The sequence below is a fragment of the Dermochelys coriacea genome, chromosome 13 (assembly GCF_009764565.3).
Source record: "Dermochelys coriacea isolate rDerCor1 chromosome 13, rDerCor1.pri.v4, whole genome shotgun sequence".
Lineage (NCBI taxonomy): Eukaryota > Metazoa > Chordata > Testudines > Dermochelyidae > Dermochelys > Dermochelys coriacea.
In genome coordinates this window covers 3,174,712-3,246,164 of record NC_050080.1, presented here as the reverse complement: position 1 = coordinate 3,246,164, position 71,453 = coordinate 3,174,712, and the positions used below count along the sequence as shown (strand labels likewise).

General features: G+C 48.7%; 1 protein-coding gene and 1 long non-coding RNA gene across 2 annotated transcripts; one reads left to right on the top strand and one right to left on the bottom strand.

The window, feature by feature from the left end:
- The first annotated feature begins 43,496 nt into the window (after nt 1-43,496).
- On the top strand, nt 43,497-71,183 carry RSPO4 (R-spondin 4). Its single transcript, XM_038370010.2, has 5 exons — nt 43,497-43,801; nt 61,222-61,410; nt 61,889-62,032; nt 62,581-62,766; nt 68,693-71,183. Exons 1-5 carry the CDS (start codon nt 43,723-43,725, stop codon nt 68,770-68,772), a joined length of 678 nt encoding a protein of 225 aa, XP_038225938.1. The 5' UTR covers nt 43,497-43,722; the 3' UTR covers nt 68,773-71,183.
- LOC122456442 lies at nt 45,396-50,899 on the bottom strand. The gene is made up of 5 exons (XR_006275378.1): nt 50,842-50,899; nt 49,509-49,514; nt 48,606-48,712; nt 47,619-47,758; nt 45,396-45,889 (listed from the first exon to the last, which is right to left on the bottom strand). It is a non-coding gene; the product is annotated as an uncharacterized LOC122456442 (long non-coding RNA).
- Nucleotides 71,184-71,453: the final 270 nt, after the last annotated feature.

Genomic DNA, 71,453 nt, shown 5'->3' with positions numbered 1-71,453 from the left:
TTATATCCGGCCAGTGTGACTGTGGTGAGCCCTGTGTTTTGGCTGCAGTCCACTTGGAATGATGAGTGGAATTGCATCAGTCTGAACATAGGACACAAGCCCTTATCAGAGGGTTGCTCCTTAGACCAGAACATTGGGGGCAAAACTTAACACCCAGGACATGACTTGGACTGGTGGAGCTGCTGGAGAAATGACCCTTGGTTTTATCTAACTGGTTCCGCATGGGGATCAGTGACAGGATGTTTTGGGCCTTGAGGTCAGCGGCCAGTGCCACTAAAGAGGATCCCACTGAGGCAGATGAAGATGATGATATTGAGACACAGGTTGGTAAAGCAGTTGCAACTTCTTTAACCTTGCAAAAGTTTCCCACATCACCTTTTAAGCTGCATTAAAAATACCCTTAGGTCCAGCTACAGTGTATTGAAACATCTCAAGCTCTTCTCGAGCATCTACCTGAAAGGGGGTTTCAAAGAGGATGGCTCTAGACTGTTCTCAATGGTAGCAGATGACAGAACGAGGAGTAATGGTCTCAAGTTGCAATGGGGGAGGTTTAGATTGGATATTAGGAAAAACTTTTTCACTAAGAGGGTGGTGAAACACTGGAATGCGTTACCTAGGGAGGTGGTAGAATCTCCTTCCTTAGAGGTTTTTAAGGTCAGGCTTGACAAAGCCCTGGCTAGGATGATTTAACTGGGACTTGGTCCTGCTTTGAGCAGGGGGTTTGGACTAGATGACCTTCTGGGGTCCCTTCCAACCCTGATAGTCTATGATTCTATGATCTCCCTAGTGATTCGAAAGTGCACAGGGGGGTATATTCAGTGCTACTGTTGGCACTGCAGAGGCACGAGGGCATTATTTTTCAGCAGCCCCTGAACGTAGGGATAGGCAAATCCTCTGAAGAATTCCTTAAAGAGCTTTACAGAAACTCAGCTGCCTTTGAAGTTACTGGCTGTGGCAGACTCAGGTTTTGACTCGAAAGACACCAGGACATCGTTAGTGGGAATAAAACTAGGTGAATGCAGTCTGTGGCTGGACGTTTGGCTTTCTGAACATATCAGCTGGACTTTGTTCTCCTTCTGCAGATAGTCTAGCTAATTGGCTTGATTCATGTCTTACTTATACTAATGTGAGACTGGAAGGGTCAGGTAACCATGGGTAGGTTTTCTATAATAGGTCAGTATGTGGTTTCTCGTACTTGTTTCAAAGACAATGGGCTAGATGGACCTCGGAGCCGATCTGGTCTGGCCAATCCTATAACAGGAAAGTATCCTAAGATTAAAAGTACAGAATGACTCACCAAATCCCTCAGCTCCCCCAGTACAGAGTGACTGGGGAATAGATAATGTGTGCAGCCCCAGCTGGTAATTGGAAATCTCTCATGATGTCAACATTGCAGAGTTTTTTAAGTACATTTCTTGACACTTTTTGTTGCTCTATAAATATTTTATAGTATCTGTCTGTCTCTGATTCTTCAGTAAACCCACAATGCTTTATAGGCTACATTGCACCTCTTTGCCAACTGCTGCTCTGCGTGACTCAACACTGCTACTGAGGCAGGCTGCTCTGTTCTGATGGCTCAGGAAGCGCTGAATGCAAGCGGCTCGATCCCGCTTCAGATCACAAAGCAGTGCAGAATTATCTCCGTGGTTATCAAATTAAAATCACCTGCAAGAACCAAATACCTGCAATTCTATGTTTACAGGTGGGATACGTTTTAAAAAGGGCTTTTAGATAATTTCACTCAAAATAAAGGTTTCAGAATAGCAGCCGTGTTAGTTAAGTGATCACTCTCCTTACAGTGTGTATGGTAACACCCATTGTTTCATGTTCTCTGTGTGTGGATATAAATCTCCCCACTGTATTTTCCACTGAATGCATCTGATGAAGTGAGCTGTAGCTCATGAAAGCTTATGCTCAAATAAATTTGTTAGTCTCTAAGGTGCCACAAGTATCAAAATAAAGTATTTCTAGGAAAAGAGAGACCCCTTTTCACTCCCTTTATTAAACCTCCACAGAGGCTTGAAATGAAATGGATTTGCCTGGCAGTTTTGTCTCTTGCTATTTGCCAAATATTGGTTCACTTCTTGTATTTCCAGCAGTGATCCTTTTCTTTTTCTCCAATTAAAAATGTTCTCACTCATCTAGCCCAAAGCACCATCAGCACAATGCCCAGCAGCCATTGCTCAGTATATGTACATTCAGTAGGTCCAAGAAGAGTCGTCTCTGCTTATAAGAACCGTTCTGCAAACGGTACTACAGAGGGGCAGTGGTTCTGAAGTCTCGCCCATGTTCATCTGATATAGATTATAGCCGTGAAGAGGCATAGGCCAGGCTGCCTGCATACATGTGAGAAAAGTATCTGCAACACAAAGGAGATCCAAAGTGTCGCCAAGTGACCATGCCTTTTAGTATCATGAGCCCAGCCCTGCTGAGGTTTTTGTTGAATTGTGTGTAATGCCATTCTGTTAACTTAGGGCCTATGGTAAATAAGTATACTAATAGCGCTTCTCTGGGTGCTAACTGCAGGCTCACCCAAAACTAAATTTTATGCCTCATCTACATTACACGCTCAGATTATATAAAGAGTAGGTGCCATTCACGATGGGCTTGATCCTGCAAAGTGCTGCTGAATGCTGTGATTTGATCCAGCAAAGCCTGTTAAGAACATATTGTCTTTTAGCATATGAGTCATCCCATTGGCTTTAATGGGGGCTGCTGGGGGCTCAGCATGTTTGAAAATCAGGCCAATTATCTAGGTTTCAGCAACAAACGTGAGGTATCGTTTTTTAAATCTTAGCCTTGGTTTCTGGGGAAGCACAATGCTCTGTCAATGCTCTGCTTTCCTTTTAAGTCACTGATATGCATTTACTGCTAACCCCATCTTAACAAAGTATGGATTTTTTAAACTGGGAATGCTCTTCCGGCTTTTTTAGAGACTCAATGAAAGGTGAGAGTAAACACTAACACAATGCAGAACAAAGCCATGTCCTTCTGCAGGGGTGTGCTGCATGTGCACTGCAGGGGGTGCTGAAATCACTGTAGAGGGATGCACTATGAAGGGATGTACTGCACGTGCTCTGAAGGGATGCTCTGCGTGCACTCTGAAAGGACATGGGCTCCCAGGCTGCTCCTTTCTTCTACTCCTTTTTAGATCTTGCCCAAGTGTCCACAGGGGAATTCCACCTCCAGGCCAGATTGACTATCCTCTGTTCAATCCCCTTCCTAGGTCTTTTCTGCTCACTGGACATGCTGGGACAATGAAACCTCCCTTCTGTTGTGAAGATGCCCCAAGACAAGGGGAGACTGTCTGGGCTTGGGGTTCACATTGTGACTTCTTCTGGTTCGGGAACAGGCAGAGAGCAGCAGTTATACTGAAGGCGGCTTTGTTACCTCCGGGTATTTAATCTGATGGTTTCTAAATCACACAACGTGCTCCCCACCATGAGTCTCCACTGGCTCCTGTCATGGATGGATTGGCTTCCATTAATCTGGAATCAGGGAGATACCAAGCATTATTCGCTTAGCCAGGCAACTGGCAAATGTCTTTTGCCTGAATGAGAAATTCAAGTTCTTTTTTTTAAAAACGGTAATTATTTGTTTGTGGTCTCAGTGGTCTCCAGTTGTGTTTCTTTTAGTCTGGAGCTAAATGAGTTGCTGTTCGGATATCTACAGCCCACACATACCCCCAAACCACCAGCACTGTAAATTTGGATGCCTCCAACTATGCAATGTTTTAAGGCCAAATTCTGCTCTGTTTCACAAGTACGACCCCTTGCACGTCAATGGAGTTGCTCCAAATGATCTGAGAGAAGAATTTGCCCTATTGTGTGTGAAGGCAATGGGACAACTCATGTGACATCAAGCGATTGCTTTCCCTTAATTTTGCATTTTCAGGGTCCAGATAACCAGATCACTAACCTAAGGGGCACACCTTCCAAACAGTGAAGAGAGAATTCACAAGTTTAAAAAGAATGGAGTCTAGGGGAAAGAAGGAAGAGCAGTGTCTCAGGAAAAGACAGGAGATCAGCAAAATCCGTTTTCATTTATTCTGCTATTTTGTGGTTGCCAGAATCAAAAACAGCAAGAATAAGGCAAATTCAAAATTCAAATTCAGCGTATAGGTATTAGAATACATTGGATTCACCTTTCTCTCTTTCTTTGAAGACTTCTGCTCCTGCTTTTAGGTGGATCTTTTTTGGACCCTTTGTTGATGGAAACAAAGGATTAACATGGAAGCCCTACTCCTCAGTAAGCACCAGAGAGAGATTTCTCAATGGAAAAAGTACATGAGAGGGTTTCTAACCAAGAAAGTGACCATTCATTGTGTGGTCTTCAGAGAGCGCCTCAAAATAGCAAAACAACATAATTAAAAAGCACAGTATGCCTGTTACCTCTAATGATCCCCCTTTCCCATTAGAGAAGGCATTCTACATTGGGGTGGGGGTTGTGCCACTCTCCACTCCTTCATTACAATACTGTATTAAGATATTTTCTGCAAAAGGCTGGCAGTTGGAAAAAGAGAGGTTGTACATTGCCATGGTGCTGCCCTTTGTCTTTGCTGTAAATAGATCTGCAATGAGTAAAGAACATAGGTCAACATTTTCCAGAGTGACTTGTGATCTCAGGTACCTCAATCTGGGGAGGAAGGAGATGATTTGCCTTAAAGGGGCCACATATTCAGAGTGCCTGCTCCCTAAAAATCAGGCCTTTAAGATGTCTCAAGCTGGGCCCCCAAAAATTGAAGCCACAGATTGTTCTCCTGCAGTAACCACTCTGCTATCTTCTGCAAAGAGAAGGAAAACTGGTTATTACAAGCCAATGTTTCCCACAAAGAAATAGGGCCTCAGTTCCATCCTGGAGGAATTATTTGCCTTTCGGTTGTGAGGGAAATATGCCATTATTCACATTTCACTGATGGAGTTTGAGGGACCAACCCATGCTGGGAAAGAATCTATCCTCTTCGTTCCAGGTTTTCCCACACCGAGCTATTCATGCACATCAGCAGCTGGGGGAAGTTCTCCTTCCGTGGAAGGCAGGAGATGGGCATTTTCTACTGTCCTTATTAGTTTGATTGGTAAACAGAATTAGAGCTGTACTGGCAAAGGAAAGCTCTGTGAGCCAACACAGGACCATGTAGGCAGAGAGGAAGGATTGTCCAGTGTTAGTTAGTTGCACTGTGTCTCTTGGAAATCTCTCCTTGATGGGCCAGAAAATTTTTCATGCAATCACCTCACTACTCTATTCTTACCTTTAATACTGGGCCATTTTCATCTGATTCCCAGTTCCCACCCTACCGACTTGCCGAGGCCTTTCACCAAACGCTCTTGCTTTGTCTTTCTCTCTCCGAGAGTGTTCCCTTTTCCTCTCAGTTTTGTGGTTCAGCATTTTTTTAAAAGATCATAACTGGAACTTCATCTGTGCACTCGAACCAACACGCTTCCCACAAAGACATAACATTCGAAACAACTCAAACATATTAAAGCTAACTTTGTTTTTAGTCCAACTCCTGAAAATTAAATTTGGTGGTGGTATAAACAGGATATAAAGTGCTGCAAAAAAGGGCTTGGAGAGGAATATTTTTCTCCCTCGCTCGCCATGAAAGAGAGGAAGCAACCTGTGGGGATCACATCACATGGCATTCCTATACAATATTAAAACCCAACAGCTAATCAAAACCAGATCCGCTTCCCTTTGCTCCATTCTTTTTAAATATTGTATGAGAAAATTGACATCCATTCAGTTTCATCTAAGTGCCACTAGCAAACTGATCAGAATGTTGTGCGTTGTGGGAAAATAACAGGCCAATGAGAAAGTTTCCACAGGATCAGATGTTTTGTTTAATTTTCACATGGATGGATAAAGATGGGGGGAGAAATGATGGGGGCGAGGGGCGAAGGGACATCACTTGAAAACAGGAGACAGAATGTGGGATGGCAAAGAGACAGGACTGTGAAATGAAACCTCTGAAAACACTGCAGCCAGAACAGCTCTGATGGGAGCTAAAGCCTGTTATCCTAAAAGGGGATGCATGATTTAAAGCTGCTTGATTCAGCAGTACCATTCAATGGCCCTTGACAACGGCTTCCATTAAATGAGGCTTGCAAAGGTTTCTTTTAAAAAAACTCTTATTATCATTTTGCTTTTTCATGAAACCTTTATTGTCTGATTGTTTCATTTCTTAATTGGATGTATTTCTATAATTAGAAAAAATCTTTTTGTGAGGCCCCAAAACAAAAGGCGATAAAATAAAACAGAGTGAGTGAAACCAGACTGACGAGTCTGTTTTTAACACACAATCTGAGAAGATTGTCTGCTCCTTTAATTATGGCCGGAGTCTGAGCGGAACTAGGGTGTTCTTTGTTCCCTGGGCCTGAGAGAGCAAGTTCATAAACTCCCAAACCCTAGAGTGGAAACAGCTGGACAATGCAGCTAACGGAGCATAAACCATTGTGGAGATATTATTGATTAAGGACAATTACTCACATTTCTATTAGCACCTTTCATCAGAGAATCTCAAAGCACATTCACAAACATTCAGTAACTGAATCTATCAACTTGTGGTAGTTCAGGAACAGCAGTGGCACCTGGAGAGTGGGATGCAGCTGCTCTTTAGCACCTTTGGAACAGTGGGAGGCAGGAAGCGAAGAAGATGATCACATCTGGACGAGAAAGTTATGACTTCAGACAGCACTTGGTAAAACTGCCAGGGTGAGCTCCACGCCTCTACTAGAAATGAGTTCTTTAATGACCACAATTGATTAATATTCATGCTCTGTATTATAGTTGTATCTAGAGGCCCCCAGATCAAAACCTCATTATGCAAAGCACTACACAGACCTAATCAAGATCAGGGCCCCATTGTGCTGGGCACAGACCCCCTTGTGTCATCACTTTGTCTAGGCTCCTTGCTCCCATCTCCTGACCCTCACCATGGTGTCTGGGCTCCGCACTCCCCACTCCTTTGTGGTGGCTGGAGCTTCTGATTCGAGAGTCCTCCCAAGGTTAATTTAAATCATAAACCTGAGTGTTCAACTTCAGCTTCTATTTATGCTTCAGTTTCACTAGGACTTAAAGGCACCTAGACGTCCAGTACAACTATTTCTTTCCATTACAGCTGATGGAAAATGTTTGAATGCAGAATTTTTCTGATGACAACAGGAATGCATTCTTTGCAACCAATGTTTCTGTTTTTCAACCACCTCTAACTTGACAGACTTTTATAGCTTTCCTGGCATTTTGGCAGAATGACCGATGCCATGAGAAGAAAATAAAAACAACCTTTAATTACAAATAAAAACACATCACATGTAAACAAAGTAATGCACAGTCGTCAACTAATCACACAGTCATTGCGTCATTTGCGTAAAATCTCCTGATTTCTGGACCACCAGCCTTAGCCCATTTGTGGTAGGACTTCAGTTTTCTGTCTCGGTTTTATGGCACCTCCAGCACACAATGCTGGATCAAACCATGTTGATGAATTGGTTCAATCCTGACTTGAGAGCCCCTAACATCTAAGAGGGTCAGTGATATAATTAAAGGTTTGAACCAAAAGTCACCTTTCTCCAAAGGGACTGGATGGCGATCTGCTTAGCTTCACCACACAGTGAAAAGGGAGCCGATGGGAATGATTCCCATTTGCACAAAGGACATTTTACACCTCTGCCAGAGCGGTGAGAATCAATCTGGAGTGTAAATGAGAATGGGGCCCTGTATGTTTACAACCAGGAGATTCTATTACACATTCTCGCAGGGAAGTTTGCCCACTTGGCTCTGTCTTGGCTGGTTTGTAGAGGAGTCCCCAGGGGCTGATGCTCGTTTAGACCATGATCCCACAAAGACTTGCCCATGTGCTTAACTTTAGGCACCTGTAAGTCAGCAGGGGCCACTCACATAAGCGGAGTTACACATGTGTGAATCTTTGCATGACTGGAGCCTTGCCTGATAGAACACTAATCCACCATCTGGTGATAGTAGTTGGTGTTTGTTATAATCCAGGGTTTTATATCTCTAGATATTGGTAAGTAAGATCTGTGTGGCTGCTGAATCATTGAATATTTCACGCTGTTAACAGCAAATTCCTCAGAGTTCCTCTGAGGAATTTGCTGTTAACAGCGTGAAATATTCAATGATTCAGCAGCCGCACAATGCTAGCCTACTAATAAAAACCACCAAGTCCTCCTGAGGTCCATTGCTTGTTGGGGGCAGGGAAGAGGTGGGGCAGAATGCGCCAGAGCTGAGAGTGAGGCTGAGTTTGGGTCACACTTTTCACGCTAGTGGCACTCACAGCCTCTCTTTGGGGTGGGGCTTACGTGAACTGTGGTGCCACACTGGCTGTTGCAGAGAAGATTGAAATCTCCATGTGCAACGCAGCAGCGCTGCCCTAGCAAATGGGCTGCTGGCGACTTCATGTAAGCAGCCACCTGGCTGGTGCGGGTTAATATGCCCATTTTAAAGGTAGAGAAAGTGAGATGAGATGCAGCCAGGAATCAGCGGCAGAGCTGGGGCTTGGAGATGAGCCCACCCCAGGATCATAGAATATCGGAGTTGGAAGGGACCTCAGAAGGTCATCGAGTCCAATCCCCTGCTCAAAGCAGGGCCAATCCCCAGTTTTTGCCCCAGATCCCTAAATGGCCCCCTCAAGGAATGAACTCACAACCCTGGGTTTAGCAGGCCAATGCTCAAACCACTGAGCTATCCTTTCCCCCGCCTTACTCTCTCCTGGACATGAATCTAGATGTGAACTCTCTGATGGATCCCTATCTATATAAAGGGCTGAGGTGATTGCCTTTGACAGCAGGGGTTGGAATCGATGACCCACGAGATCCCTACCAATCCTGTATTCTTAAAACCCCACATGGAAACAACACTGAGCTAGAGGGAAGTTCAGGCTGAGATCCAAGCTTTGTGGCCGGGGCCCAGCCCTGCGGGTGATAACACCCAGGAGCCCTAACTCCCAGTCCCTGGCTCTGACCTCTGGATCCCTGTTATCACTCTAAGGCAGAGGTGGGCAAACTATGGCCCATGGGCCACATCCAGCCTGCGGGACTGTCCTGCCCGGCCCCTGAGCGCCTGGCCCCTGAGCACCCAGCCCCTCTCCTGCTGCTCCCCCTCCCTCGCAGCCACGCCGCTGTGCCGCCAGCGCTCTGGCCCGCTGCTCCTGCCGGGCAGTGCAGTGGTGTGGCTGGCTCCGGCGTGGTAAGGGAACAGGTGTCCCAGGGGGCAGTCAGGGAACAGGGAGCAGTTCGATGGGGCAGAGGTTCTGGGCGGGGCGGTCAGGGAATGGGGAGCAGGAGAGCTTGGATGGGGGTGAGGTTCTGGGGGGGGCAGTTAGGACATGGGGTGTGGATAAGGGGTGGGGAAGTCAGGGGACAGGGAGCAGGGGTAGTTGGATAGGGCCTGGGAGTCCTGAGGGGCCTGTCAGAAGTCAGGGGGTGGATAGGGATCAGGGCAGTCAGGGAACAGGGAGAAGGGGAGGATGGATAGGGGATGAGGTCCCAGGGGGTGGTTAGGGGGCAGGATGTGGATAGGGGTCGGGGCAGTCAGGGGACAGGGAGCGGGGGGGGGTTAGATGGGGTGGGTTCCCGGGGGACGGTTAGGGCCGGGGGGTCCTGGGAGGGAACGGTCAGGGGACAAGGAGCAGGGTGGGGGTTAGATGGGTCAGGGATTCTGAGGGGGGCAGTCAGGGGGCAGGAAGTGGGAGGAGATGGATAGTGGGTGGGGACCAGGCTGTTTGGGGAGACACAGCTTTCCCTACCTGGCCCTCCATACAGTTTTGCAACCCCGATGTGGCCCTTGGGCCAAAAAGTTTGCCCGTCCCTGCTCTAAAGGGAAGCTACTGCTACTCTCATGCATCTCTCATTATGGCCCTCCACCCTGCAACCTTCAAAGTGACCAGCAGCGAGTTTTGCTAGCATTGTGTACTCTGCCAGGGAAGATTTCCTGGGAAAGCTTTCTTATTAGGGTTGCAATTGTTAAAATGTGTGAGCCAAGCTCCAAGATGCTGAGTGGGGTGTTCAGAAGCAGCCCGCCCCGGCAGGATAGCTCTACTAAGCCCTGCGGTCCCAGCCGTTCCTGTCATTTAAAATAAAAAAAAAATCAGTCAAATAAACAAAAGTCCTGTGATTTGGCAGGTTCTTTGAACTGGCTCCTTCCAGTTCCTGCCATTAGAATTATTACCAGTTATTTTTTATTAAAGCAAGCATCTTCCCCTCACAATTTCCGCTTTTTATTTCTATTTTTCGCCAGATTTTCTCCACTGCTTTACCAAGAATCTTACTCAGACACTTCAAAGAGCTGATGTCCGACTGGTGAAGATCTGTTCCCCAGCTATGGTCTGCTTAGCACTCACAACCTAGGAAGGGCAGAATCCATTTAGCGCTCAGGCAGGAGATCTCCAAGGTACATAGGGCCCTAGATGGAGAGGAGAGGCTGAGAAACCAAAGATCTCTTGTGGTCCTACTAGAACAGATAGGATAGCTGGCAAGGTAGAAGCACCAGCAGTGACTTATTTGTTTGTGAAGGGCAGAATTTATTGGGGAAGGGAACTGATTGGAAGGCAGAATCCATTGATTTGATTGGGGGCCAAGTTGATTATTCAGGGAGAGGTGGAATGGAATTTTGGGAGGTGGGGCAGACTTCCCCATAGGAAACCTACATGATGTACTAGTCCCCAGCAGACCGAGCTGAAAAACCAAAGTTCCTTCTGAGAACTACAGCCCATGAGCTATCTTGTGGTATGTGTGTCATCCTGATCAGGCTATTAGGAAAATACGATTTGCAATGGGTAAGCAGACAGATAAGGATGACCCTCAAAGGCCTATTCCCTAGGGGACATGTCCATTTCCCCCAAATCTAGAACCTGCAAGGTGCCATAGATTGTAGTTCCCGTCATCTGGCAGTTGCTGCAGATTACTGGGCTAGGACAGGCCACAGTTGGGTACCATACAGCTGAGCTGGTGTTGTATGGTCTCAGGATTGGATTGTTTTCTGACTTCCATAAAAATTGGAACTGAAGAAACAATAAATGGAAAAAAACCCAACCAAGCAAACTCAGGGATAGAGGAAGGAGATATGATGGGAGTTATTTTATTGTCAGTCTGTCTTTTTGTTTTACCAGTGCACCAGAGTCGCCGCTGTGCAAATGGAAACAGGAAGACAACATCACAGTACTCAACCTTCTCAGTAGAATTGGAGCTTCCAAATAAAAGCAACACATGCAGGAGAGAACTTGGCAGCCCCCTGCAGAGGCTCCAGATGTGGAGACATGAACTTTTAATTAATAATAAAATGCAATGAATGAAAAAAGGCCCTGTCCGCTAGAGCTGGCTGGAAAGGGTTTTGCATGACTGGGCCCTCGTCGAGTTAGAAAGGAACAATATGTTTTCAGGTTATTAAGACATTAAATCAAAGCTCATATTGTGAGCACCAGCATACCCTGTTGTGAAGGGACGTGTGTCAAATTAAAAGTTGAGCAATAAAAAAAAAGTTTTGTCAGTTGCCTCATCTGCGGAGTCTCCCTGTTTTAAAAGGCTGGCCCGGTGTGGTCGTTCTGTGCGGCAATGGATCGTTGCTTTGGGGTGTCAAGACGGTTTATGGACCTGGGACACATTTTCTGAGGTGTGGCCCCCCCCTTCCAGCGATTCCACACCAGTGTTTGCATCACATGTGCATGTAACTGCCCACACAAATCAGGCCAACATAGGTGCACATTTGATGGGAGCAAAGGGGATGGTGGGCCTCACCTCAGTTGAAAATATAGGCCGATAGGTCTGCCTAGGCATTCTTGTAAGTGTGCAGTCTGTTCACAGCTCATGCAGTATGGTCCATCCATTGGCTTTGTGCTTCATAACAGACATCGGGGTGGAGAGTGGCCTAACAGATACTGTTGACATGGGCCTGTTTTTTGCATTTTGGCCTCCACTTGCGCATGCTTTACAGGGGGCAAATACTAGTACATGCAGGGGTGAGGTTCTGCTACCCGAAGACAGATGTTTTGTGGGAGAAAATTCCATCCCCTGCACATGCGGTGTTAGAATCTTCTAAGTGCACATGCAGGCATTGGCAGAATGACATGTGTGCAAATTGCACATATGGAATCTGGGTTTAAACCACAAAAGAAATCGGGCTTTGAGATCCTTGGCGGAAAAGTGCCTGGTGCCAAAAATAAGGTTCTGTCTAGAGGTAAAATAGATGTAAAACTATTAGGGGGAAACAAATGATCCGGATATAAAATAACTGTTGCAATTGGTCCCTTGTTGGGTTGGTCTCAGCTGTGGTATCAAGGACTGCATGGAAATGCAGGCTCACCTGGCCTTCACTCACAGGCGTCATCCTTCTAGCCTGCTTAGGGAGTTAAGGGTGCAGCACCTAGGAGGATTGAGCCCTCAGGCCCTGACCTGCCAGTGATCTGTGTGGGCAAACCCTTTGGACCACGCATAGCCTTCCTGCCTGGGGTGGGACTGTGTGTGGGTGAAAAGGCCTTCGCTGGTGGGTCACATTGCAGAGCTGGCGGCTTAGGGCTTATACCCAGGCTCATTCACTACAACAGCCCGAGAGGCTAGCCTGAGCCCCCAGCTCTGCAAAGCACTTCAGCAGGTGCCTAAGTTAAAGCACAGGTGTCAATGGAATTAGGCACATGCTTCAGCCCTTTGCTGGAAAGGGGCCTCATCAGGAGCTCTCGGTCCAGGGCTAACTTTGAAATAGGCTTGGAAAGATTAGTTTGGTATTGGTCCATGTCAGTAAATGTGGACTCACTGTACACACAAACTGATGTAAAAATATTACTGGTCAATAACACTAGAAATGTACAGATAGGCTGTGTGAGACTAATACTGCTTGAGAACTTCTTCTAAGGATATTGACTTTGTATATTTTGGTGCACCATTTTGACAATTGGTGTTTTAATGGTTACAAAGCTTTAACTTTTTGAATCTCACTGTCTACTGGCATTAAATCTTTTCTGACCTCCCTTTTTGTCTGACCCGCCCCCAAAATTTCCTGTGACTGAAAATTTAAATCAATACAAATAAAATGCTTACAAATAAACACAGGTCTTAGCCATTGAAATGATTAAAAAAAACCCGATGTCTCCCAAGCCTTCTTTGAAACAAGTTAAGAGAGCCACCCCAAGAAATGCACATCCATTTCTTCAACCAACATGCTTAAGCATCTTCTTCTTCTTCATATGGCTGATGTAAATGTAGAGCAACAACTGTAGTTTTTACATTTACATGGTTAAGCTTGATAATTGCATCTGGAGTAGCAGAGCGTATTGCTGTGAAAGAAGAGATAAGGCTGAGAGTCACGTCTGACTGCGAAGTTGGGGTGCAGGACCCTCTGGCTTCCCCAGGACCCCGCCTGGGTGGACTCGCTGTGGGAAGTGCACTGAGGGGCAGAGGATTATGAATGCTCCGAGGTCAGACCCAGGAAGGTGGAAGCCATGTGAGCTGTGTGTCCTGCAGACAATCTGCTCCCAGAAAGGAGACTTCCCCAGAGTCCTGACTGGCTTTGTAGGGAGCAGTTCCAGAGCATCGCCTGGGGACTCCGTGACACTCACTTATCAATAGCTGGGATGTGAAATCCTCATTTCTTTGTTGTTCTATCACTATAGTCCCCATTTCCCTATTGTTTGTCTGTATAATCGCTGTCTGGTTCTGTGATTGTTTCTGTCTGCTGTATAATTAATTTTGCTGGGTGTAAACTAATTAAGGTGGTGGGTATAATTGGTTAAATAATCATGTTACAATATGTTAGGATTGGTTAGTTAAATTTCAGTAAAATGATTGGTTAAGGTATAGCTAAGCAGAACTCAAGTTTTACTATAAGGTGGATAGAAAGTTGGCTAGATTGTCGGGTAGCGATCAATGGCTCCATGTCTAGTTGGCAGCCGGTATGAAGTGGAGTGCCCCAAGGGTCGGTCCTCGGGCCAGTTTTGTTCAATATCTTCATAAATGGTCTGGAGGATGGTGTGGATTGTACCCTCAGCAAGTTTGCAGATGACACTAACCTGGGAGGAGAGGTAGATACGCTGGAAGGTAGGGATAGAATACAGAGGGCCCTAGACAAATTAGAGGATTGGGCCAAAAGAAATCTGATGAGGTTCAACAAGGACAAATGCAGAGTCCTGCACTTAGGATGGAAGAATCCCATGCACCGCTACAGGCTGGGGACCGACTGGCTAGGCAGCAGTTCCGCAGAAAAGGACCTAGTTACAGTGGACGAGAAGCTGGATATGGGTCAACAGTGTGCCATTGTTGCCAAGAAGGCCAATGACATTTTGGGATGTATAAGTAGGGGCATTGCCAGCAGATCGAGGGACGTGATCCCCTCTATTTGACATTGGTGAGGCCTCATCTGGAGTACTGTGTCCAGTTTTGGGCCCCACACTACAAGAAGGATGTGGAAAAATTGGAAAAAGTCCAGCGGAGGGCAACAAAAATGATTAGGGGACTGGAACACATGACTTATGAGGAGAGGCTGAGGGAACTGGGATTGTTTAGTCTGCGGAAGAGAAGAATGAGGGGGGATTTGATAGCTGCTTTCAACTACCTGAAAGGGGGTTCCAAAGAGGATGGAGCTCGGCTGTTCTCAGTAGTAGCAGATGACAGAACAAGGAGTAATGGTCTCAAGTTGCAGTGGGGGAGGTTTAGGTTGGATATTAGGAAAAACTTTTTCACTAAGAGGGTGGTGAAACACTGGAATCCATTACCTAGGGAGGTGGTGGAATCTCCTTCCTTAGAAGTTTTTAAGGTCAGCCTTGACAAAGCCCTGGCTGGGATGATTTAGTTGGGGATTGGTCCTGCTTTGAGCAGGGGCTTGGACTAGATGACCTCCTGAGGTCCCTTCCAACCCTGATATTCTGTGATTCTAAGTCTCCTTCGTATTGGTGAATCGGGCATTGAGTTGCTATATTTTCCATGGTCTGTTCTGGGTGACCAGTCGCTCTCTGGAGAGTCTTTAATTTTCCATTTGTGCAGCAAGTATCGACATCTGCCTTGATTTGTGCGGATACAGTTTAGGGTTGCCCATGAGCTTCATGGGAGATGGTAGAAAGGATCTTCTGCATCGGGTCTTTCACGAGGTGTTTATTTGTGACTTCTTGTGAACTCCATTTGGCTTTCCAAGCTTCATCAGGGTTGAAGTTGTGTTGTTGAAAGTTAAATGCATGGGTCCAAAAGGGCTATGCAACTTCAAGCGGTGGTGAGGGACATTGTTATGGTCCCGTTGGATGGTAAGATGTTCATTTTCCACTATCCGCTGGAATTCCTGAAGGGTTGCAGCATTGCAGCCAATGGATGGGGGAGCAATGTATGACAGCACTGGCAGCCAAGGTGTTGGGGTCAACTTGAGGGTTCCAGTGATGCATAAGAATAAGGTTTAGAATGGTAGGAAAGCTGACAGGTTTCATGATCTTTAAGCTATATCGACTCATACCATGTGTATTCACTATGCTGAAAACTGGCTAGTTATATTGTAAGCCTTTCTAGTAGACCCTAGGTGTTGTAACATATGGTTCACATCTTCATGTTTATAGAATACATTTTGTCAAATATCTTACATATGGCTGGCCTGTGAGTATATATTCTTTTTTCTTATTACTTGCTGTACAAAACCTGGGTAAGCTGTTTAGCTTCTGGTCAGGGAGTTCAACTAGACAGGAGATTACAAAGCACTAGCTGTATTCGTTGTGCAGGCTGGATAATACCATATTTACAGCAGGGATCTGTAAAGGACTGTGTTTACTGTTAATGCAGCCATTCAGCCACCCGATTTCAGATGTATCTACATGGTAGGGGAATGTGTACAAGGAAATAAACATCCTCTGTGAATCCAGAAAGTGCTGGCTGCAGAATGAAACATGATCTTTGTAAGTAGTTTTTTTGCTGGGGACTTGCTCTTTTGTCTGGCCATTATTGTTCTGTTACTTTTTTACATACATGACCCCAAAGAGGACTGTGGAAATGATTTGGTGGAACAGCCTGAATCCATTCTTGCTGGGTGCAAAGATCCACTCCATGACCAACACTAGTGGTAAACATTGGGTGTCAGCAGGTAATGGACTCGCATGCGGTTGGACACAAAATTGTCTTCTCTTGTCTCACAGGGCTAGAGGACTCACTAAGGCTAGGAGAATCAGATGGCTCAAAAGGCTTGGTAATGGGATGAGGGACTTTCCTCTCCACATTACTGGTTCTACTCCAATCCAGGTAGATAGGGACAAAAGGTCATAACAGACTGATGGACGTCCTGGGCCCGTTCCAAGTGGCTATCAGCACAGGCTGAAATGGAGGATTTTTCACTGTCTGGAGGAATGTAAATCAAATCAAATGAACAGTGAAAAGCAACTAGAAATAGAGCAGTGCAGAAATAAGAAATAAATAAGAAATAAGAAATAAAGCAATACAGGTTAAAAAAATACACATATGTCGTAAGACCCTAATCCTGCAAACCTTTCCACATGCGCTTAAGCATGTGTCCTGCTAAAGCCCATGAGACGATCACATGCAGAAGTGTTTGCAGGGTCAGGATGTACACGGTTCTTATGTGGGCTGTGCTCCTGGAGACTTTGGAATGAATAAAAAAGCCTAAATACTATGAAATAGGCACAGAAAGTTCATTGACATCACAGCAGCTCCCCTGAGCCAGGGCCAGGTAATTGCAAGAAGATTTGAGCTACTGCCTGAAGGTGTTTTTTTAATTTTCTTTTGGCAGTGGGGAGCTACCGAAAGATAAACGCATACTTTCCTTTCCACAAAGGTGCATGGCCTGGCCTCGACTCAGCTGTGCCAGCGGCATCAATCTCTCTTCTGCCAGACTTTCTGTCAATGGGAAGAGATAACCACTGACCTCATTCTGCCGCCCTCCCTGGGGAGCTGCCAGCACTGGCCATGGGGGTGAGGTTCTCCTGGTTCTGATTAGGATGACGGAGGTGTGATTCCCTCCCATGATTCCAAGCCACATGGGCCAGAACCCAGGAATGGGGGAGAGATTCCTCATCTCTCGGAGGCTTCATTCAGAGCTCTCTCTCTTATCACCTAATCCCACCGGCAGCTGGGTCTGAAACACTCACAGACAAGTACAGAGCAGAAAGGACCTGGCTTTCCTTTGTCTGCTCCCATCCCCATTTTTGCTGGCTCCTGCTCTGATCCAAAGTGCAGAAGCACCAGTCCTGGGTGCCAATGGGAGCTGCCTCAGAACCCACCCCGACTTGTTCTGTCCCATTTCCCTCCCACCTTCCCGGCCTCATGCTCACGGACACAGCCCTGTTTCAGTCTCCCCAGCAGCCAGGCCTCTGAGGAGTGAGCAAAGGGTGGGGGAGTTTATCTCAAAAAAGGAAGCTCTGTTAATAGGAGAGCAGCTTTTGCGGCACAAAGATGGTGCCCTGGCCAGAGCCTGAGGCCTCCAGCCTGCAGCTACCCTCCTGCAGGGAGGTGATCAGGAAATGGGGATGGGAGGCTGCTCCCCAGTCCTTGCCTCCTTCTCAGTGTGGTTTCTCACAGTCCCTCGTAATGCCGTTGGATGGACAAGGGGCTGGATTGCATTGAGTCCAGTCTAGGAACAGGGTCTGGTCTGGGTGGGATTAACACGGGCTATGAGCACACCCTGCCCTGTTTGGGATGGCAACAGGTTTCAGAGTTAGGATGAACAGGGCAGGTCACAGCCCTTGGAGTGATTATTTCAGGCTGGCTGCAGATTCAGGCAGGCTCCAGTTCCACTCCGGTCACCGTTCCAAGCTCTTCTTGGCCTCCAGAAGGGCTGGTAACTTTTTCCTTTTGAAGTGAAAGGTGAGATTCTGATCTCACCATGGGACTTCAGGAGCTGGGGGCTCTGGACCTCTGCCTTAGTCTGGTGCAGGATATGGCCTAACATGCCTGACTGCAGCTGGCCCCACATACATTGCTGAGATTCTGTCTGCCTAGCTACGGTATTTATCTGACCCCATCATGTCTGAGAGCCTCACAAGTGTTAACTGATTTTCAAACATCCCATGCAGCATGGTTGGGCTGTTTTCTCCATTTGACAGTTGGGAACTGAGGCCCAGAGAGAGTAAGTAACTTACCCAAGTCACACAGAAAGTCTATAGCTGAGGAGGAAACTGAACTCAGGTCTCTCAAGGCCTAGGTTAGCCCCCACCTCCCAACCACTAGGCCATCCTTCCTTCCTCTCCTACGCTCTCTGGAGAGCACCTTGACCCCGGGGCTCAATGCCCGAGCAGCTCCAGCCCCTGAAGTCTCTCTCCCCAATGGCAGTGGAAGTGGGGTCCCTTTGCAGGCATGCAGCTTTGCACAGGTGGCATTGTATGCCAAGCAGATTGAACATGGTCCAGTGCCACCCAGACGTGGAGTCCTGGCCTCCGGGAGCTGCTGCCCTGTGTTCTATTTTGACAGCTATAAGAAACTTGGAAGATGCTGTCTACATGTGTCAACAATAACCAGTGAGCTAGTGCCAAGGGTGGTTTCTGTCCTGGCCACCTATAGGAGTCACGCCTCTGCTGGCTGCAATCATGGCAAGTAGCGGCTGTAAAATAAAAGTATTGTTTCAATTATTTCCATTATATAAAGTCATGCTACTTAATATATTCTACCTCAAAGGAACGAAAGTAAAGAGATAAAATAAACCCTGGGAATTTGTTCAGCTTGCAGGAAGGAGGAATGCCGTTTCAACACCAAGCCTTCCTTCCCATCTCCCTTTTCCCCTTTCCCTCTCTTCTCCCTACCTGTTTCTCTTCTCCTCCCCTACCTCCCTTCCTCTGTCACTGCTCAACACATATTTCATTTTTCATATTTGCTTCTGTTCTGGCATCAAAACTCCCCCGCGATCATACAGATCTTCGACAGCCGGGCTCACAGCACAGCTGGATCTAGCCAGCGCTCTGGGTGAGGGAGAATGAAAATTCCAAACAGATCTCTTGGTGCCACAGGATTTTGTTTTAAGACGTTCAGTTTCTGTCCGTGCTCAATACCCAGCGGCATCTTTGGGCCACATCCAGGAAGTGGGGTCCCACAAGCATCAGAAAATTGGCTCTGCCTTCTTGGTGGGGAGCAAAGTAGAGGCAAGCCCCTCCTGAAAGCTCTGATTTAAGCTTCTTGCCTCGCCTCATCTTCTGTGTGAAGAGAGGAAGCCAAAGCTGGGCTACTGGAAGCAAAGGAGCTGCACTGGTCTGTTTGGCTGGGCGATGGAATGATAGTTAGTGTCAGTTTCACCACATCCTTTCTGACCCAGGAGGGTGTCCGCACCCAGATATAGAAAAGCTGCCTGGCTTCTGCTGTAGCTTGTTTTGCAAAATCATGTGAGATGGGGAGGGGCGGGCATCCCTTCCAGCCGAAAAAATCAGTTGCAATGAGAGGAATTAATCTGTGCCTATGTATGAAACCCAGGTTTGTGGCTGCAAATAGGATCTTCTTCTGATTACCCTCGAATTCCGCTGAGCCACAGCCATGGGGCTGGATCAACTTCTTCTAAGCTGCTCACGTCAATGGCAGACAACTCGGGCTGCTCTTGCTTGAGAAGGGGAGGTGGGGACTTGCTCAGATTTACGGCGCTGTGAGCCACACCCATGGAGTTAACCCAACAGCTCAGCCATTTCCTGGGGTCTCTTTCTCTCAGGCACTTCTGCTGGGTTCCAGACCCTCACTGGAGATCCAGTCATCAAACCCAAGCAGAGCTTGCCCTGTCTTGGGGGAGGACGAGACTAGTTCCATCCAGAGTCACCCCAGCGGTGAAGGAAGGAGGCTGTTTATAACCTGACCCCTTTCCCAGCATGTCCAACTGGGAAGGCTCACAAATCCCAGCCACTCTGGGTCTGCACTTGCCAGGGTTCCCTCTGGCTGGCTGAGGGAGGGGAGAACCTGGCCTCACCCACATTTCAAAGTGCCAGTCCCACACCCCAGACAGGATTAGCAGCCTGGGTTCTGCCACCGGGACCACTTCCTCTCTCTCTCAGCCCTGGGTCTCCGCAGAGAAACGGAGTAGCATGGATTAGCATGGGGTAGCATGGCCCTGGAGACCACCCTCGTTGGTACACCTCCAGTGTACCCCAATAGACACTGGCTCAGAGGTTCAAGCCAGATTAAAAACAGCAAAAATCCCTGAATGGAGAGGGCAATTTCAGTGCCCTGGTGCAAAGCACTCTGGGTAATATTATACAAATCAAATGAATGGGCAGCGGTGTGAGGCTTCAGGTTTGGGCCGAGGGAGCGTGGGTGGGTCAGACGTGAAGCATCAGCAAGGACCGGACTTTTTCTCAGTGTTGCTCTTTTTCAGCAGAAGCCTGACTGTCTCGACAGTGGCTCCTTCTCCCCTCTTGGACTGGGGAGCCCAGTGCCTCCCTAGGAGCAGCTCACAGCTGCCTTATTCCAGGTCTGTCCATGCCAGAGAATGGTGCCAAGGTGGGGGCTTCCTGCTGGGACCACCGCTTTTTCTGAATAGGATGTACAGTCCAGGGCTTGTGGGGTGAAGATTCTAACCCCACAGTGGGTTCTTGTTCCTGTCTCTCTACCCTGTTTAAAGTGTATAAAGGAAGCAGCTGAACTGTTATTGGGCTCAAGTCAGGAGTAACTGGCTGAAATTCGTTAGCTTGTGTTACATAGGAGGTCAGCCTAGATTATTACAGTGAGACCTTCTAGCCTTAAAATCTATGACTCTGTGAATGGCGGCTAAGGACAAATGCAATTCTTTGGAAGCATGGACTCATCAGAGACGATTATATTGAGCTGGGAAAATTGCCAGGGACATATGGACTATTCTGAGGCTATTGTATCTACTTCCGAAATGTTCTGTGTATTCTTATGGGCTGGCCAGTGACTGTGTTCCTGGCTCAATAGGGCAGCTAAACGATGTTTCTGCAGGAACTGACATCTCGGGGGAGGGTAATTAATACAAATCCCTAATGCAGGGAACAAGTCTGGGGAAGTTACAGCCCTTGGGGAAATAACATCGATTGGTCTGAGCTGGTTCAAGAGGCCTGGCAGGTAAGGAACAAAACACTGTATATAGAGACAGCCCTGATCTCTCACTCGCTCCAGGAACTGACATGAAACCATGACCAGGAGAGACAGGTGCTGTGTGAAGGCACTGAAGTGGTTTAGTCCTATCAGGGCTCTGTGTGGAAGAAGGGGAAGTGCCTGGCATGCTGGACATGCATATAAGCCGTGGATTGTTTTCATTATGTTTTCTCTGCTATGCTTTTGTTTCGAATAACTAGAACCTTGCTGCGTGAGAACTGGCTGCTTGCTGTCTTTGCCTGAGAACAGGACTGCAGGTGCTGAACTCAAGTCAGACCTGCTAAAATACTCCCAGCAAACTGCAGGAGTATACAATCCAGGCATGGAGGGAGAGAATCTTGGGTCTCCTCTCAGAGAAAGGGGACGGCTAGAGGCCTGAGACCTGCGTGAGAGGGGAACCTCAGGAACTGGGACTAATGGTAGATGGAGTTCACTTAACCAGACTAAGGACTTGATTCTCCTCTTACTTGCACCAGTGGAATTCATTGGCCCAGCTCCCCAGCAGCAGTGAGGACGCAAGACAAAGTGGCTTACCTTCTACTCAAATAAGCTTTCCTGACACAAAGCTCATCTCAGTGTCAGGAAGGAAGGTGGCACTCTTTGAAGAAGCCAAAGTTGCCGTGCTGTTCGATGGATCACCTGCAGGGCTGAGAAGTGGAGGGAGAGAGCGCCAGTATTTCCTTTGAAATGTGGTGTATCCACACACACTTGGTAGAGAAACTGCTTTTGAAACACTGGTATGCGAGCTGCTGTGAATTTCCATTCTTGTGGGGAATGGGCTGCTACCATCCCACCATCTGGGGTTGTTACGATGAAAGAAGAATGCCGACTATTTTTCATCCTTATCCATGGCCATCCATTCAAATCCTTCACTGATCAAACCCATATTCATTGTTTTGGATGTTCTTGAGTTTCTCCTTTTGGAAATCTCTCTTCCAATGTTTACTCCAACACAGATATGTCCATAAAAATGTTGAGTATATCTAGGGTGAAACTGTCTGTTTCATTCTTGGTGGATCCATCAGAATTTCTCCTTCTTCTTTTCTTCCATCATTACTTTCATCCCTCTGTTTTCAACAAGCTCCAAAAATCTCTTTCTCTCATTTCACTGCACTGTCCTAAGCCAAAGACCGCATTGGATGCATTTCTTCTCTGTTTTCTAACCAAGTTTGGCACTGAACAATTCCATAATAATATCAAATGGTCCTTCCTTCATGCAGCACAAGCTTATGTGTGAAAAGCCTTGAGATCCTACAGCAGGGGTAGTCAATAGGTGGACTATGGTCCAAATCTGGATCACCAGACGCTTTTGAACAGATCCTGAAATCTTTTGATTTATTATTAATTATTAATTATTATTATTATTATTATATCATTATCATTGTTGCTCGTTTTTTAAATTATTTTCTCTGGAGTCTGGATCTTGATTGTACCTTAACCAATACATTTGGACTTTGACAAAAAATAATGGACTCCCCACCCGCCCAGTGACATATGTTAGACAGGACTGTTGCTCGGATGTCTTCGACCATTAATTATTTTGGAGGGCTACAAACCTCTTCCAAAAATTTAAGGGAAAAAATGGCAGTGTTCCATTCCCTTCTGAGCTGGTGTGATGAGGAGAGATGATGGAATTACTCACTGAGAATAATACTCAGGTATATTTAGCCCTTTGTTCTGTTTGCAAATCATTCCTGAACTTCTTCAGTGCAATCCTTACTCATACCTATTTGCCAGATGGTTTATGCAAACAAATTTCAGCCTATGGAATGTTCATGAACAGGTCATGAACACACCTTGGTACATGAGGTGTGGGACTGGTTGCCTATGTCACATGGTGTCATTTGCATTCCCTGACAGGATAGCTAAAACTTTTGAAACAGAAGAACCAAAACTGAGTGACAGCTTAAATAGCAAATCACAAATCCATTCATTCCCAGTACAAGTTTTCAGGGGAGTAGTCACATACACTGTCAGTATTCATCAACATTTTCACCAGTACTTAGAACCCACCTGAATACTCACTAGTAACAAATGCTCTACATCACCCATAGCAGCAAACTTAACTCTCTGCTTTTATTTGCAAAGCTCTCCTTGTACTATTTGACTAGCTTAAGTGAGGAGATGAATGACTTGCTGAGTGTTATTACCTGAGGGCAGAATGCTAATGAAACCCAGCTGATCAGGGGGCTTTCCTGAAGTGGACCATCTTCTGTGAGTAAATGGCTAAGACTTGGGCCACAATCTTTGTGTCCGATGAGTGACATTGGCTTACAGTAAGAACATGAGGAAGATGGTCTTGTGGGTTAAAACACAGGATTGGAGTTCTGGGTTCCGTTCCTGGCTCTACCATAGATAATAATTCTGCCTTTGTTTAGTTTATTTCAGTTGTAAACTTTGGGGCAGAGACTATCTGTTTGTACTGCACCTAGCACAATCGGGCCCTGATCTCAGTCACAGATAACACCGGTTTCAGAGTAGCAGCCGTGTTAGTCTGTATTCTCAAAAAGAAAAGGAGTACTTGTGGCACCTTAGAGACTAACAAATTTATTAGAGCATAAGCTTTCGTGAGCTACAGCTCACTTCATCGGATGCATTTGGTGGAAAAAACAGAGTAGAGATTTATATACACACACACAGAGAACATGAAACAATGGGTTTATCATACACACTGTAAGGAGAGTGATCACTTAAGATAAGCCATCACCAACAGCAGGGGGGGGAAGGAGGAAAACCTTTCATGGTGACAAGCAGGTAGGCTAATTCCAGCAGTTAACAAGAATATCAGAGGAACAGTGGGGGGTGGGGTGGGAGGGAGAAATACCATGGGGAAATAGTTTTACTTTGTGTAATGACTCATCCATTCCCAGTCTCTATTCAAGCCTAAGTTAATTGTATCCAGTTTGCAAATTAATTCCAATTCAGCAGTCTCTCGTTGGAGTCTGTTTTTGAAGCTTTTTTGTTGAAGTATAGCCACTCTTAGGTCTGTGATCGAGTGACCAGAGAGATTGAAGTGTTCTCCAACTGGTTTTTGAATGTTATAATTCTTGACGTCTGATTTGTGTCCATTCATTCTTTTACGTAGAGACTGTCCAGTTTGGCCAATGTACATGGCAGAGGGGCATTGCTGGCACATGATGGCATATATCACATTGGTAGATGCGCAGGTGAAGGAGCCTCTGATAGTGTGGCTGATGTGATTAGGCCCTATGATGGTATCCCCTGAATAGATATGTGGACAGAGTTGGCAACGGGCTTTGTTGCAAGGATAGGTTCCTGGGTTAGTGGTTCTGTTGTGTGGTGTGTGGTTGCTGGTGAGTATTTGCTTCAGATTGGGGGGCTGTCTGTAAGCAAGGACTGGTCTATCTCCCAAGATCTGAGAGAGCGATGGCTCGTCCTTCAGGATAGGTTGTAGATCCTTGATGATGCGTTGGAGGGGTTTTAGTTGGGGGCTGAAGGTGATGGCTAGTGGCATTCTGTTGTTTTCTTTGTTGGGCCTGTCCTGTAGTAGGTGACTTCTGGGTACTCTTCTGGCTCTGTCAATCTGTTTCTTCACTTCAGCAGGTGGGTACTGTAGTTGTAGGAATGCATGATAGAGATCTTGTAGGTGTTTGTCTCTGTCTGAGGGGTTGGAGCAAATGCGGTTATATCGTAGCGCTTGGCTGTAGACAATGGATCGAGTGGTATGATCTGGATGAAAGCTAGAGGCATGTAGGTAGGAATAGCGGTCAGTAGGTTTCCGATATAGAGTGGTGTTTATGTGACCATCGCTTATTAGCACCGTAGTGTCCAGGAAGTGGATCTCTTGTGTGGACTGGTCCAGGCTGAGGTTGATGGTGGGATGGAAATTGTTGAAATCATGGTGGAATTCCTCAAGAGCTTCTTTTCCATGGGTCCAGATGATGAAGATGTCATCAATGTAGCGCAAGTAGAGTAGGGGCATTAGGGAACGAGAGCTGAGGAAGCGTTGTTCTAAGTCAGCCATAAAAATGTCGCTCTCTCAGATCTTGGGAGATAGACCAGTCCTTGCTTACAGACAGCCCCCCAATCTGAAGCAAATACTCACCAGCAACCACACACCACACAACAGAACCACTAACCCAGGAACCTATCCTTGCAACAAAGCCCGTTGCCAACTCTGTCCACATATCTATTCAGGGGATACCATCATAGGGCCTAATCACATCAGCCACACTATCAGAGGCTCCTTCACCTGCGCATCTACCAATGTGATATATGCCATCATGTGCCAGCAATGCCCCTCTGCCATGTACATTGGCCAAACTGGACAGTCTCTACGTAAAAGAATGAATGGACACAAATCAGACGTCAAGAATTATAACATTCAAAAACCAGTTGGAGAACACTTCAATCTCTCTGGTCACTCGATCACAGACCTAAGAGTGGCTATACTTCAACAAAAAAGCTTCAAAAACAGACTCCAACGAGAGACTGCTGAATTGGAATTAATTTGCAAACTGGATACAATTAACTTAGGCTTGAATAGAGACTGGGAATGGATGAGTCATTACACAAAGTAAAACTATTTCCCCATGTTATTTCTCCCTCCCACCCCACCCCCCACTGTTCCTCTGATATTCTTGTTAACTGCTGGAATTAGCCTACCTGCTTGTCACCATGAAAGGTTTTCCTCCTTCCCCCCCCTGCTGTTGGTGATGGCTTATCTTAAGTGATCACTCTCCTTACAGTGTGTATGATAAACCCATTGTTTCATGTTCTCTGTGTGTGTGTATATAAATCTCTACTCTGTTTTTTCCACCAAATGCATCCGATGAAGTGAGCTGTAGCTCACGAAAGCTTATGCTCTAATAAATTTGTTAGTCTCTAAGGTGCCACAAGTACTCCTTTTCTTACAGATAACACCATAGCTCAGGATCATTGCTAAAGAATTCCCTCTATTTCCACTAAATTCCAAATGTTTCTGTGTGAGATGCAAGCAGCTGGCCATCAAAGAGAAGATAATGGAAGCTGATGGTATTCATTCTGTAATTTGTGTTCCTTACTATATAGGGAAATCTTGCCAACAAACTGAGTGCAGGACATAGATTCTGGTCTAGGGCTTCTACTCATCTTAGAAAACAGCATGTCTGATAATTGAAAAAACCCAGCTCAGAGACTCATGAAATTTCATCTCACCCTTTTAATAGATCTGACTTTGGGATTATTTTTCAGGAATTTGTTGTCAGTTTCAATTAAAGACACAAAAGACATAGATCTGGGGAAAATGTGAAGATAAAGTCTGGGGTTTTGGAGAAGGATTTTTCTGAGCTTAAGCATGTCAGTTGTATGTTATGTACCGAATAACTTTATGGCCCATCAGAGAAGCATTGCTTCAGTGTCTCACAAATGGTTTGATTTAGAAGGGGGCTTCATCTCAGTACTAGCTAGGCACAAGGGAAGTTTTAATAAGGGAGACGCAGCTTGCCTGAGATTTAATTCACTTGGGCCAATGTTGGGATAATGGGCAGGGAGGGGGCACCTCTATGCCCCCTTCATGCTGTTTTATGGCCAGTCCCCAGGACAGCACATTAGATTTCCATTTACTCAAACTGTTTCCATTAGGAGCCGAGGAAATGAAACTACAGATGTGACCGATACTAATGTGAGAATCAGCTCCTCAGAAGCTGGTGCTTAAAGACCTGAGATGATGAGATGATGTGAGTGTCAGCAGGATGGTATTAAAATGAATGAATGATGCTGGGATTACTCTACTGACTGTAATGGGTTTACATCGCAACAAATTGTCCCATTGTGTGCATCAGACATCGCACACATGTACTGGCTCGACTGTCTACAACAGCTGTTTGGAGGATATTCATATTTCTGTTGCCCCTAGCACCCACGTTAATCAGCTTCTATAGACAGAGGGTTAGGCATACAGTTGCATGTGCAAACTGCTTGTACAATTTGTGTTTCAGAGTAGCAGCCGTGTTAGTCTGTATTCGCAAAAAGAAAAGGAGTACTTGTGGCACCTTAGAGACTAACAAATTTATTAGAGCATAAGCTTTCGTGAGCTACAGCTCACTTCATCGGATGCATTTGGTGGAAAAAACAGAGGAGAGATTTATATACACACACACAGAGAACATGAAACAATGGGTTTATCATACACACTGTAAGGAGAGTGATCACTTAAGATAAGCCATCACCAACAGCAGGGGGGGGAAGGAGGAAAACCTTTCATGGTGACAAGCAGGTAGGCTAATTCCAGCAGTTAACAAGAATATCAGAGGAACAGTGGGGGGTGGGGTGGGAGGGAGAAATACCATGGGGAAATAGTTTTACTTTGTGTAATGACTCATCCATTCCCAGTCTCTATTCAAGCCTAAGTTAATTGTATCCAGTTTGCAAATTAATTCCAATTCAGCAGTCTCTCGTTGGAGTCTGTTTTTGAAGCTTTTTTGTTGAAGTATAGCCACTCTTAGGTCTGTGATCGAGTGACCAGAGAGATTGAAGTGTTCTCCAACTGGTTTTTGAATGTTATAATTCTTGACGTCTGATTTGTGTCCATTCATTCTTTTACGTAGAGACTGTCCAGTTTGGCCAATGTACATGGCAGAGGGGCATTGCTGGCACATGATGGCATATATCACATTGGTAGATGCGCAGGTGAACGAGCCTCTGATAGTGTGGCTGATGTGATTAGGCCCTATGATGGTATCCCCTGAATAGATATGTGGACAGAGTTGGCAACGGGCTTTGTTGCAAGGATAGGTTCCTGGGTTAGTGGTTCTGTTGTGTGGTGTGTGGTTGCTGGTGAGTATTTGCTTCAGATTGGGGGGCTGTCTGTAAGCAAGGACTGGTCTGTCTCCCAAGATCTGAGAGAGCGATGGCTCGTCCTTCAGGATAGGTTGAAGATCCTTGATGATGCGTTGGAGGGGTTTTAGTTGGGGGCTGAAGGTGATGGCTAGTGGCGTTCTGTTGTTTTCTTTGTTGGGCCTGTCCTGTAGTAGGTGACTTCTGGGTACTCTTCTGGCTCTGTCAATCTGTTTCTTCACTTCAGCAGGTGGGTACTGTAGTTGTAGGAATGCATGATAGAGATCTTGTAGGTGTTTGTCTCTGTCTGAGGGGTTGGAGCAAATGCGGTTATATCGTAGCGCTTGGCTGTAGACAATGGATCGAGTGGTATGATCTGGATGAAAGCTAGAGGCATGTAGGTAGGAATAGCGGTCAGTAGGTTTCCGATATAGGGTGGTGTTTATGTGACCATCGCTTATTAGCACCGTAGTGTCCAGGAAGTGGATCTCTTGTGTGGACTGGTCCAGGCTGAGGTTGATGGTGGGATGGAAATTGTTGAAATCATGGTGGAATTCCTCAAGAGCTTCTTTTCCATGGGTCCAGATGATGAAGATGTCATCAATGTAGCGCAAGTAGAGTAGGGGCATTAGGGAACGAGAGCTGAGGAAGCGTTGTTCTAAGTCAGCCATAAAAATGTTGGCATACTGTGGGGCCATGCGGGTACCCATCGCAGTGCCGCTGATTTGAAGGTATACATTGTCACCAAATGTGAAATAGTTATGGGTCAGGACAAAGTCACAAAGTTCTGCCACCAGGTTAGCCGTGACAGTATCGGGGATACTGTTCCTGACGGCTTGTAGTCCATCTTTGTGTGGAATGTTGGTGTAGAGGGCTTCTACATCCATAGTGGCTAGGATGGTGTTTTTAGGAAGATCACCAATGGACTGTAGTTTCCTCAGGAAATCGGTGGTGTCTCGAAGATAGCTGGGAGTGCTGGTAACGAAGGGCCTGAGGAGGGAGTCTACATAGCCAGACAATCCTGCTGTCAGGGTGCCAATGCCTGAGATGATGGGGCGTCCAGGATTTCCAGGTTTATGGATCTTGGGTAGCAGATAGAATACCCCAGGTCCTGGCTCCAGGGGTGTGTCTGTGCGGATTTGTTCTTGTGCTTTTCAGGGAGTTTCTTGAGCAAATGCTGTAGTTTCTTTTGGTAACTCTCAGTGGGATCAGAGGGTAATGGCTTGTAGAAAGTGGTGTTGGAGAGCTGCCTAGTAGCCTCTTGTTCATACTCTGACCTATTCATGATGACGACAGCACCTCCTTTGTCAGCCTTTTTGATTATGATGTCAGAGTTGTTTCTGAGGCTGTGGATCGCACTGTGTTCTGCATGGCTGAGGTTATGGGGTAAGCGATGCTGCTTTTCCACAATTTCAGCTCGTGCACGTCGGCGGAAGCAGTCTATGTAGAAATCCAGGCTGCTGTTTCGACCTTCAGGAGGAGTCCACCTAGAATCCTTCTTTTTGTAGTGTTGGCAGGAAGGTCTCTGTGGGTTAATATGTTGGTCAGAGGTGTGTTGGAAATATTCCTTGAGTCTGAGACGTCGAAAATAGGATTCTAGGTCACCACAGAACTGTATCATGTTCGTGGGGGTGGAGGGGCAAAAGGAGAGGCCCCGAGATAGGACAGATTCTTCCGCTGGGCTAAGAGTATAGTTGGATAGATTAACAATATTGCTGGGTGGGTTACGGGAACCATTGTTGTGGCCCCTTGTGGCATATAGTAGTTTAGATAGCTTAGTGTCCTTTTTCTTTTGTAGAGAATCAAAGTGTGTTTTGTAAATGGCTTGTCTAGTTTTTGTAAAGTCCAGCCACGAGGAAGTTACTATATGCCACAAGGGGCCACAAAAATGGTTCCCGTAACCCACCCAGCAATATTGTTAATCTATCCAACTATACTCTTAGCCCAGCGGAAGAATCTGTCCTATCTCGGGGCCTCTCCTTTTGCCCCTCCACCCCCACGAACATGATACAGTTCTGTGGTGACCTAGAATCCTATTTTCGACGTCTCAGACTCAAGGAATATTTCCAACACACCTCTGACCAACATATTAACCCACAGAGACCTTCCTGCCAACACTACAAAAAGAAGGATTCTAGGTGGACTCCTCCTGAAGGTCGAAACAGCAGCCTGGATTTCTACATAGACTGCTTCCGCCGACGTGCACGAGCTGAAATTGTGGAAAAGCAGCATCGCTTACCCCATAACCTCAGCCATGCAGAACACAGTGCGATCCACAGCCTCAGAAACAACTCTGACATCATAATCAAAAAGGCTGACAAAGGAGGTGCTGTCGTCATCATGAATAGGTCAGAGTATGAACAAGAGGCTACTAGGCAGCTCTCCAACACCACTTTCTACAAGCCATTACCCTCTGATCCCACTGAGAGTTACCAAAAGAAACTACAGCATTTGCTCAAGAAACTCCCTGAAAAAGCACAAGAACAAATCCGCACAGACACACCCCTGGAGCCCCGACCTGGGGTATTCTATCTGCTACCCAAGATCCATAAACCTGGAAATCCTGGACGCCCCATCATCTCAGGCATTGGCACCCTGACAGCAGGATTGTCTGGCTATGTAGACTCCCTCCTCAGGCCCTTCGTTACCAGCACTCCCAGCTATCTTCGAGACACCACCGATTTCCTGAGGAAACTACAGTCCATTGGTGATCTTCCTAAAAACACCATCCTAGCCACTATGGATGTAGAAGCCTCTACACCAACATTCCACACAAAGATGGACTACAAGCCGTCAGGAACAGTATCCCCGATACTGTCACGGCTAACCTGGTGGCAGAACTTTGTGACTTTGTCCTGACCCATAACTATTTCACATTTGGTGATAATGTATACCTTCAAATCAGCGGCACTGCGATGGGTACCCGCATGGCCCCACAGTATGCCAACATTTTTATGGCTGACTTAGAACAACGCTTCCTCAGCTCTCGTTCCCTAATGCCCCTACTCTACTTGCGCTACATTGATGACATCTTCATCATCTGGACCCATGGAAAAGAAGCTCTTGAGGAATTCCACCATGATTTCAACAATTTCCATCCCACCATCAACCTCAGCCTGGACCAGTCCACACAAGAGATCCACTTCCTGGACACTACGGTGCTAATAAGCGATGGTCACATAAACACCACCCTATATCGGAAACCTACTGACCGCTATTCCTACCTACATGCCTCTAGCTTTCATCCAGATCATACCACTCGATCCATTGTCTACAGCCAAGCGCTACGATATAACCGCATTTGCTCCAACCCCTCAGACAGAGACAAACACCTACAAGATCTCTATCATGCATTCCTACAACTACAATACCCACCTGCTGAAGTGAAGAAACAGATTGACAGAGCCAGAAGAGTACCCAGAAGTCACCTACTACAGGACAGGCCCAACAAAGAAAACAACAGAACGCCACTAGCCATCACCTTCAGCCCCCAACTAAAACCTCTCCAACGCATCATCAAGGATCTACAACCTATCCTGAAGGACGACCCATCACTCTCACAGATCTTGGGAGACAGACCAGTCCTTGCTTACAGACAGCCCCCCAATCTGAAGCAAATACTCACCAGCAACCACACACCACACAACAGAACCACTAACCCAGGAACCTATCCTTGCAACAAAGCCCGTTGCCAACTCTGTCCACATATCTATTCAGGGGATACCATCATAGGGCCTAATCACATCAGCCACACTATCAGAGGCTCGTTCACCTGCGCATCTACCAATGTGATATATGCCATCATGTGCCAGCAATGCCCCTCTGCCATGTACATTGGCCAAACTGGACAGTCTCTACGTAAAAGAATGAATGGACACAAATCAGACGTCAAGAATTATAACATTCAAAAACCAGTTGGAGAACACTTCAATCTCTCTGGTCACTCGATCACAGACCTAAGAGTGGCTATCCTTCAACAAAAAAGCTTCAAAAACAGACTCCAACGAGAGACTGCTGAATTGGAATTAATTTGCAAACTGGATACAATTAACTTAGGCTTGAATAGAGACTGGGAATGGATGAGTCATTACACAAAGTAAAACTATTTCCCCATGGTATTTCTCCCTCCCACCCCACCCCCCACTGTTCCTCTGATATTCTTGTTAACTGCTGGAATTAGCCTACCTGCTTGTCACCATGAAAGGTTTTCCTCCTTCCCCCCCCTGCTGTTGGTGATGGCTTATCTTAAGTGATCACTCTCCTTACAGTGTGTATGATAAACCCATTGTTTCATGTTCTCTGTGTGTGTGTATATAAATCTCTCCTCTGTTTTTTCCACCAAATGCATCCGATGAAGTGAGCTGTAGCTCACGAAAGCTTATGCTCTAATAAATTTGTTAGTCTCTAAGGTGCCACAAGTACTCCTTTTCTTTTTACAATTTGTGTGTACACCAACCAGCATTGCTCACACCACTTGGGTTACTCCTTGCACAAATGGCCAATTTACCGTGGAATTGCCTGACCTGTGAATGCTGTCATGGCAGTGGGACGGTATGCACCAGGTAGGCATGCAATTTTGCATTCATTTTACACACAAAACTGCGGGAGCATTTTGTGCATGAAACTGCACAACTAAACATCATAGAAATCTGGCCAAAAGTGCATCCTGATATCCATCCCACACTTGAGCATGACCCAAAGGTGGGTCAAAATAAGCTAGGTTTAGCATTCTCAGCCTTTCCCTCTCAAGTGATGAACTCTCTGAATGACACTAGAAAGGAAGATTTATTCATACCAGTACTCCACAAGCTGTCACGGAGTCCCCGGGCGATGCTCTGGAATTGCTCCCTACGAAGCCAGCCAGGACTCTGGGGGAGCCTCCTCTCTGTGAGCAGCCTGTCTGCAGGACACACAGCTCACCCGGCTCCCCCCTTCCTGGGTCTGACCTCGGAGCATTCAGCATCCTCTGCCCCTCCATGCACTTCCCACAGCGAGTCCGCCCAGGCGGGGTCCTGGGGAAGCCGGAGGGTCCTGCCGCCCAACTCCGCAGTCAGACGGGACTGTCAGCCAGCCAGTGAAACAGAAGGTTTATTAGATGACAGGAACAGGGTCTAGCACAGAGCTTGTAGACGCAGAGAACAGGACCCCTAAGCCGGGTCCATTTTGGGGGGCAATGAGCCAGACAACCACGTCTGCACTTCACTCCATGTCCCCAGCCAGCCCCAAATTGCCTTCCCCTCCAGCCCCTCCTCCTCTGGGCTTTGTCCCTTTCCGGGGCCAGGAGGTCACCTGATTCCTTTGTTCTCCAACCCTTTAGCTCTCACCTTGCAGGGGGGAAGGGCCCAGGCCATCAGTTGCCAGGAAACAGGGTGTTGGCCATTCTCTGTGTCCAGACCCCTGCACATACCTACCCTCTAGGGCTCTGCAATGATCATACACCCTTATCCCACCCCCTAGATACTTAAGAACTGCATTGGGGAAACTGAGGCACCCCCACACTATTCAGAGGAAACATTAAGAACAGTCCCGCTTCGTCACACAAGCACAGACTGGGACAAAGACATGGACACATCATACAAGTAAATCTTCAAAAACCTCAATAACAAGTTTGCATTTTCCAGGAGCCGCAACCCTGAATACTCAAAAGAGTAAAACTTTTCTCTAACGAACATGCTCAGTAACTTCCTCCCCCAGCACTAGATGAGACACTAGACCCTTCCAAAGTGACCTGCTGCAGTACAATTGGGCACCAGAGGGCCTCTTGGGCAGCCCAGGGTCACCTAGTCTTCATTCATTGAGCAGGTTCTGAGCAGTTGCAGAGACACTGACCCACTTTGCACCAAGCTCTTCATCAACTCATAATTTAAACATTCCCTATCCTAGATCCCCTCCACCTCCAGATAAAGAGGGTGCATGCTGGACAGTTGCCATGATGACAGCTGATGTCACCTCCAGAAAGTTTTCCATGTTTCAGAGACCAGCCCTAGCAGTTCCTCCCATTACCCCACTGTATAACTCTGGTCCCTCTGTCCTGCAGGGTGGGGGCAAAGGGACAATTATGCGGGGCACCATCTAAAAAGTATTTGTTCTTAACAAGTAGAGCAAGTGTTTTTCTGCCCTGATCTGTATTATCATTCTTACTATCACACAGTAGCCTCTCTCCTTAACACTAACCAGCTGTCTGACCTACTGTACTTTGTGCTTAACCTGGAGAGCAAATGCAGGGCAGAGAGCTCTTCTTTTGCCTGTTTAGGGCTAGATTTTCAGCAGGCCTTCCTAACTGCAGCCGTGAATTTGCACGAGTACATCCATTTCACATGTACACCATGTGCAGTCACGCAAGCAAAATGGGGATCTGCACCCACAGGTCCCCATTGGTTTTTGTGTGTTGTGTGCATACAAATTAGATGAGTTCAGAAAGGTACACCTAAGCTGGCTGAATAATTGGCCATGAAGGTCTCTTTGTTTTGATGTTTCAATAAATCTGGAGGGTACCGAATCTAGACAGCTGTGGGGTTGGGGCATGCCATATGTCTGGAAAGGATTTTCCACAGCATAGCAAAAGCAACATCAGCAGACATACATTTCCAGCAGCAGCTGTATATTGAGGCACAAACCCCACGAACATGCATAGCCACAACCGTCCCTGCTCACTCAGCTCCATCCAGTGAATGCAGACATGCATTGTCACACACTCACACGTGGAATGTCCCGCTTCACCCTCACACATATACACAGAGAAGTTGACACACTCATGGAATGATCTGCTCCTTCCCTTACATGTACACATACACACTGGGAGATGCTCACACTCTGAGTGCCCTCTCTCGCAACACACACACACATTCTCGAGTGATCTGGGAATTGAAACACTTTAAGGCATTACTTTCAGCTTGTTTGTTTATGGAAAGAAAATCCGAGCCAGCTGCTGAAAATCTGCGTTTTATGGGTAATTTTTCAATTTATTCACACTGGCATTAAAAAAAAAATCCCAACCATTATTACTTTTGCTTTCTGATGGCAAAGGCCGAAGGTTCTTAAACGGTCTCTTTGTCATCTGAATCTTTAACTCTTTGGGAAAGGATTTGTTTGTGTCTGATGAGTGAAGTAGGGATGGGGCAGAGGGAATAACTGTAAGGGGAGGGCAGTTGTAGGAAGGGGGGAGCAGGGGATAAAACCAAGAGAAGGAGTGAAGACAGGAGTGAGGGAGATTCTGCCCTCACACACATCCCATGGATTTCATTGGTAGCTGACTGCATGTATCCGGAGGGTGAAATTTTTCCCAGAGACAGTGGAATGGATGGGAAGAAAGGCAGGAATTAAAGTGGATGGACATCTTAGTCTGCTTATTCAAAGCCCCTGATCATGCTGGGATTCCTTTTAAATCAGCTTCATTAGAGCAGCGAGCCCACTGATGAGCTGGAAACCCCTGCCTGCAAACTAAGAGCTCTCTGAACTCACCAGTCTAAAGGGAGCGTAACTGGATAACTTGTGTGCCAGCGGGCCACACGCTAGCATATTCAAGAGAGAGGAGCAGCCGTTGTGGCTCAGGCTGGAGCCTGGGCTCTGAAGCCCACCCCTCACCCCAGTGTTCAGAGCCCAGCCTCCAGTCTGAGATGCTATGTCAACATACTGTCTGCAGAGCTAGGTGAGCACCCGAGTGCAAGCCCCACTAACACAAGGCTGTGAAGCCTGGTTGGGAGACTCGTGCCTGGCTGCAGTGTAGACACACCCCTAGATGCCGGAGTCATTGCTGAGCGCCTAGCAGCTTGGGGGTCACTGAGCCATGGAACTGATCCCCACTGTGCTTGCAGAGGGAGCCAGGTGTGGACCGGGTCTGTTTCCAAATCATCCTAGTTCTCGCATTTCCAACCCTTTACAGTTTCATCGCGCAGTGAAGGCAGGCAGGGCTCGCTGTTCCGGCACCAAACTGGCACTGCTGGGGAAGGAAGTGAGTTCCTATTGGTACGGCACGAGCTGCAGAGAACTGAAGCTAATAACGGCTATTGGCAATAAGCACCTGGCTTAGCCTTTGAAGAGCCTTGTTTTCTGGAGCAACACCCAGCCCAGCATCTTTAACAGGGACTTGGGTGGGGGCACTTCCTTACAGATTCATTGCAACACTGAAAGCTATTTCTTTAAAGTCAGGTTTCAGAGTAGCAGCCGTGTTAGTCTGTATTCGCAAAAAGAAAAGGAGTACTTGTGGCACCTTAGAGACTAACAAATTTATTAGAGCATAAACTTTCATGAGCTACAGCTCACTTCATCGGATGCATTTGGTCTAATAAATTTGTTAGTCTCTAAGGTGCCACAAGTACTCCTTTTCTTCTTTAAAGTCAGTGGTTCATCCATAGGTGATGGGGGGGGGATAGAACAACCCTTTGCCTGGCCAGAGAACCCCAGATTAGTATTTATTGTCTGTATTGTGGTAGCACCTAGTAGTAGCACCTAGTAGTAGTAAGCACTTGCATAGAAGGAAGTGATGGGCCCTGTTCTCAGTTGCTTACAGCCTGAGCTGAAGCATGGATTTCGCCGGACACCTGCATCTAGAACAATGCACCTCCTGAGTTACAGGCCACACACAAAAGGGCTTCCCTGGGGCAAGGTTAGGATGAACTCTTCTCTCACCCCCCGACATAGAGCAGTGCAAAGGAGAGGAAATCAGGCCTACAGAATCACACCCAGCTGACCTGAGAGTCCATAGGGGCTGCAGGGGCGAGGGGTGGGGTAGGTTTGTTTGGGGACTTGAAGCTGGAGTGGTGCATTTGAGACAGTTTTAACACTTGTGAGCTGGAAGCATTGCCATCATAATCCCAGTTTGAGAGTCAATGCTTGTGCATCAAATACACCCAGAATATTCTTTCCCATGGACTGTGTCCATTCCTGACTGTTCCAATGAAGAATTAACCTGCTCCAGATGCCCTGTGCTTCCCTTGCAGGATATGAGTAACTTCCATTAAACTCATTGTATTCAGTGAGGGGGTGGACAAGACGAACATCTCCTTCCATTGACTGGAAGCCAATATAAAGGGCAAAGTGTGTCTGTATCTAGGCTCCAAGCCAGCAGCCTCCTCCTGAGCACCAGCTGGAATGGACATCGCTACTGAGAAAGAGACGTGAGGCACAGGACACCAACCTGTATAGAGACGCAGGCCCGGGATCTCTGTTCCTAGTATGCTGACGCCAGTGTGGCTCTGGAGACAGCTGTGAGCTGTCGGGGAATGCTGGGTATGCTGACGTGCAAACAAGCTATACGGCGCACAACCCACTTTGCATCTCGAGTTCTCCTGTGCGACCACAGCCAGAGCCCAAATTCAGGCTGCTCGTTCTGCATACGCACATGAGGAAAATGAAGTGGAGAAGTGTCCCCAAGGCCCATGCTGTTCACACTCAGCAGACCTTCCACAACATGGGCTGGGGCATCCGCAGCTATGAAATATTGACTCCTTTACATGCCTGATAACTCTGCTTGTGGGGGCATAGCAGCCATTTTCTTCTCAGAATTGCTGCTGCCGACTGCAGAGGAGCTGCACACACGGTGCCCTCTCCTGTGGAGATTCTGCTATTGTTCTTTCTTGTTTCCCCTTAATCTTATACAAAAGGAAGTGAAACTGGAGGCTATGCTTTGCTCTTTGTGTATCGGGGGCACCCGCGGCAGGATTTGAGATCAGGAGCTTGGTCATTGAGCAGTTAGACAGCATGTGACCTAAACCAGCCAAATTCCAGGTGGAATTTGGGGACACAGAACATGGCTGCTCATGCTGGAATTTTGCCAGGCCCTGAGGTTAACACACTTACTCTTCTGTAGAGTACCACGGGTTCTTTAGTCCTCACAAGGGTACATCTCCTGCAAAAGAGGCACCTTCAGCCATACAGCGCTGCTAGCAATATACTGGAGCACTGGGTCTGGACTAAACAATGGTCCCAGTTGAATCACCAGTACCGCTTCCCAAAGCATACATGGTAGATATTCCTCAGTGGTCTCCCCTCGAAGTACTAGACAAGCCCAAATCCACTTACTTCGAAAGAACTGACAGGATGACAGCATAAGGTGGCATAACCGTAGATTCTCCATCAGGAAAAGCATAAGAGGCTACATCGATTTATGTAGGTGCTGCACTTTGTTCTTTCAGGAAGTATCAGAGGATTTTTAGCACACGGGCCAATATATTTTAAAGTGTAACAGGAGCTAAAAGCCTACGTCAATGTGAGCGCAGAATGGAAATGTATTTAAGGACTTATCCCAACTTATCCCTTTTGAGAGATGGTTGTATTTTCCCCTATGATGGGGGATTCTTGGTCCTTCTCAATCTATTCTGAATTTTCCGTGTGTCTGGTTTTTTAGGTTTCACAGAATTGTTGAGGACTGGCCCAAAGAAAAATTAGAGCATCTTGAAACAGGAACCCTCCATGGTAAGAAATGAAACAGTGTAGGTAAGAAATGAAACAAGCTCAGTTAGTTCAGTAAGTCCCTTGACTCACACTCCATGCTGGATGGGATGGACTTACTCAATGAAGAGAGGCGTTTTCCTATTTGTTGAATTTCATTCATGGCTGCAGTTGAGTTCCACTATCTCTTTCCCAAGAGCCATGGGGACTGCTGCTATTAAACATTCTGGCTCCAGTTTCAGGCTGGCTTCAACTCTCTTGCTCTGTAACACAACGTTACCCTTTCCTGAATCACTTTGAAGAATGACCTGAAAATGCCAGACAATTTCAAGACCCAGGCTTCTTTGGGCCACCTGAAGAACAGAGAATGGGGAATTGCATCAAGCACCAGCCACTGCCCTTGGTTTGGGTTCTGTGGTGATAGTTTGGCCAAGAGTGTCCCTACTCCTGGGAAGTCACATGGCTACCCTTACGAAAGCCTTGCTAGTCATGAATTCCTCCTGAGGGTCTTGCTGGCTTGGACATCTGGAAGGGTCACAATAAATGTCACATTAGTGGCAACCACAGGAAAGAACTTTATGTTGCATTCAAAGTAGCTGTTTCATTATTTTGGGGAAGCTTTACAGGCAGGATCCTGCAACTTTTCACCTATTCCTACATGATTAACTAGTTCCATTGATGTCATTGAATGGACTTCAGGGAGGATGACTCACATGAGCAAGAATTACAGGTTCAGGCCTTAAATGCCAAGCAAAAATAATTTTAAGACAAGAGACTATTGCAACTGAACTTCCAATAGGTTTGGCTAACATTTTCCTCACTAGTCGCTCTCTCATGTATTTTAAAATGGCTTCTCTCTTGTCAACATCAGACAGAGAAGTTGCCACTTTGCGCCTCAGTTTGCCCAAGCTTTGAAATGGGTAAAATGCTCCTGACCTGTCTCCTGGGGTGTTGTGCAACTTTGCAAAATGCTTTGAGATCTTTAGGTACCGGGTGCTAAAGGAGTGCAAAATATTCTCCAACATGCCATTCTCATTCACCCCATTGTCTGCAGATGGAAAAACTACAAGAGATGAGCACAAAAAAAAGCTCTGGAGCTGAACACCCAAGACATTTGTGGGGCACAGAACCCACATCTGGATCCCAGTTTTGCACTCAGTCACGGCATATGGTACTGCGTGTAGATCCAGCATCGACGGGTTTCTTGTAGGGATTATTAACTGTTACCTCTCTTGTATTTCCTTGTTTTGCAAAGTTTGAATGGACACATTCTCTTCCATTTGAAAAGCCTATAAACTTTTTAATTTTAAAAAAGAAAGAAATGTGTTTGTATTGGATGTAACGGACATGAGCTTATTACCTCATTAACTCACCAGGCACCCAGCAGGTGTAAGTGCCCCGTGATGAAGTGGAGAAACTGCCTGCCAGCATGGCAGGAGTTGAAGAGAGCCTCTGGGCCCAGCTAGCCCTGCCCCCATTATACCTGCAGCTAGGCCGGGAGGGGGTAGAAAAGGAGAGAGTGGGGCCCAGATTGGGCTGACTGGTGAAGAGGCAGGAGCTGAAAGGAAGTGTCATTACCTTGCTAGCCAAGCCAGTCACCAGGGAGCACGTTCTGTCTCCCAGTCAAGGGAGACTGTGGAGAAGCCACCAGTAAATGGGTGACTGTGGCCCAGAGACATTGTGGGGTTCAGCTGCACCAAATTCATGGCTACCCCGCCTGAAGGCACCTGGGACCGTGGCCAGGCACCACCCACAATCCATGAGAGGACGCCACAAGAAGCCACCCAGAGAATTAGACAATAGGGGCCCTACTCCAAACTGAAGGGGCTCTGGTAGGAAGTGTCCCAGGGCCGTGGCTTTAGACTCCCTGCTCCAAGTGCCCCCTGTTCAGGGGTCAACTCACACAGGGCCCTGGGCTGGGACTTGGTAGAGTGGGAGGGCCCAGGTCTCCCTACCCCCTGCCTGAAAGACTGAGGCACCTTGGCCAGGGAAACAAGAGACCGGAAGTCAGGTTCATCAACCACTAAGCCACCTGGCCCTTCAAGTACCCTGTTACATGCCCATCCTACCTTAACCTCACCCACTGCCCTGGGCATGCAAAGTGACCAGGGTGCTGGCTTTCATAGCACCCAGTTCAAAGCTTTTAACAGCATCCTGTCACATATCTCCCCCTTCTATGTTTCCCAGCTCAGCTTGGGGTCCCCCTTTCCACTAAAGCTCAGTTTTCTCCCTGACAGAGCACTACCTTCCTTACGGAGGCGGTGATCCCTCACTGCCCCATGTCCCTTTGTCTGCCTTTCTGCAGGCCATTCTCCATCCACAGAAGAAATATTCCTTAGGTGGGGGTCTACCCCCACAACTCGGTTTTGTCCCACAGGTCATCACACCACGAACAACCTACAACTCTGGCTGAGGATCTACCTCATCCCTTGTAAAGCCCGCTGGGGTTTCCTCCTCAATCAACCCCTCACATGCTGATGGTCTCTGATCCCCTTTAGCAGTTAGGCCTTTGAGGTCACTCCCTCCTCCTGGCCCCCTTACTGGAGTATATGGGGTTCACCTCCTGCCCTTCCTTTGGGTTGCCCTTGTGTGAGTGATTCCTGCTCCTTCACCCCCTTTTCCAGTTTCTCTTCTGCCCCAGTATTCTCCACCTGGGGCCCCCTTTCTTGGCTTGTTGTTTTCTGTTTAGGGTTTTCTGTTATCTACCCGTGTGGGCTCTGGGTCCCATGCTTAATCCCAACCCCTCTTTTTCTCACCCCCCATTGAGGTTCCTTCCCCCTGGCCCCAGGCCTTTCTTCTCCTTAAAAGGAATCGGTTCCAATCGGTCCCCAAGACTACAGGATGGGGCAAGGTTTCCACTACTCTGACCCTTTGGCATTGGAGCATCCCATGTACCTCCAACGGGACTATTGTCATTGGATAATTTTTTTTTCTCCCTGTGTACATACTCCACACACAGGGTTTCCCACTCCTGAAATCACTGCAGTTCTAGCAGTCTGTTCTGCAAGAGTGAACAATCAGCCACCATATCTATAACCCTCACCTCTGGTCTATATCCCACCCTTACAGGGATTGTTTTCACATCCTTCCTAGATGTCTCCATCACCACAATCCAGCTGCAATATTCCCCCAGTCTGCATTCCATTTACGGGCAGTCCCGCTTAATGTGGCCTTTCCCCCAACCCTGGTAGCAGGTAATATCTGGTTGGTCAAAGTGGCCTATTTGCCTCTTGTGTCCTCCCAGGCCTTCCTGTTTGAGGGATCCCATCTTCCCCCCTACCCCCCCATTCCCCCATTGTGTGGGATAAGCTGCTTTCCTGGGAAAACCTGCCTCCAACACACTTCTCAGCCAACTTTACCACTGCCTCCACCATTGCTGGCTGACGTCTCCTCACCTGGACTTTAGAGGTGTCTGGGAGGATCTGCATAACTTGTTCTGATATCATGGCATTCATGATCTCTTCCACATGCTCTCCACTTGGTCTTAACCATCGGTTGGCTCAGTCCTTCAACTTCTGCACAAATACTCTGGGCCTGATCCCCTAAGTCTACCTGACTGCCCTAAATTTCTCTCTGTAGCTCTCAGCCAACAAGCCTATGTGGTCTAATATTGGCCTGCTCATCACTCAATGTAAATGGCTTGTGCTTCTCTCACCAGAGAAAGGGCTAGCCATAATCCTGCATCACCGTCCACACAAGCAGCAATTCTCTCAAAAGTCAATAGAAATATGTCAGGACCAGCCCCGGGGCCCGTTTTACAGAGTCCCAGCCCTCCTGACTTCCATCCCCCATTGGCAGGACTTGTCACATTTTGTATTAACTGCTGCACCTCGTGTGCGCCTTCATGAATTCCTGAAACACCAGCTGTTGCTCCACCTGCCATCCCAGCAGAACTTGTTGCTCGGCCTGCTGGCTTTGCTGGAATGCCGGAAGTGTCCTCTGCATCTCCTTCTGTTGCTCTACTAGCCGCCGCATCAGCTCCTCAGTCTTCTCCAACTTGGCCTTCCACACGCCGTCTCTCAAGCCTTTCTGGTTCCCAGACAAGCCCCCACTTGTGAACAAGCTCCCACTTCCCCTTCAGGAAAACCCTAGCTTGGAAGCCCTCTTGGTGAACTAAGCAGCACACAGATTCACCAAGGTAACTTCACCACATGTGCTTATTGATTGTCTCCTTAAGCTCCGGCTACAATACAACCCTATATCAGCAGTTCTGAGGAACTCCCTCCTGCAGCCTGAATTAGCCTTTTACATTGCCTGCTTCCCTTCCTGGGTTCTCCAGTTGGTGAGCTAATTACCTCGTTAACTCATCAGGCTACCTGCAAGTGTAAGTGTTCCCATCTTCCTTACCTACATCCAGTGCCCTGGGTGTCCTAAGTGACCAGGGTGCTGACTTTTCTAGAGACCAATTTGAGCCTGTTAACAGCACCCTGTCACTGTCCCCAGCACAGCAAGGCCATAGTAAAAGCGACCCAGCCATCAGTCCTAGTGGTTAGCTCACACAGCCGCCCCACCAATCTGGCTGTCAGCATTTAAACCGCCGTTGCTGTCTAAACAATACAGTCAAACAGTGTGCAAGGCCCAGAGCAAGTGGGACTGGCTGTGAAAGGGTTACGTGCTGGCAAACTCCCAGTTCAGAGACAAGGCTCAAAGAGACAAGGCTCAGGTTCTACAGCTCTCAGAGAAACATTAGCAGCCTGGAAAACGAGGCTCAGCAACAGCTCTAAAGAAGACTGGGGGCAGATGCTCTGGGGGTGTAAATTGGCCCGGCTCCATTGCAGTTAGTGGAGTGACAGAGGTTTACTCCAGCTCCGGATCTGGCTTGTAGATATTGTACCCATTTGCCTTTGTCCCCAAGACACAGCAGATTTGTCATATGGAGTGTGGTTTAATAAATTAAAGTGATTAATTTTCCCCTTCCTAGAAGAAAGGCTGGAGAGACCAAAGCTAAGTCTGACTAATTCACACGGGCTGTCCCGCCTGTGGGGAGGGGAGCACTGGGATTCAGGAAAGGGGATGAAACAAAGCTTGCCAGCACAGCCAGGGTTAATTTCCTTGACTCCACCCAGAGTTTCTGAGCAGTGGACTCTGCGTTGAACCTGAATTCTCAGGCCTGGCAAGGGTACAAGTGCCGTGCAGAAGCAGAGTGGGTCAGTTCCCAGCTGAGGTGGAGCCTGGAGCGTTTCTGAGTGGTAAACTCCAGCCAATTTGTTTGCAAGTTGGTTTGTTGCTGTGGGATATTTTGGAGGGGTGTGAGGGTGGGGGGTTGGGATCTGCATATAAAGGACGAGCTCCCTGGACCGGCCATCACTTCTGTGGCACCATGATCCCAGCAGTGGACTGAGCACCACCCGGGTCTTTGATGCTCCATTCATGCCACCTTCAAGCTTTTCTGCGTGACTGCTTGAGCCACTTGTGGGATGCTGTGAGCTCTGCTTCTGCAAGAGCCACTTTGTCTCCCTCCACTGCCCTCGCTCGGTCTGTATCCAACAGGAGGCACCCCAGCCACTTGGATGCTCTGATTCTTTTCCTGCCCTAATTTACTACTGCCCAGATGCAGTGGATACTTTTCATGTTGCTGTTATTCATCAACTCCATGGAAATGCTCATGCAGAACAGAAGGAAGAAACAAGGTACAGTCCATGCTGCAGTTCGCCTTTCTAGCTTGATAGCAACAGACAGAGCTACACTTGGGGAGGGCAGCCTGGGTTCGGAGAGAGCCTGAGCAACTGGAAGAATTGGCAGGTCGGGCAAAAAAAATAATTAGCTGGCAACTTTATTGCTCTAGGATGAGGGAGGCATGCAGGGGGCATTTTAGTGGTACCTGGAGCTGAGCCGGCGGGTTAAGTTATAGGGGACGGCACACTGAGCAATGCAAAATGGGAGGCCGGGGCTCATTCACAACAGCAGACACAGACTTTGCCCTTTGATCCCTTGGTGCCCCCTCATCATTAGCTGGCTCTCGTCCGTACTTCCCTGCTGCACAGCGCTGCTGTGGGGCTAGCTCGGGCGGGGTTTGTGACAGTGCCCGGAAGAGGCAAAGCACAGTGGGAATGTGCTGTGTATTATCGAGTGGTCATTTGGGGGAAGGGGGGGATGGATAATTTAGCTGGCTGTCACCTGGAGAGCGTGTCCAAGGTATCGGAGGGCAAAGCCATGGGTTTGAACTGGCCGGTTTTCATGGTGATTCAAAGTTTTGTGCAGAACCTCGTATTAAGAGTAGGGGAGCAATACCTACCATTGCAGGTGGCCAGGCGAGTGGCTGTGCCATTGCAGAGCACTGAAATCCTGTGTACAGAAGATTGGCTACCCAGCCCTTCCAGTGTCAATATTGTTGTTTGGGTGGGGAGGGTGGGAAGGTCAGGGCCAGGGCGCCTCACTAAACAGATTCAAACATTTTGGTCCAAATTCATCCTGGGTGTCATCTCTGAGTCAACTGCACCAGGGATAAGTTTGGCTCTTTGAGGTAAGTGCTACTTTGGTGAACTCCCCTAGTCCGTTCTGTTAGCTGGGATTGATTGGGTGAAAGAGATGTTTTCAGCCTGGCTTTGGGGACCGCGAGCCGACTGCTGTCTGAAGGCTCTGGCTTTGCTCTTCCCAGCTGGTGTTACACATAGATCCCCCCATGAAAGAACAGATCTGCTCAGAGAGACCATTCCTGCCGCAGCTCTCTGCACCACCTGGCTGAGGAGTGGCCTCCCTTGGCATCTTCTTTCTGCCGCCGCTGTACACCAAAGATGTCTAGCACTTCCATATGGTCAGAGCCAATGCCCAACACTGGGTGAAGATAATATTGTGTCTGGCTCGAAGCAGGGCAGGAAGTGCCTCTCACCTGCACACGGGTAGCAAACTAAGGCCATCAGACAGATCAGTCTGAATTCTGCAGCCATCAGGGCTGCGCCTGTTTTTATAGCTTGCCCTGTGTCCCGAGCAACTCACTTTTGTAATCAGAGTCGGCTGGAGAAGTGACCAGTGTTAATGGGAAGAGGGCTACTCAGTTGTCTCATGGGAGTAGAATCGATGTTCTCTGTTTTTATTGTATGTTTTTGTAAGAGGTATTGAGTTGACAGGCGATTGTTCATTATGTGATGTCCAAGACATATCCGTTACAAAGCCCTGTGATCGCACACGGTATGTGCCAACCATGCTGGAGGCATGTGCCAAAGTTCTTCATGTTCGGAAGATTCAATACAAAAGGCCAGATCCTCAGCTGGTGTAAATCCATGGGGTGCCATGGAAATCAATGGGGTTGTGCTAATTTACATCAGCTGAGGATCTGGCCCACTGACTCCATGGTGTAGATAAACAAACGGCGTCAGTTCATCTCGTATTTAAAATATTGCACAACTGACGATCACAACACCATGCCTAAGACAAATCAAGCAAAGTTCCCTGCACTGCTCATGGGAGAAACACAGGGAGTCCAAAGCTTTTGCTGCAGGGTCCAGTGATTGCCTCTGGCTGCTCTCATCCTGGCACGGGGGGATAGGGATCCTGGAGTCTGGTCCATTCTCAGGCTCTCCTATTGCCATTTTCTTTTATCCTTCAGCTGGTATTGCGTGAAGTGCGCTCTGAGAGCCAGCCAGTACCCCTGGGATAGTGTCTGGCTGCAGAGGCTAACCAGATGCCAAACGTTTCCTCTGAAAGCAGCCATGAGGCAGGCAAGCACGTCTCTGGGATTCGGCATGAAGTCTGTTACGGGGGGCTTGTGAGGAGCCAGCCTGTAAAGAGAATTTGCTTTAATCAAGAGGGGCAAAATATGGGGCCAGATTTTGACCTCAGTTACACTAGTGTAAGTCTGGAGTAACCCCTTAAATTCTACAGAGAAACTTTATATATATAGTACCATAACTGAGGTTAGAATCCAGCTCATTGTCTGTGATTGTGGGAGGGGTGTTTTTTGTAATGCTGAAAGGAGTCCGGACTCCTGGGTTCTGTTCTGACTCTGCCCCTGACTACCTGCCGGACTGTGGGCAAGCCACCTACCCTCCTCTGGGCCTGATTCAGACTTCACTTATATGGGTGTAAATCAGGAATTAATCTCTAGATGTGAATGGAGTTCCAGCAATGCCAAGCCATTGCAAGGAAAATCAGAACCGTGGCTCAGCAAACCCAGGTGCCTTGGCTCCAGCCAACTTAGAAATAGCAAGACCTGATATAGTGAAACATCAGGGAGTGAAAGAAATATTTTAAAACAATTACTGATGATTCAGATGCCTGCAACTGCTCATGGGTCCAGGGTCCCCCTTATGGTCTCAGAGATTTGACCTCCAAACAATTCTCGGTTACTGTCCACACTAAATTTAACCCTTCACAGATCCATCAAAGAAGGATAGCTCCAGCCAGCAGCTGTCCAGTGGTCCAGCAAAGGGAATTTGGGGAACAGCCCAAAAGGAAATATCCTGAGGGACAAGGGGAGTTCTACACCCTTGGTGCCCAATTTCTCCTTTGAAGGCACGTTGGCTATTTATAGCTCAACTTCAAGCTGCTACGTGGCTCAGATATGTTCCATATTCAGGTTCCAGTAGATCACAGCGGTTGGTACAAATGATTCTGGGTGGCATACATTGAACCATGAATAGATTCTGAGGAACAGCTGCCCAAGTCCGGAGCAGCAGGGTTATCGAGGGCCAGGACTGAAGTCCATTGGCAGAGTAGCGTAGCATGGGCAAACCTTACGCACTGCTTCCCTTACATGAGGCCAGAATTCTCAACCTCAAACACTAAGGGCCCGATCCAGAGCCTTTTGTGACCAATGAAAAGTCTCCCATTGAGCTCAGTTGGCTTCAGATCAGGCTTTACCTGCACACCCCATGTTGTGGTCTCATAGACTCCTAGACTGCCCACTCCTGTCACAGACCCCTGACCTCTGGCTGAGTCACTGAAGGCCTCAAATCATGGTTTAAAGACTTCAAGTTACAGAGACTCCACCATTTATACTAATTTAAATCTGCAAGTGACCCGTTCCCCATGCTGCAGATGAAGGCGAAACCCCCCCAGGGTCTTTGCCAATCTGACCTGGGGAAAATTTCTTCCTGACCCATCAGTTGGACCCTGAGCATGTGGGCAAGACCCATCAGTCAGACACCTGGGAAAGAATTCTCTGTAGTAACTCAGAGCCTTCCCCATCTCGTGTCCCATCTCCAGCTGTTGGTGATATTTGCTGCTAGCAAAAAGAAAAGGAGTACCGGTGGCACCTTAGAGACTAACAAATTTATTAGAGCATAAGCTTTCGTGAGCTACAGCTCACGCATCCGATGAAGTGAGCTGTAGCTCACGAAAGCTTATGCTCTAATAAATTTGTTAGTCTCTAAGGTGCCACCGGTACTCCTTTTCTTTTTGCGAATACAGACTAACACGGCTGCTACTCTGAAACTTGCTGCTAGCAGTCGCAGTTCGGCTGGGTGCCACTATAGGCATCTCATCTCACCATCCCCTCCATAAACTTACCAGGCTCAGTCTTGAAGCCAGTTAGGCTCTCCCTCTCTCCCTCCCCCCCCCCCCCCCGCTCCCCTGGGAAGGCTGTTCCAGAACTTCTCTTCTCTGATGGTAGATGGATCAAGTTTCCTTTCCATCCCTTCCTCTGTGATCTTTACAGGTGAGAAAGTGAGTCATCAGCTAGGTGTGGCTCTTGCTCCGTTATATCATTGGCTCCCTCTGCTTGAGGGAGTCACTGAGATCCTGTCTGCTCTTCTTCCCTAGGGGCTCTTTTGCTGGACAGTTCCCCAGTAGCACAGAAACAAGCAGAGAAAGTGCAGCAGCATGACCCTGGCTGCTGGATGTTAATACAGAGCCTGAAGTGTCTGTGGGAACAGGCCAGCCCCAGCTGATGGGATCTGATTGGGACCTGACCGCGAGCGAAGAGCAAAGAAAGACTTTTAGGCTTGTACAAATTGGTGCATTAGCCATGCAAAACGTCTCTTTGCTCTCTCAGCCAGCTCATGTACCAAATAGGGCTCCGCCCCAGCAAAGCACATACGCTCCTGCTTAGCTTTCGGCATGTGAGTCGTCTCACTGAAGCATGTGCTTAAGTGATGTGCTGGATCAGAGCCAGAATCCCCGATGCACTGACAGTCTCTGAGTCAATCAGAGCAAAGACCTCATGTGCATAACTAAGTGCTACCTTGGGATTCTCACATCCCTTTTTCTCCTAGCATCATCATCATCATCATCATCATCATCATCATCAACAGAGCTATGGCCCACCTGCAAAATGTGGATCTGACACTAGACTTCACACACCCCAAGGTCTGAGGGATTTGGGGCCTGGGGCTGCCATGGTTGGAGTTGTGAACTCCATGCACAGCTTGGGAGTGCTTGTGTCTGGGGGGTTGAATTGGGACCATCTCTAGTGACTCCATACCCACCCACCCATATACAAAGCAGGTGAGAGGTGTGCAACATAAAATCAGTGCTTAAAATAACATTTCTAATTACAGTTGCTCCTTTTGGCATCAGTTATTTGTTTGCTGTCCTTACTCCTGCTCTCTCCTTTTCCACAAAACTAATCCTGTTTCACATGCTCTCATGCTGGGGGTTCTGCTCTCTGTTGAAGTTACCAGCCTGGGCCTTGAATTTGCTGCTCCATTCCCTTCCCTCTCCCAAAAATTTACACTCCCCTCTCCTCAACTCTGGAGGTTTGGGTGAAATGGAACCTGACTCCGAACCACCCTTGGTTCAAGGGACAACTGTGTGAAACCCACACCTTACCGATGCAGGCTGCAAAATCAATACACAGTTTCCTCAGCCCATCCCTGCTGGGAACCAAGGGATGGACCCAACCCCGGAGCCCTGGCTTCAGCACAACTCCCTCTGCAGGCTATGAGCAAGGGCTGCATGATCAACACACTCCAAAACTTTCCCCACGTCTACAGACTCTCAGCAGGTTGGAGTCTGCACGAATCAGGTGTCCAGTGTAAATCAGGAGTAATTCCACTGAAGTCAGCAGAGTTATGCTAATGTAAATGAGCCCAGGATCAGCACCAACACTAATGTTTTGTTGCCCTTCATGTGACTTTAAGGGACACGGCCACACTCACCAAGCAGAGTGGGCTGATGCCCGAAAGGCAGAGGGCTCGCAACCAGGGACGTTACTCCAAGGCGCTTCCCTTCCACGCTGAGCACAGCTCGAACTCGGGAAAGGAAACCATTTTGTGATTTCTCCATGGCTGGGTCCATGCCACGAGCTAGGGGTGTGATTGGCCCACCTCATGTTGCTCTCACGGAACCATAGATTCATAGATACTAAGGTCAGAAGGGACCATTCTGATCATCTAGTCCGATCTCCTGCACAGCGCAGGCCACAGAATCTCACCCACCCACTCCTACAAAAAACCTCACCTATGTCTGAGCTATTGAAGTCCTCAAATCGTGGTTTAAAGACTTCAAGGAGCAGAGAAGCCTCCCTCAAGTGACCCGTGCCCCATGCTACAGAGGAAGGCGAAAAACCTCCAGGGCCTCTCCAATCTGCCCTGGAGGAAAATTCCTTCCCAACCCCAAATATGACGATCAGCTAAACCCTGAGCATATGGGCAAGATTCACCAGCCAGATACTACAGAAATTGATTCACCCACTGTATAAACAGAGCACAGACAGATCAGGGAAAAAGCACATTAGGTTACCAAAACACAGGCCTACTCTGGTATTACAGTACATATACCCAATAGTTCCCACACCGAGCAACATTAAAAGGATAAGGAAAAACTATTTTACCATAACAGGCTAACAAGTACTGTTTCAACTATAATTTTAAAATATACCACAATACCTTAGTTTAGATTAAAGCTCTCAGCAAAGTAGACCCAATCACAGTTGTAGAACCCTCTGAGAAAAAGGTCATGTATTACAACATAGGCCCTAACAGGGTAGCCTCAACTCTTCGTTGCTTTAGTCGACTTTTGTTTCAACATTATCGTTAAATTGGAAGAGCAGTAAATTTAATTCCAAGTCTTATGTAAGACTTTTTGAAGCAGGTTACACCTTACGAAACAAAATGCACTCGGGGTTAACAAATATCATGTAACTGGATGTGAGAATCAACTTACCCACTGCGAACAAGGCACCACATTGGCCAATGCCATAGCAATAGGTAACTCTCCTTGGTCACCCATCATAGTGACCAATTCCACCAATCTCTCAAACCGATCTGCTAGTACAGTTTCTGCTAGCGTATCAAACTCTGTACCTTGCTGTAGAATTTTGGTGAGGACTTCCATAAATGTAGCTCTTGTTTGGAGATCTTTATGATAACCTAAGCCTATTGAGTGCATAAGGCAGCGTGAGTATAAATAGCCCAGATAGAGGCAGAGGAGACACGGCAGAGCTGGGCCAAGCACAAACCCACTGGTTTCAGGCTGGTTTGTACACGGCACAGCTGGGCCCTGCTTCCACGACACTCTCCACTCTGCTGCTACATGGCTGTTTAAACTCGTGCTAGACCAATGACAGCTAGTGTGAGCGTATGTACACAAGCCGGGCATGAGCCCCTGAGACAGGGATGGGCCTGCACTCCTGTCTTCTCCTAGAAATGGCTTTGATACCCACAGTCTGTAACACCACTGGATACTGTATTTGTGCTTTATCAACCATCACCCTCGTACAGCCCTGGGCAGTAGCTCTACAGTGTTATACAACCATAAAAGAGGGGAGAGATTGCTCCATGCAGAGATCTACCTGTACCCTGGCATGCCTCCGCTTGGCTCGGCTCTCCTCTCCTGGCACTTCCTTCCTGTGCTCCTTTTCCATTCTGGCAGTTGACGGGCTAATTATCCCCTTAGCTCTGCCCTGCTCAGGCTGAACTAATACTTAGCCACCCCTCCCTTCAGTCAGGCCCTCTCTTGGGGAACTAATTGGATTTACAATTACCAGTGCTGGCTCAGCTTCTGGTTCTCAGCACTCTGTCACAAGCCCATAGCTCATAGTGTAGACGTAGCCTGTTTCAGCTGGTGCCATCCCAAGCTAGGCCAGGAACTCCAAACTTCTTTCAGTTGCTCCGCTCCCAGCTCCCAAATTGTCAAAAGAGAATGCAAAAAATATCATAAAAACCTAAAAGCGCAATAGACACTCGTAAATCCCTCGGCATTTCAGTGAAGTCCCTCCAGCTGCAGCTAGGAACACGAATGTTGCAGACATTTAGCAAATATGCAGTGCCGACCATAACAACTTAATGGGTCCAAGGTGCATTATTAACTGGAGGGGAAAGCCAAGCCATATCGAATCCTTGTGGCCACAAATGAACCTCCTCCCAGCACAGCGTGGTGCCAGTTTGAGTCTCTGGGATCTGAAAATGGGGCTGGGGAGAGATGGCAGTCGTGGCACCTGCCTCCGTGTAAAAGAACCAAGCATAGGAGCCAGGACAGATGCTGCTCTGGGGCAGTCAGCTGGAATGTGGCACCGGGGCCCTCGTCATCAAGGAAGCTGCCGGGTTCTCCTGGGGGCTGCTTCCCTTGTTGTCAGGCAGCGCACGGGGGTGTTTGTGCTGAAGGCAGCTGCTGAGGTTTCATCTCCCTTCTCCTCTCACTGAGCAATGGGAATTGCTACATTGTTTTCTGTACCTGAGGTTTCTCTGCTGTCTTCAGAAGCTTCTCCCAGACCCCCACTCCCTCCAAACGCTTTCCCACCGGGTGCGTGCGAGCAATGGCCCCCTCAGAGCGAGAAGCTGTGCTGCCCCTGCCTCTATCTGGGTGGTGTCCCTGGCCTGAGGAGCGTGAGGCAGCGTGAGCTGAGCATGGGGGGCTGGGGGCCAGCAAGCCCGATCACTGACGCTCCAGGTGTGCCACGCGGCTGATGTCAGTGGGAGTTTGCAGGATTGGGGCCACAGACCCCTTCCCCCACCAGGGCCAATCCCACCCCGCTTATCCCAGCAGGGAGACCCCCAGTTATACATCAGTTATCCCAGCTCTGTGGGCAAGGCAGGTTTCAATGTTAAAGGAGCCACACCTTGCTGGGCTGCTGCACCCGCCCCTGTTGACATGGCTGGGACTGAGCTGGCCTCTGATGAATGAGAGGCGCTTACAGCAGCTGTCGCCCTGCGGGTGCACAGCGTTCTCCTCGGTGGCGGTGGCTGGCCTGGCAGGGGGCCGTTTTCCAGGTGGCACAAAGGGAAACCAAGAGGAAAGGAAATGGAAAACGAATCCTGTTCAAATTACACTTCCAGCTGGGACTGGCCCTTTGATTTGGCAATCACCAGTCAAATCTAACGAGAGCCGAAGCCTGGCCTCAGCTGGAGGCTGGTGGAATGTGCAAGAATCCTGACTCGAAGCACGTTCGCTCTTTGCTCTCTCCTGGCAGGGAGCTGGAGCAGGAGAGCTGCGTCGCGCCAGAGCAATGGCCCAGTCAATAAGGGGGGCTCGGTTTCCCTCTGCTTTTCCTCTCTCTACATGTTCACAGATGCCAACCGTAATGTAGGAACTGGTTGGCTCCATTCAGAAGGTGGTTTCCCCCTGTTCAGTCTGGAGAACCCTGGGAGCTAGAACAGCCAGCCTTCCCCAGCCCCGCTCTGACCTGCCTCTTTGTCTCAGCCCCCACTGCCCTCCCGGACCTGAGACCTCCATGCAATGCTGCCATTGCTCCGTGCATGAAGCCAACCAGAGAACCGCACCTTCGTTCCAGCCCCTTACACCCAACCTGCACTATCCCCTTGCGAATCCAGCCCCGGCTCAGCATGTGTTCTGCTGCAGCAATACAGATCTCTCCCACCTTCTACTCTTCCAGCCCTGAGAGTGGACGTGGCTCCTTGAAAAAGGTGGGCGGCAGCTCGTACGGAAGGAGCAGCGGGGCAGCCAAACAGCATCCCTCCTTGCCCAAGTCCAGCTGCACTTCTGGCAGCGGTAGCGCCTGGCTCGTCTGTTTGTGGGGTGAGCTCTTTGGGGCAGGGGCTGGATACGCCCGGTGGTACAGTATCTAGCGGGAGTGAATATGGTTAATGGACATAAACCCCCCCAACACACACACACACCCATCTGCTTTTGCTTTCCTGATACACTGTCTACCTGGTTACTGCCACTCGCCTCGCATTTGGAGCTGCTGGGGGGCGGGGGAACCTGCATGGTTCCCCTCTGTAGTGATGCCCTTGCCAGGGACTCTCCATGAGGGCCTGATCCAAAGTTGGTGGGAGTCACTGATCTCAGTGGGGTTTGGATGCGGCCCTGCGTGAAAACGGATTGACGACGGGAAGCATGTGGGCTGCCGTATAACTGCTTTGGAGCAGATGCCAGTGCTGTTATTCTGAACTGGCTACAACCCAGGAAATGGGACCAGGTCTGGAACGCCAGCTGGCTGCAGGGCGGGGGCATGTTGTAAAGGACAGTCACACTGGTCGGGGGGGAAGGTGAGGCTGGAGATGGAAGCACCAAGGGTGTGCAGCTATTCGACTGTAAGTTCTTTGGGGTAGTGACTTTATCTTCCTGTAGTGCCCAGACACTGGGGCCTGCATCCTGACCGAGGATGCCAGCAGCTATGGAAAGCCGGGTAATAGATAATAATGGTAGATAAAAGATATAATAGATAATAGGCTCAAGCTGCCAGCCCCACTCTGAGTGTGCAAACCCCACTACAAAATGGTTCTGGAGGAGGGTTCCTTTCTCCCTTAACTGGGAAGTGCTGTAACCCACATTACAGACCCCTGGAAAATCCGTATCAAAGATCCACCCTTGGGTGACGCAGCCCCTGCCTTAAACAACCACCTCACAGCTTTCCAGGCTCTCCACAATGTTAAACCACAAGAGTCTGGTCCCAGGTAAAGCAGCATCCTCTCCCTGGAGACCTGCTGGGGCATTCTGGACCCCCGCCTTAATGCACAGATAGGACACACCCACAATTTGAGCACAATACTCTGCCCATTGCACAGAGCTGGGTACTGCTTAAGTAAAATCCCAGGCAACATGTAGATCATAATAAGCAATCAATTTGCAAACACCTAGAAGATAAGAAGGTGATAAATGACAGTCAGTATGGATTTGTCAAGAACAAATTGTGTCAAACCAACCTGACAGTTTTCTTTGACAGGGTAAGAAGCCTTGTGGATAGGGGGGAAGTGGTAAATGTGTATATCTTGACTTTTGTAAGGCTTTTGATACTGTCTTGCATGACCTTCTCATAAACAAACTAGGAAAATACAACCTAGATGGAGCTACTATAAGGTGAGTGCATAACTGGTTGGAAAATTGTTCCCAGAGAGTAGTTATCAGTGGTTTACAGTCATGCTGGAAGGCTATAACGAGTGGGGTCTCGCAGGGATCGGTTCTGGGTCTGGTTCTTTTCAATATCTTCATCAATGATTTAGATGATGGCATAGAGAGTACACTTATAAAGTTTGCGGATGATTCCAAGCTGGGAGGGGTTGCAAATGCTTTGGAGGATAGGATTAAAATTCAAAATGATCTGGAAAAACTGGAGAAATGGTCTGAAGTCAATAGGATGAAATTCAATAAGGACAAATGCAAAGGACTTCACTTAGGAAGGAACAATCAGTTGCACACAAAATGGGAAATGACTGCCTAGGAAGGAGTATTGCGGAAAGGGATCTGGGGGTCATAGTGGATCATAAGATAAATATGAGTCAACAGTGTAACTCTGTTGCAAAAAAGCAAACATCATTCTGGGATGTATTAGCAGAAGTATTGCAAGCAAGACACAAGAAGTAATTCTTCTGCTCTACTCCGCGCTGATTAGGCCTCAACTGGAGTATTGTGTCCAGTTCTGGGCGCCACATTTCAGAAAAGATGTGGATGAATTGAAGAAAGTCCAGAGAAGAGTAACAAAAATTATTCAAGGTCTAGAAAACATGACCTATGAGGGAAAATTGAAAAACCTGGGTTTGTTTAGTCTGGAGACGAGAAGACTGAGAGGGGATGTGATAACAGTTTTCAAGTACATAAAAGGTTGTTACAAGGAGGAGGGAGAAAAATTGTTCTTCTTAACCTCTGAGACTAGGACAAGAAGTAATGGGCTTAAATTGCAGCAAGGGAGGTTTAGGTTGGACATTAGGAAAAAACTTCCTAACTGTCAGAGTGGTTAGGCTCTGGAATAAATTGCCTACGGAGGTTGTGGAATCTCCATCATTGGGGATTTTTAAGAGCAGGTTGGACAAACACCTGTCAGGGATGGTCTAGATAATACTTAGTCCTGCCATGAGGGCAGGGGACTGGACTAGACGACCTCTCGAGGTCCCTTCCAGTTCTATGATTCTATGATTCTAATCAGCATCACATTTTGGTCTCACTTATGACTGGGGAAGCTAGCAGGCAGATCAATGTCTTGGCAACATGAAAAATCTGTGTGGATAACACATGTGCCTTTCAAATGCTTTATAGGAAGAAAAGGGCTTATGGGTGTGATGCTGATCCTGCTTACACTGGTAAATCAGGAGTAGCTCCTTGGACATCAGCAGCGTCCTGCCGGTGGACAGTGAGATCAGAATCCAGCTGTTTGTATTTTAACTGGTTATGTTTTGGTATCAAGTGTGGATTCATCTTCTCTGAGATCCATGTCAAATAACATTCCCTGGCACGTGGAGCAGAGCCCCCTTTTCACTGGTTCCTTGGTTCACTTTACATGACTTTCACAGTCTATTTCATTGGCTTTAAACTCTATTTTGCTGGGACACATCAGAGCCTTAGGCTGGGCAACCGGGACAGCAGGAAGCTACATTTTGTTTAAGAACAGATCCCATTGTTAAAGTTGCTGATGACCTTTTTATGGTCCTTTACACTACAAAAAACTATCTGCACATTCCATACAATCTGTTGTAGCTCTATGTATGGTTACTGCATGCAAACACATGCAACTGCAGTGCGGTTTAAGTGGCAGATGCAACAAAAGTGCCCAGAGAATCAAGGACCTGATCCAAACCTCTTTGAAGGGAAAGGGAAGTCTCCCAATGGGCTTTGGATCAAGCCCCAGAGATATTAATCTAGAGACTCTCTCAGCTCCTGGGATTTTTATTTTGCCCATTTAGTTTTTATTAAGCTTTGGCTATGTGAAAAACCTGGCTTAATGCAATAAGATCCATTACAGATTGAATCAGCGCTTGGAGGCACACCGATGCTTCTGTGCAGTTACTGCAGAACATAAGATTTCATTACAAATATTAAATATCTAGCTGTTTATATGAGCAAATGCTCCCAAGCCCTTCTCAATGTGACTGGACGCAGTCAGAAGCCCAGCTAGCTGTTTGTGTGTGCATGTGCAGTGCCGTTAGATGATGAAATAGGAGTGCATTTTTGTATCTGGACGGGGGCCTCCCTTTTAATATGTTTTAACTATCCCATTGCTGGTCGTTTCAGCAGAGCCATCCAGTGAGTCTGGGATTGTGGTTTGGGGTTGTAGGTGGAGCTTGAGTAGAATAAACTCAGCTTTATCCCCATCCCAGTCTGGGTTCTATAGAATATACTCAGGGACCTTGGGACATTTGTGTGTTAAAGAGCTTCACGGCCACAGGGATTTTAGCCAGGAGCTGCACATTTTCACACAATTGTGCCCACATTTCGTTGCACCCATAAATATGGACACATATCCATTTTGCACATGTAAATCAGGCAGCTGGGTGGCCAGATAGCAATTTGTGCATGCAAGTTGGGGATCCACATGGGGCGAATGGATGCATGGTCCCTTCTGAGGTCCCAGTCGGTTCCATGAGCCAAAGAGGGGCTGCAAAGTCAGAGGCAGGGGCTGACAAGGTGCCTGCGGCAGACAGCCTGAGTTCCTGAATGAGGCCGTTAAACTCAAGGCAGGTCGGGCTGAGGCTATGAGAGCTGGCTGAGGCACAATGCGAAAGTAAAACCAAGCCGCTTGGATTCTGCTCTGGGGTGAGTGGGAGCCCACGTTCTAAGAGCAGGAAATAAAGTTTGGGGGTCTGGGTACAAATCAGCCTCGCTGCAGCAAATTGCACCCGCTGAGGATATGGTCCATTTGGGGTGTGTGTGTGTGTACACACACATACAGGACAACCTCAGAGTTACAGACACCTTGGGAAGGGAAGTTGGCTGTAACTCTGAAATGTTCCTAATTCTGGCTCCAGCAGTTCACACTCCAGGCCTGGGGCAGGTTCCAGACGCAGCTAGGCAACTTCCTTGCAGGCAGCTTCTTGGCCGGCAGCGGGAACGGTGGGTGGGGGTGAGAGCAGGGTTCAGGCCCGCACTCACCGGCGGGAAGCGAGTGTTGTATTTCTTTCTCTTGCTCACCCACCGCCGCTAGCATCTTAGCGCCGCCGGAACACGCCAGTGCCAGGCTGACCTCATCCACTGCCCTTCTGCCCCGGACCCCTCCATTTTCTGGGACCCCCCAGCACAGGGGGCCCCCTCGCCCCTAACACAGGTGCCATCCTGTGACTCTCCATCATCTCTTGCCCCCCAGCACTGGTGTCCCCTCCCCACACCAGATTTCACCTGTATAAAAAATGTTAAGGGGGCCCATACAGACTGACTTGTCCCGGGTGCACCCCACTAGGGATGGCCCTGACTGTAGTATTGAGCAATATGACAATATCTGGCTCTGCCCTTTTTGTAGCATTTCCTAAGCTTTCTTCCTTTCCTGTGACATTTAACAGGCCTTGACTACTTGTGTCAGGTCAGGCTGTATTTTTAACCACTAATTGATCCTTGTTTTAACATGCTTTAGGATATGTGCAACTGTTATTTAATTGGTTAAAGATGCCTCCCACATATACTGCATTATGGGCACTAATTAGATACGGTTATTCATTCACAGAGGGACTAATCTAGCAATCTTTGCTAAGGCCACAATTCAGCTAAGTGCTTGAGAGGGACTTAAGCATGTGTTTAAGTCCCTCTGAATCCTTAAAGTTAAGCATGGGCTTAAATATTTTGCAGAATTAGGGCTTGAGTCTGTACTTAAGCAGCACTCCTATCAAACCCAGAACTCACTGAACGCCATGGGAATTTGGCTGCCTATGGGCTAGGCAAGGACTGGAAAGTTTGGCCAGTGCGGTAAATTTCATTTGGTATTTATCACCCTTCTCTACATAGAATGTCCTGGAAATCTTCCCTTTAGATTCCTGCCTGGCAAGTTTGCTGGGCCAGAATTTATGGAGCTTTACTCATGTGGTATGGGTACCCAGGCAGTACAGAGGTGGTCAGTAAAGTTCACAGTTAAGTACCTAACTTGTGTGTCTCAGGCCTTTGATTTTACAGAGCAGCTGGTGACTGGTCGCACAGAGCCACAGTCCCATAGAGTTCTAGCAACAGTCCAGAGATGTAGGAAATGTCCCATAGTTGATGCCAGTGGTTTTGTCTGTGTGTATTTGCGTGTGACCCTTCTGCACCGATGTGCATGTAAGTGAAGGATGAGACTGATCTCTATCTCAGCCCTTTTTGTAACAGAGGGGGCTCGCGAGGGTTAGTTACTATCTGTGTAGTGCTTTGAGATTCCTTGGGTGAATGGTGTTATGGAAAAGCAGATGTTATTGTAGTACTGGCCAACGAAAAACACACAGGAATGTTCAACACACAAAGGGAGGGCTGAGAAATTAGTGATGAGTGATTCAGAGAAATCATTACAGGCAGACAGACGCCAGAAGCTAAGGAGACACGGAGCCCATCTCTTCTAGGACACTCGTTCAGATACCCATCTGTGGGGTTCAAAAGTCATTCCCCCTTTCTCAGCCTGTGTGAAAGCAAGGGGTGTCCTAATTCCCCCCCCCCCATTCCCCCCACCCATCAGGACAACAGACAGCTTTGGCAGAACTCTCAACAGAGGCACTGGACGGAGATGGAGGCTGGGCACCTGTCCCAAGCAGAGGGCTGAGGCAGAGGGGCAGGGCAGTGTGGGGCAGCTGGCTCTGCTGGGGCTGTGCCTGCCCTATGGATGGAGTATCACTGCAGGGGGCTGTGGGACTGAAACATCCTTTTCCTGGTGTTCTGTCTGCAGCGTTCAGTCTCCAGGGCACCAGCAGAGTGGCAGACGCATGCACGCAGCACGCCACCAACCAGGCCCAGAGCTGGGGAGTGGGGCCCAGGAGTGAGAATTTTAAAGGGACAGAGCAGAGGGGAGGAGGCCAGTGCTCTGTAGACGGGAGAAGTGTGACTGGGGAGGCAAAGCTGAGAGCTACCCCCAGTAGGGTTGCCAACTTTCTAATTGCACAAACCTGAACACCCCTTCCCCTACTTCCCTGAGGGCCGCCCCTTCCCTGAGGCGCCACCCCTGCTCACTCCATTCCCCCTTCCTGCTGTCACTTGCTCTCCCCACCCCCGCTCACTTTCGCCAGGCTGGGGCAGGGGGTTGGGGTGGGGGGGTGGTATAGGCTCTGGGCTGGGGATGCAGGCTCCAGGTGAGGCCAGAAATGAGGGGTTCAGGGTGCAGGAGAGGGCTCCAGGCTGGGGCAAGGGTGCGGGCTCTTGCTGGGGCTGTGGGCTCTGGGGTGGGGCTGGGGATGAGGGGTTTGAGTGCTGGAGGGGGCTCAGGGCTGGAGCAGGGGCTTGGGATGCAGGGGGGTGAGGGCTCCAGCTGGGGGTGTGGGCTCTCGGGTGGGGCCAGGGGATGAGGTGTTTGGGGTGCAGGAGGGGGCTCAGGGCTGGGGCAGGGGTGCAGGCTCCAGGATGGAGTTTGGGTGCGGGAGGGGACTCAGGACTGGGGCGGGGGTTAGGGGTGCGGGGTCCCGGCAGTGCTTACCGTGGCTCCCAGGAAGCGGCCTCAAGGTCCCTGTGGCCCCTAGGTCATGGTTTCCAGCCAATGGGCGCTGTGGAGCCGGCACTCAGGGCGCAGGCCGTGCGCAGAGCGTCCCTGGCCGCCCATCAGCCTAGGCGCCGCAAGGACCTGGCGGCCGCTTCCGGGAACTGTGCAGCGCTAGGACAGACAGGGAGGCTGCCTTAGCCCCAGGCCCCACTGCGCCACCAACCGGACTTTTAACAGCCCAGCAGGGTCCCTTTTCGACTGGGCATTTCGGTCAAAAAACGGACACCTGGCAACCCTATCCCCTGGGTTTAGGCTGCTTGGAGTAGCTGAGGAGAGGTTTGATTCCCCTCACTGCCTGCTGCAGGCATTCTTGTACCTTCCTCTGATGCAGCTGAATGAGGCCATGGCTGGTGACAGGAGACTGCTCTAGGTGGGTCTCTGCTCTGACCCAGCCTGGTAATGTCTACACTTCCATCCAACACCCACAGGAGCCTTCCTTGGCTGTAGTGGGCCCCGGATCCGATCCAGAAAGCGCTGCAGAAACGTAGGTGCGAGATCACAAGCTTGGGGCCAGGTGTTCTGCCACATCAAGGAGAACACGTGGACACATGAAGGAGCCCGTAAACGCGTGGACTGTCCGTCTGAGCTTCTCTCAGGCCGGGGGCCTCTCTCCATTCCTTGAAGCTTCCCAATGTTCAGCTCCCACCATCAGCAGTCACATGGGACCCTCCCACTCCTCCTCCAATCACACAGCATGCTCCTAGCTAGCTTCAGGAGGGGTCCCTAGCCCCAGCGTGGCACTTGGGGATCACCTCCATACTTAAGGTGCTTGCAACAGCTCTCTGCTTTATCCTGTGTCCAGTTCCAACGGGCTGTGCCTATAAGTTATAGCACCCCCACCCCACCCCCCCGCTGGACTCTGTCTGGGAAACTCAGCCCTTAAAGACACAGCCCCTAATTCCAAACCTGACGGTCAGATGCTATGGAGATGAGCGGCAGTTGAGAGCCCTAAGTTAGCTGCCCTCGGTTTCCAGCTAAGGAGGGCGGTGGGGCAGGATGCTGAGTGTGATGCCTTTTGGCTGAAACGAGGGAGCAGTGTGTAGGGTTAGCCCAGACTCTTCATTGAAACCAGCTCCTAATCAGCCCTCCACCAGCCTATTATTTAGCTCTACTCTCTCCTTCCCTGGCTTCTCCTCGACACTCTCAAGCCTACATTGCACATCAGCCATCCCTGCACTGGGGTGGACTAGCACTAGCTGGAGCGATGGTCAACTCAGCCCAGCCTTGGGAGTTGGGGATTATGTAGGACAAGAAAGCCTGGGGCAGTTTGTTCCTTCCTAGTTCCCCTCCCCCTGCTCCCAGCTCGCTCAATGTGCCAGCTGATGGCAACAGCCTCTCTTCTCCGCCTTTTTTCTCTTACAGCGAGCGCTGGCTTGTTTGAGAACTGCACGGGCTGTGTCATGTGCTCAGAGGATAACGGGTGCATTGCCTGCCAGCAGCGTCTCTTCCTGCTGATCTGGAGGGATGGAATCCGCCAGTACGGGGCGTGCGTCCACGCCTGCCCACCTGGCTACTTCGGGGTGCGAGGCCAAGAGGTCAACAGATGCACAAGTATGTAGCTCTCCTACAAGCTGCCGCACTCACCTGCTGTCCAGAGGGGGGCGCTCAGCTCCCTCATTGCTTCACCCTCCCCTGCCATGCCCCGCCTTATGACAAACAACGCGCTGGCCTTTCGGAAAGGGAAAAGTCCGGATTTCTCCTCTTTGTTTCCTGCCTAAGAGCCCTGCCCCTCCAGTCAGCTTTACATTGCATGGGGAGCAGGGCTGTCTAGTGGTTAGAGCAGCAGGCTGCGCACTAGGACTCCTGGATTCTATTCCTTGCTCCGTCACTGCTCTGCTGTGTGACTGGGGCAAGCCACCTCCCCTTTCTGCATCACTAAAATGGGGGTGGGGTTTTTCAATGTCGCCAATGGGCTTTGAGATCCCCCAGGTGACTAGAGGTGCCCTGCTCTGTTGTCCCTGTTGCCCTAACGCTCCTCTTGCCAGCTGAGGGGCAGCTTCACTGACTGGTGCCCCATGCCTCCCTGCAGAGTGCAGGTCACCGAGCTGTGAGAGCTGCTTCAGCAAAGATTTCTGCATGAAATGCAAAGAGAAGTTTTATTTGCACAAAGGGAAGTGTTTCAGCGTGTGCCCATCGAACACCACAGCCCAGCATAGCACCAGGGAGTGCCAGGGTAAGTCGTGGGTAATCTCTGCCCCTTCTCCTTTAGGACATCCCTCCCCTGCTTCCCTCTGCCCTTTCCCATCTGTCTGATTCCTGAACAGTCCCCCATGGGTCTGGGATCCCCCAGCACCAGATACAGGATTTCAGTCCAGAGCAACATTTTTGCCAGCCTTGCATACACTCGGAGAATTCTAATAGATGGTCCCAGGCCTGATGCAAAGCCCACAGAAATCAAAGGCAAGGCTCCTGTGGGCGTCAGTGAGCTTTGGATGAGGATTAAAGGGGGAGGGCATGTTTTCCCAAAGCCTCAGGCTGCAGTCTGTCCAAGTCTGTCCAAAGCATTTCTTATCCAAGCTCTGGCCCCTCCTTCAAGCTGTGCTCGCACGCATCTGGCTGCCTGGGGTTTTGTGCACATAAATCTGAAATTCTGAGCATCTGAAAGTGTGCAAAGTGGCTGTGCAAAGTGTGTCAGCAGGAGGCAAAAAGGCCACTTCTGAAAAGGCCGTGTTAGGGCCCCATTGCTGCTGTTGCGTTACTGCTCTTTCCTGCCCCTGCCAGAGATGTGTGAGATGGGACCCTGGAGCAAATGGAGCCCCTGCAGCAATGAGGGGAGAACATGCGGCTACAAGTGGGGATCGAAGACCAGGACACGTGAAGTCATCAGGAGTGCCAAAGAGGAGGCGGTGACCTGCCTGGACCGGCTGGAATCCAGGAAATGTAGAATGAGGAAGCATTGCCCTGGAGGTGAGAAATGGGGTGTGGAAGGAGATAATAATGCCCAAGCAGGCTGGCCGAGGAGACTGGATTTAGTCCTTGTATTTAGAGCCATTTGGGGGAAATTCATGCTCAAACCTTCTTTATGTCCCTAAACAACCAAAGAGAAGGGTGCTGAGTTAATATGATGTCCCCATAACAGCACACCTTTCATGACCGGGAAGCCTTGATCTCATCTTTGAAATCAGCCTGGGCCCATGTCCATAATCCATCTGGCTATGAAGAAAATTGCATTCACACAAGCATCCACATGTGTGAAGCAATTCTGGAGCTAGCCTTGCAATCCAGCCTTTACACTCCCATTTCCTGGGGGGTTGTTCTGGCAGTCTAGTCAACTGCTATGCTATGAATGCCTGGCTGTGGCTTAAAGGTCAGCCCTAGAACGGCAGAGCCAGGAAGTGTCTATAACCGATCAGACTTTGCACAGGGAGAACCAGGAATTGAACACAGGTCCGCTGGGGACTCCTGCACAGCCCGCTGCAGCGAGCCGCCGAGCCCAGGCCGACAACCGCAGGCTCATGCTAGCAGTGCTAAAAATAGCTGTGCAGCCGAATCCTTTGTCCTCAGGCCTGGGCCATAGCCACAAGGCCTTCCTCTCCCAAAATACAGGAGGAAGCCAAACCATAGGAAGGGAGCAGCCACTTGCTCTGTTTATCCATTTGCAAAGCTCAGGGGTTGTGTTCAGGATGTTCTGTTAAACATCAAAATAAAGACAACAGAATTACAAAGTGCTGAGCTCAGCGACAACTGTCTCACTTGTGGGCATGTGGTTTAAGGCACTAATCCATATGGGTCAAATTGCGCGTGCAGGAATAGCAGCTGGAGCCTGACAAATGAGCCCCTGGATTCTAGGCCAAACTCCACTACTGCCTCATGTGACTTTGGGCAAATCACAATGCTGCTGTCTGCCTCAGTTTCTCCATCTGCCAAATACCTAACTCAGGGAGGTAGAGTGAGAACATCAGTGTTTTGAGGTCCTTGGATAAAAGGCTCTAGAGAGCTGCAAACATTATTATAAACATGCATATTTTTTTAAATTAATATTGAATATTATAAAGGTGATTTCTGATCCATGGCTTGCAAAATGACCCCTGCCAGGAGACTCGACCCAAGGAGGTTTTGGCTAAATTGGGTTTTACTGCTCTAATGTTCCCTTGACAGGCCATGAAATCCATCCTGTGCCCTAATTCCAAACCTATCCAGTTCCATTATCCAAACTGGGGAGCCTCCAGCTTCAAGGATAGCCTGCTGCTGAAACATAGACCCCTCTATTGCCACCATCTCCCTGTATCCAGCCATCGCCATTCTCAAGTTTCCCAGATAAGAGCAGGGGATTCTCGGTTTAGGAATCAAATCTAAAATCCTTGCTGTGAATCTTTAGGCCCAATGGAAACCAGAAGGTTGCTGAGGTCATTCTTGGATGTGATTGGCCGGTCTGAGAGTGTTCTCAGACATATTTGCTTCATAACTGGCTTGTAAGGAGACTGGTCGGTCGCCCTTGGAATGAGATCCGAGTTCCTGGCCCCAGAGTTTGAGTGATTTACAGCTCTGAGCCCTGACTCGCTGAGTGAAGAGCCACATTGCTTCAAGTTACAAAGGCCGAAGTGGGAGACAGCAAACGAATGATCGATCGATTGATCGATAGCTCGTAAAAGAAGTAGGGAAAGAATGCAAGGAAAGGGGGAAAAGAGAGGGAGATAGGAGTGATAGAGTGGGGAAAGGAGGAGTGAAGGGCTGAAGTAAAGAGAGATCTGGAGGCTGAGCATAGAGAAATTCTTCCTCCTCCTCCTTCTTGGCCCTTTCAGCTTGTATTAGGAATAAAATAAGTCACAAATACTTTCCCCTAATAATAATGCCTACGAGCAGCGATCTTCCACTGGCTCGTCATTCCATCGAACTCACAGCATTGGGGAGTATAATGGAAGCCAGGTGGCAGGAATTTAGGGGAAATGTTGCTTTCTCCTCCTCTCCCGAGCTCTGAAAACTGGTGACAACGGGATGCTCCTGCTCCTGTACGCACTGCTCCTGAAGCTGGATGTTCCCCTAGCACTGAGCCAAGGGTGTGTGTGTGTGTGTGTATCTTGCTTTGGCTGCTCCTCCCTGCCGTGTGTGCAATTTCATGTTTATTGGTTACTGACCTTTCAAAACAATGTGCTGCTCTGCAACAACAAACCACTCCGTCTCCTACGGTGTTGAGAAACACACCCAGGCAGGACAATCCATATGTCAGCTCGGAGGGAGCCTCTGTCAACAATCTTGACTCAGCCTTGGGCCTCCTTGCCACCATCCTTACCGTGTTGGCACACAGGATCCCAGGGGCTGTGATGCTGAAGAGGATCCTTGATGAGTCAACGTAGCTATTGCTTCAGAGCCACCACATCAGGCATGTTCCCAAGGCCTCCCCCAATCTCAGTTGTAGAAAGGCATCTGGCCTAAGGGGTTAACATGGATCCAAAAGAGGACAGAATAACTAGGGCCCTCCCCGATTCCGGGGCAAGAGGCAAGGGCTAGTGAAAGGAAGGAGATGTCATGGCGGCATCAAATACCTCGGTTGACTTCTCTCCATTTCGTGGGCGGAGCAGCCTTCCCATCCAAGCCACAGGGGAATGGTACTGATAAGTCAAAGTTTCCTTTGGTGGCTCAGTGTATCCCCCGTGGATCACAAAGCATGGAGCAGCCCTTTGAAGCTACTAGAGCAGAGCTGGGGGAGTTTTAAACATGAGGGCTCCTTTCAAACAGAGACATTGGAATGGGGATTCTGCCTCCCCACGGGGCAGTCAGTGGAGCATCGGATCTTTCCAAGGCCGTCAGTGAATCTGATTTACAGACGCTGTTCGGGGGAAAGGCTTTAGCTTGTTGTCATTCTGGGCCATGACAGCTCAAAGTAACATCATCGGCTCGATTCCATGCTGGGAACTGACATGAAACAAAATGGAGAGTTTGGGCTGTGATCAAAGCTGCCGGAACACTGCCAGGGGTAACACGGAGAAGGGGAAAAGAAAACAGACACCCAGCAAGGAAATCAGATGTAGGGAGAGGAAAGGCAGAGAGTTGGGAACAATCCTGCACAGACTCTGGATCAGAAACCCCATGGGAACAAATGCCCAAGCAATGGGTCCGTCTTGTCAAAGCTCCAGATGCAGGCACAAGCTTACATCTTGGTTCAGAGGGTGAACTCACCCTGGACACTGGGCCTTCAGCCCACCAAATTCCAGCTCTGGTGGGTGTTTCAGCAGTGCATAGGCCCCTAACTAGTTTTCTGCCCAAAGACATAGGTCAGCCGGACAGAGGAAGAAAGGTATATGTCTGAAGAGACCAGCCAGGAGGTGTGTGTGTGTGTGTGTGTGTGTCACTGCCCGCGCCTTGTGTTGCCATCCCGTTAGAGGTGGCGCTGTTCTCTCTGAATCAGTGGTGCACGGTGGGGCTAGGGGATGCTGGGCACCCTTCAGATGAAGCCTAAAGCCTGGCGCCTGACCACTGGTGCCTATAAAGATTCGGCAGCCCCTTTGCAAGATCAGGAGTGTCAAACCTGGTGTCGTAACCAAATTCCCAAGGGGGCATTTCCACTTCACCTCCAGAACGCAGCGTTCTTCACTTCCTGTCCTAAACTGTCCCGCAGCATGGCTGTTAAATCCCAGAGGTGCAGGGCTGACAAGAGGGGAAAAAGAGGGAACAAGAGCACTAGAGTCCCCCCAAAACTTCGGTAATTGGGGTGAAATGGGAGGGGTTGGGCCCCAGCCAACATGATGTGTTGTGGACCCAGATTTCTCTCAATGGGCCTGTAGAAGTTGCTGCTTTTGCGTGATCAATGAATGGGCCCCCATGGATAATTTTTATATATAGGCTTGTGGAGTTTGAAAAAGGCTTTACAATGACAGGTGATATATAGGGACTTGATCCAAAGCCCATTGAAATCAATGGGACTCTGCCCTGTTCTTTTGGCTCAGGCCCTGGGTGGCCTGTCCTCTACAGGAATGCATGGGCTTGTTCTGGATGAACATGCATTTGTGTGTGTAGAAGCCTGTATTGTATAGGGGGCTTTGACAATCCCTCCTTCCCCCAGTGTGAACTACCCCTTTGTGGAACACGCCAGCAGAGACAGGAGCTACTGCTGGAGCGAACAATTCGGGAGCCAACTCATTCGGGGCTTGGCCACGTGGCTTGTACCACAAATGAGAAGAAAAATGCAGAATGAATCTTCTGCTACATGGGAAGCCCTGGCAGCCGGGCTCCCCACAGCAGAGCGGAACTGGGAGCAGCCGCGGTGAGGAGGAGCACCAAGCAAACTCCATTCTCATGTGTTCCCAATTGCCCAGATTAGGGATCGCCCCGGGGTGGGTGTCAGCTGCTGTCACCGCCAGCGAAAGTTCCAGGGATGTGAGGGATCTGACAGGGCTCCAGGCTCCTCCTGGCATTTTATGTTTCTCCTCTTTAATATCCCTCCCTCCAGCTTTCCCGTGTTCCTGATTGTTTCCTTCATTTCCTCTTTCCAGCCTCCATTGACCCTGGGTCTACACAGCCGGGGTGGGAAAAGGGCTCTTTTCCCTACTATGCTGGGGGCTGTTGTAGAGACCCCCCTCCCCAGGGGGGGACACACCCTTCTCTCCACGCCCAGGATGGAGCCTTGTTTGATACCCTTCTCTCCCAGCATGGGGGAAATCCACCGGGGCAGGGAGACCAGCACATTGACACAGAGGCTTGCTGGGCAGAGCTGAGAGGAACGTTTGACCCAGATTCATAGCTGAAGCGGCTGGGCGGCTATCGACCGACTCCAGGGAGCTTTGGATCTGGGGGTCTCTCGCCATTAATCACACAGCCCAAGTCTGCTCCTGAGTGCCCAGCCCCCTGCTAGAAAGAGGGCGGGGGGGGGTCTCATCTGTGCTGCTGTCATGTTCCTCTCTTCTGCAGAGATGGGTCTGAAGTGAGCCCCCCTATTCCCAACACAGAAAGACCGAGGTGCTCAAATCTTAGAGGCAGTGCCCAAATCCCAGAGGTGAGCCCATCTCTGTTTTTATGCATCAGCTGCCCTCCCCATTTTCTCCTTTTGCTTTTTCTTCTCTCTACCCTGGCCGCCCAAGAAACAGCCCTGGCCGCCCAAGAAACAGCCCTGGCCTGAGCTGAGGGTTCTGGAGCCACATGTGGCTCCTTTCTACCTCCTGACCAGTCTGCTCTGCTGGGGGAACCCCTCTGACTTCCATGGAGGTTTTGGCCCCAAGAACCTGGGTAGGAACTTTGCCAGCCCAGCTGTTGGACCTTGCTGCTCGTTGTTTGGGCTGAATGTGGGGCTCCAGCCTGTGCATACCCTGGCCATAAAGTAAGGGAGGGAGGGGAGAGGTGGGTAGCATGGTCAGAACTACAGCCCAAGGGCACAGCCTGTCCCCATTGAACTGAACAGGAACTCTAGGGCTCACCAGGTAGGTGATGGGATCTATCCTCCCATTGTACAGATGGGAACCGAGGCCCAGAGAGAGTAAGTGACCTGCCCACAGTCACCCCGGGAGTCTGGGACAGAGCAGGGGTTTGAACCTAGGTCTCCTGAGTTCCAGCTCAGGCCATCCTTTCTTAACTCAGTATAACACCCCTGGGAGATGGGGATAATACTATTGACCCCCCTCCACATTTCACAGCTGGGGAAACTGAGGTCTGAACAGAGCGATTAAATAACGACTCCAGGGGCACAAAGTGTTAGACTTGGGAGGAGAACCCAGGAGTCCTGGTGAGCTGGATGGAGCGGTGGGGCTCCCAGTCTCTGGTTCCAATCACTAGCTCCTCTCCCCGCACAGGGGGTATCCCTTTCCAAACAAACTCTTTTCACCGCAGTGAGCTGAGAAGTAAAGCCAGGTTTCGAAGGCGTTCCCGGCTCCCAAGCCAACGAGCGATCCTTTCTGTGTTTCAGAGAAGCCCGAGACCACAAAGAAAACAAAAATGGAAAAGAAACAAAAGAAACAGAAGGCAGATTCGCTGGCGTGCACCTAACCTGCATCCTCACAGGTGGGACTCCGGGAGGCAGCCCTGGGGGTAGCCCCATGGGAGTGCTGTGGGGCACAAAGGAAGTCTTCATCCTGAGGTCTCAGCAACATTTCCTTCTCGGCTTTCGTTTTTCCACCTTTTCCAGCCAGAGAATATTGCACAATTCCCCCCCCCCACACACACACACACATTCCTAGGTGCTTCTTCTGAGGCCGTTTCCGGCCTGTGAAACATTTCCTCTTCAGAAAATCTAATTTGCAGTCCGACAGCGAGAGCAAAGCTCTGTTTTCTCCCCTGTCCCTGATGCACCCTCACAGTCCAGCTCCTTCTCTGGTGCAACCAGAGCCAGCTGCCTTCGGGAGCCATGTGACAGTGAACGAGAAAACACCGCTGGCTGGGCCAGAATGGTGGGTTTGCACCCCCAGCTCAGCTACCTGCCCAGCGAGAAGAGTTACAGAACAGCACCGAGCCGGGCCCGCACTACCAGGGGGAAGAGGAGCTTTGAGTCCAGCACTGAACGGCCTCCTCCCCCTTTTCAGATGGGGAATATCTTGAGAGCAAAGGGGCAAGTTATCACTGTGCGGCACCATCACGCAGTGCAGCTACATAGCAAAAATGGCCAGCAGGACATTCGACGGACATGGGGCTTCACCAGCTCTTCTGGAACTGACTGGTGGGAGGTGCCCCTTTCCCTGGCAGGCTCGTTCCCTGCCTCCAGACTGGATTGATGCGGCAGGTTCCCTCACCCACGCAATGGAACTGAAGCAGAATGCCAGCAATGGACCATAACCAGGAGGTAGGGAGCAGCATCTCTTGGAAAGCCCCATCACTGCTACGTTACAGCGAGGCTGGCCATGCTTCCAACTCCCACCTAGCACCTTCAGCCCAATTACGTGGCCGTGCAGAAGTCTGAACTGCCCCCATGCCAAGCCTCCCAGCCTTCTCCCTCCAACAATTTCCCCGCCTGCTGCTCCCGCAGACCCCTGCTCAGGGGTAAGTGAGGGGAGGAGGCTTACACATAGCGCTGGCTCTTTCCTGGGTGCCAGCTGTCTGTGTGAGAAATGAAAGCATCTGTGAACATAAAAGCAGGGAGAGCCGAGTGACTGAAACAGGGGAACATTCCCCAGGCTGGAAATCTAAGCCTAGAGGAATGAGAATTGCACCAGACCCTGGCTCCATCTTCCTCCCCAGAGCTGTGATCCTGACAGGTGGCGAGTGCCCTCAGCTGCCCTGGCACTGCAAACCTGGCACTCGGCACAGGATAGAACCAGACTCTAAATACGGAGCCCCAGCATCCAATCCCGCAGACCTTACTCGGGTATCACTCCCATTGCTTGCGTAAGGGCTGGGGGATTTCCTCTCCTGGACAAACCGGGGCAATAGAAGAATCTGGCTCCCCTGCAACACCCCAAACTGTCCCTCAGTTTTAGAGTGGGATTCAAACTTGGTTGAAATACTGGACTGAAAGTCTGAAGAATTGAAATTCTGTACATAAATCTCTTGTCTATTGCCATGCGGGAGTAGGAGGCAAGCATGAGTGACCACCAGAGATAAAAAGAACAGAGATAGAAAGAACTTCTTCATGAGCTACCCAGCCCACCCACTCTGGAGAGTTTATCCAAGTGCCAGAGAAGGATCTGAGCTTTTGGATTCTTCACTGCACCAAAGACAAACTCTGCCCCTTTAGGGGCCAGTCCAGCCTTTGCCCAGGACATGCCCTGTGGGGATCTGGGACCCTGCCATGTTGGTGTGCAGAAAGGGTTAGACAGTATCTACAAATTCCTCAAATATGTGTATCACTCTCACAGAGATGTGTGGCGTTACAAAACCCAATCAAGAAGACAGGCAGCTCGGCAGCACTCGCTTTCCAGTTCCAGGCCTCCTTGCACCCTTCGCCAGTGGGAGGGTGAGAACTCAGGATGTTTCAAAGCAGACTTTCCTGAGAGTCTCGCCCATCAGAGTGGTGTAGGTACCAGATTAAGATCTGTTAGGGCAGAGTTCCAGACTCCCTAGGATGGAAAGGGGACATTACATGGGGGACATTATAGCATTTCAGCTAAGAAAGAATTGTTCTATAGAATTACAATGCCGCCCTATCAACAAGCTAGAGCTGGGACTGAACCAAAACTAGATCTAAGCCCCCACCCAAAAAAAACAACCCTGGAAATGGTCAGCCCTGGCTCCAGATGGAGGCTTTGTACCTTAGGTCCTTCTCTATCCCACGCAGGGTGACCAGAAGGCAAGTCTGAAAAATCGGGATGGGGATGGAGGGTAATTGGCTCATATATAAGACATAGCCCCGAATATCAAGACTGTCCCTATAAAACTTGGACATCTGGTCACCCTAAGTCCTAAGTCCTCACACCGTAAACTTCTCCTAGCAGCATCAGATGCCTTCTAGCAGCCTAACTCATTTCTGTGATTCTGGAAAATTAGGTTTTATTGTTTATATAAATAAATATATTATATATATATATATATATATATATATATATATATATGAAACATAGAAATTTATTTCTAGAAAATCAATGTATTTAAAATGTCTCTCACTATATATATATTTTTTTCTTATTCTAGTTTAAAATAAGAATTTTGGTTTTAAATAAAAGTATTGTACATTGCAATTCGTAGTTCAAACTTTGATTATGACAGGGTTGTAATAGTCATGTGTTTAGGGCACTGGC

Coding starts and splice junctions, on each gene's coding strand:
- RSPO4 (XM_038370010.2), top strand. CDS start 43,723: ATGCAGTGGATACTTTTCATGTTGCTGTTATTCATCAACTCCATGGAA. Junction 43,802..61,221: donor GAACAGAAGGAAGAAACAAG/GTACAGTCCATG, acceptor TTTCTCTTACAG/CGAGCGCTGGCTTGTTTGAG. Junction 62,033..62,580: donor TAGCACCAGGGAGTGCCAGG/GTAAGTCGTGGG, acceptor TGCCCCTGCCAG/AGATGTGTGAGATGGGACCC.